Source organism: Homo sapiens, chromosome 16 (genome assembly GCF_000001405.40).
Source record: "Homo sapiens chromosome 16, GRCh38.p14 Primary Assembly".
Taxonomy (NCBI): domain Eukaryota; kingdom Metazoa; phylum Chordata; class Mammalia; order Primates; family Hominidae; genus Homo; species Homo sapiens.
The window spans coordinates 9,656,943-9,729,031 of record NC_000016.10 but is presented as its reverse complement, the minus strand read 5'-3'; the positions used below and the strand labels follow the sequence as shown (position 1 = coordinate 9,729,031).

Sequence of the window (72,089 nt, the reverse complement as noted above, 5' to 3'; positions counted from 1 at the left end):
CACACTCTGGGGACTGTTGTGGGGTGGGGGGAGGGGGGAGGGATAGCATTAGGAGATATAGCTAATGCTAAATGACAAGTTAATGGCTGCAGCACACCAGCATGGCACATGTATACATATGTAACTAACCTGCACATTGTGCACATGTACCCTAAAACTTAAAGTATAATAATAACAAAAGGACTTTAAAAAAACAAATATATAATAAATATAAATATATTTTATATAACAATCATATGTGTATATATATGTGTGTGTACATATATATATACATATATATATACATATATATATATATATGAGAGAGAGAGAGAGACAGAGAGAGCAAGAGAGAGACTAATACCTTCGTGCAGCAGGTTTTACTATCTGTATTTTGCATATACTGAGGCCCTGAGAGGTTCTGCAATATGCCCAAGGCCACAAGGCAAGCGAAAAACACAGCAGGGTTACAGGTTTTCTGTCTGCATTCTGACCAAGGCATATACTGTTTTGTCCTTTGCTACCTCTTGGGGTAGAGTTCAGAGAAGAAAATGATAACTAATGCTCTGGGGTGTTGGTCCTGATCTGGTTCAGCTTTGAAATATATGAACTGTTTACCAAAGAGAGTAACTCCTTATCTCCCAAGTTATTGTCTGTGCCTTGATCCCTGTGGCCCTAGCTGAATGCTTCCTGGGTATAAATTGTTTAGGACACTGGTTCTCCAATCTTGCTGCACAATAGAATCTTCTGAGGAACTTAAAAGAATACCTATGCTTGGTCCAATCACATGTGAATCCTTGGAAGCAGGACCCAGACATCACAGTTTTTTAAGACTGCCTGGGTGATTTCAATGTGCATTCAGGATTAACACTGGCTTAGAGTTTTCTACCTTGACCTTCTGACAAACCCCAGCTCATGTGTGACAGCACCACCTGCAGAAAGTTCCTTAGCCTTTGAAAAAAAAAATGCCAAATTAGAAATGAGTGCATGAGATGGCTGAGGAAGTCTTTGGGGTTATTGAAAACATCGTTGCTCATCCCATGGATAGGAGGGAAGCATCAGTTTCCGTTTGCTCAACAAATTTTCAGCAAGCCTTTTCTGGACATGGGGGCTGCACTGGGATCCCCAAGGCCAGGGGAGCAAAGTAGAACAGCACTCACTATTTGAGGTCAGACAGCCCCAGTTACTGACCCTGTGGCCCTGGGAAAATCATTTACCTCTCTGAGCCTCTTCTAGAAAATGAAGCTCATAATGAGTACTTTGCCAAATTATAGGGATTAGAAAAAATATTAAGAGAAAGAAAACTAGCAGGTGCTCAATAAACAGTAGTTATAAATAGTAACAGTTGGCATTGATTAAACAGAGATGTAGCTGAACTACATAACATGGCCATTTTGTACGTCAAAAATTGTATCAGCAATTTCTCATGCTTCAGCCTAGCCCAGTGTGCTGAGGCTTCCTATGGACTATGACATTCAACCCTAGCACCGGCCTTTCATTATCCCCACTTAATAGATGAGAACACTGAGTCCTAGACAGGTTCAGACATTTCCCAAGGCCACAACTAGTAAACGGCAGTGTCTGCCGGGAATTCACATCCTAGGAATTTCCATGACTGGTTCATTCTCTACATTCAGGTTTTAGCTTCACAGTCACCTTCAAAGAGGGGACTTCCCTGACCCCATCCCCCACCCCAACAAAAGCAGCCCCCAGCCCCTCTGTCACCCCCACAGCACTCACTGCCATCTATTAGGTCCTTGCTTCTTTTTGTATTTATTTGTGAACTCAACCAGAAACATTATAAAAGCAAGGACCCCACCTTAGTGACGGCTATGCTCCAAGCATCATCCATAACAGTGCCTGGTACATAGTAGGTATATACAAAGTGTCTGCTAAATGAATGATAAAATGAGCATAAATATAAATTCAGACATTCTGATTCAAGTTCTTAGCGACTACACAATACCATGTTTTCCCCATGGTTATTATTAGGGTCTTGTCACTTTGGGCTTTGATGCTTAGTTAATTGCCTTCCAAGATAAAATGGATCCAAAAACCTGCAGGGAAAGTTGAGGAGGGGGAATCTGCCTTCCCCAGTGTGGGGTCTGCTGTGCACATGACTGATTTCCCTCTTCTAGATCTAACAGGTAATTCACAAGGATGGAGACACATTGTTTATAGATTACCTCCTTTTTTTTTACTTCAGAATGAGGGAAAAAAACCCAAAACTTGATCATAAACTCCCAGGCAGAAAACCATGGCGACCATCTCCTGGGTCTAATAAAAGTTGGATGATTCAGTGTCTCAAATAACTGTATCCAAATTGAGCCTGATCACACTCCTTTTTAAAAGGCCACGTTTCAGTTACATCATTTTATAGAAATAATTGCTCTGAGGACACTCACAGCATCATTTCACACAGGTGAAATATTCCTGGAGGTGGTCGGGAATTCCAGGCGTATTTTCTCAGGCACGTTGATGCCTAGCTTGTGAATTGTGAAGCAACATATATCAATGCCTGAAAGGTTACCACTGAGGTTAGGGAGCATTGTGAAAAACCACAAGTGATACCCGGCTAAGTGTTTTTCAGCCTCCATAGGTTTCCTCTCCACAACCTGGGATCCCTGAATCTCCAGCAATGAAAAAAAAAAACTATCGTCTTTAGAGTCAGACATTGCTGACTCTGAATCTTGGCTTTACCTCTTTCCAGTTGGGTGACCTTGGAGAAGCTGCTAAGCCTCTCTGATCACTGAGTATTAGTTTAGTAGAAAAAAAGTGTCCTTTAAGTCCTTCCAGAAGGAGAGGCTAGAATCAGATGGCTTAGATGTCACTTCCGGGTTCCATATGTTATCAGAAAAAGCTCAGATTCTGCAAATCTAAGAATAACCAGTGAGTCCCATTGGGTGGGTTTACTAATAAAAGTGTTACTCTCCTTCATTTCCTTTTCTGGGGTTCTTATACAAAGATGTAATATATCTTCTACTGGAGGTTAGTTAGAAATATCCTTATTTGAAGAAAAAAGAAAAATTACCTGTAATCCCACCAGCCACTGCTATGTTGGGGGCATTTCCTACCTGATGTTTTTCTACACAGACATACTAAGGTAAAAATATTATTTTAAAATCTGGAGTTGATTTTCTTTTAGCATCTTAAATAATACATTGGAGAGGCATTTGTTGTAGAAGGCGAGGCTGGGGAAATTGGTGTGGTTCAGAGAGAGATGGAGGTGGGGGGAGAGATGAGGAAAGTCACTCCTTGGGTAGAACAATGAGAGAAATGAGTACAGAGCTCCTGGGAGGGAGGGATGAAGAGATGAAAAGGAGGGAAATGAGGAGTTGCCAAGTTCATGTGAGGCTATGGCCAGTGGAAATTTTCTTGGGAGTTTATTAATACATTGGGGAAAAAAAAAGATGCATGTTACTTAAAGTCGTTTTTAAGTCATTTTAAGTTGTCTTTGTATTCATTCAATTTTACTACATTCATAAGTGCTTTGTATCTCTCTCTCTCTACGTGTGTGTGTGTGTGTGTGTGTGTGTGTGTGACTTTGTATGTGAGAAGGGCCTGAATTTAACACTGCTGCAGTGTAGGCTGAAACAGGTGCAGCCTGAGAAAATCATGATCCTGAAGTCAGTGGTGACTTTGAAATCATAGCCACTTCCTTTCCTCTGTCCCCCAGCTAATAACCTGAAAACTTGGGAAGGGCTCTAGACTTCCATGGAACATGAAACTGCTCACCCAAACTCATCTTACCTTGACTTCAAGGATGTGTAGGTGCATGTGTGGGATGTGTGTGTGTGTGTGTGTGTGTGTGTGTGTGTGTGTGTGTGTGTGTGTGAAGTAGGATGCTGTCGGCTGCTCAGACTTACAGTGAGAGCAGGTAGCAATTTCCTTATGCCATGCCCCCATTCTCACCACTAGATTCTGCATTCACTGATATGCATGGAAATTTTATTTGGTAGTTGGGGAAGAAAGAAGGAGTTCTGATTCGCATTTCTCTGATGGCCAGTGATGATGAGCATTTTTTCATGTGTCTGTTGCCTGCATAAATGTCTTCTTTTGAGAAGTGTCTGTTCATATACTTCGCCCACTTTTTGATGGGGTTGTTTGATTTTTTCTTCTAAATTTGTTTCAGTTCTTTGTAGAGTCTGGATATTAGCCCTTAGTCAGATGGCTAGATTGTAAAAATTTTCTCCCATTCTGTAGGTTGCCTGTTAACTCTGATGGTAGTTTCTTTTGCTGTGCGGAAGCTCTTTAGTTTAATTAGATCCCATTTGTCAATTTTGTCTTTTGTTGCTATTGCTTTTGGTGTTTAATCATGAAGTCCTTGCCCATGCCTATGTCCAGAATGGCATTACCTAGGTTTTCTTCCAGGGTTTTTATGGTTTTAAAAAGTCAAAACCACAATGAGATACCATCTCACACCAGTTAGAATGCTGGTTATTAAAAAGTCAGGAAACAACAGGTGCTGGAGAGGATGTGGAGATACAGGAACACTTTTACACTGTTGGTGGGACTGTAAACTAGTTCAACCATTGTGTGAAGACAGTGTGGCGATTCCTCAATGATCTAGAACTAGAAATACCATTTGACTCAGCCATCCTATTACTGGGTATATACCCAAAGGATTATAAATCATGCTGCTATAAAGACACATGCATACGTATGTTTATTGTAGCACTATTCACAATAGCAAAAACTTGGAACCAACCCAAATGTCCAACAATGATAGACTGGATTAAGAAAATGTGGCACATATACACCATGGAATACTATGCAGCCATAAAAAGGATGAGTTAATGTCCTTTGTAGGGACATGGATGAAGCTGGAAACCATCATTCTGAGCAAACTATCGCAAGGACAGAAAACAAAACACCGCATGTTCTCACGCATAGGTGGGAATTGAACAATGAGAACACTTGGACACAGGGTGGGGAACATCACACACCAGGGCCTGTTGTGGGGTAGGGGGAGTGGGGAGGGACAGCATTAGGAGATATACCTAATGTAAATGATGAGTTAACGGGTGCAGCACACCAACATGGCACATGTATACATATGTAACAAACCTGCACATTGTGTACATGTACCCTAGTACCTAAAGTATAATAATAATAATAAAAGAAAGAAGGAGTTCTGACTGTGGATGATCAGGAAAGAATGATAGAGCTATGAATGAATTTTTGTACAAGGTAGGACTGCTGGATTCAACTGATGGAAATCCAACTTAAACTTGCACGAGGAGACAGAGAGACAGAGAGAGAGAGAGAGAGAGAGAGAGAGAGAGAGAGAGAGAGAGAGAGGCACTGTATTGGCTCATTTACCTAAGTTATCCAGTAATATTTGGCTTCAGACATAGACAGATAGATTCAAGTACTCAGTCAGTATGGACAAAAGATAGAATATGTGGTAGGAGTGATTCCCAAAGGAAAGTTGGGGTCCTGGAATTCAATAAAAGACTTCCATCTAGGTAAGCAGAAGCCACAGTATCTCTTTATGCCCTAGATCTTAAGATCAAGTTAGGTTCTTTTGTTAAGTAGTCATCCTCTTCCTTCTCTTTCTCTTCCTCCTCCTCTTCTCCTTCTTCCTATTCATTTTCCTCCTCCTCTTCTCCCTCCTTCTCTTTCTCCTCCTCCTCTTCCTTTTCTTCCTCCTCCTCCACTTTCTCCTCCTCCTCCTCTTCCTTCTCCTCCTCCTGTTCTCCCTTCTTCTCCTCTTCCTCTTTCTCCTCCTCCTCCTTCTCTTCCTATTTCTCCATCTTTTCCTCCTTTTCTTCCTTCTCCTCCTCCTCTTCCTCCTCCTCCTCTTCCTTTTTCCTCCTCCTTCTCTTCCCTGTCTCCTCCTCCTCTTCCTCCTGCTGCAAACCTAAGCCTCTTTCCTGATTCCCTTTGACACAGATGCAAAGAGAAATAACTCTCAATCAGCACCAACAAGGAGTGTATGTTCAGCTCCACACCCCATCAGCCATCACACTCTCCTCCCTGTGGACTGACTCTGAGTGTGACCAGGAAGTACATCTCTCACAAGAATGGGACTTCAACCTCTTAGAATTGGAGAAAGAGGATGGGAGGGGATATGAGGTTCACATTGCATAGGAAAGTACTCCTCTCCTTAGTCAGAAGAAAATACCTGGAAAGGAAGGAATGATAAATGGATGCTTTGCTGTTTGCTTGGAGGCTGCTGCTATCTCTACTCTGGAAGCTCTGGCTGTGCGTAATTGAACCCAGGGAGGAAGAAAAGGAGAAGGAGAAAGAGAGAAGATCCTAGGATATTTTGCAGACTGAGTGATTCAGAAGCAGAAAAAGTTAGTAGCTTTCTCTATGTGCTCTCTACCAGTGAGGCAAAGGTGATCCTATCCCCAGGGGTCTGGTAAAGGGGAAGTTGTTACCCTTGTTTGTGTGATGTGGCATTCCAGAGCTTGAACTCTGGGCTCAGCCCTCCTGGGCTAGAATTCCAGAGCCTTGGGCCTCTTTGAGCCTCAGTTTCCTTATCTGTAACATGTGTATGCTACATTGATTTTTTTAAATGTCCCCAAGTATTTATCACTTCCTATACCCACAACTTTGCAATGTGACTGTAAAGCTTCTCTAATCAAGGGTGGATTCTGGGTCTCACCCCTTGAATGTGGGCTGGCCTTGTGATTTGCTTTATGTAGTCAATAACATGGAGTAGGGTTAACAGCATGTGCTTGTTCTGAGCTAAGGTCTCAAGAAGTCTTGTGTGCTTCTACTGTTGTTCTTGGACAAATCCAGGATAGCTTGCTGAATGATGAGTGACTTGGGACTCATCATCACCACCACCCACCATCCAGCCAACAACCAGCCACCACTAGGCATGTGAGTGAGGCATCCTATGTCAGCCCGCCTCAGCCAACCAGCCAGTTGACCATAGATTCATGTCCATGTCCAGTAGGGATCAATCGAGTCTGTCCCACATGAGCAAAATTGCCTAGTCAAGCTGCAGATGTGAGAACCAAATGAACACTTATAATCTGAAGCAATGGATTGACTATGAGGTGTGGTGTGTGTGTGTGTGTGTGTGTGTGTGTGTGTAGATTCTTTTTTTTTTTTTTTTTTTTTTTTGAGATGGAGTATCACTCTGTCCTCCAGGCTAGAGTGCAGTGGCATGATTTTGGCTCACTGCAATCTCTGACTCCTTGGTTCAAGCAATTCTCCTGCCTCAGCCTCCCAAGTAGCTGAGACTACAGGCATCCGCCACCACACCGGGCTAATTTTTGTATCTTTAGTAGAGACGGGGTTTCACCATATTGACCAGGCTGGTCTCAAATTCCTGATCTTATGATCCACTCGCCTCAGCTTCCCAAAGTGCTGGGATTACAGGTGTGAGCCAACGCGCCTGGCTGTAGATTCTTACAATGGCATGTACTATATGCCAGGCATAGTCCTAAACATTTTTCACCTATCAGGTTATTTAATTTTTAAAACAACCATGGGAAATAAGAGCTACTATTATCAATTCTTTTGGAAAAGGAATTTGAGTCTAGAGAACTCAAGGCTATCCGGTTAATAAGTGGCAGAACTAGGATTTAAACCAGGCAGGCTGGCTTCAGAGATAATTTTTGTTATACTGGTGGTTTTTCCCAACTGTAAATTGCAAGTTTTGAAATTGCAGATATAATATAATCCGATTTTTATTTTAAAGCACATATGCAATCTCTATGTATATAAGTATGTACGGAAATGAACAAAAAATTTAGGTCTGGAAGGGTGGGCTGTGACATTTTCACAGTACAGATAGTCATGCCGAGCAGAGGGGCTATGTCAGCTTTTACGTCCTTTTTTCTACCTTTTAAAATTGCTGGCTTATTTTTATATAGAGTATGTGTTATTTTTGTAATCAGAAAAAAAAGCAAATAAGGCGATTTCCACTTTGGGAAGAGAAAAAGCAAAGCAGGAGGCAACCATGAGCCTTGTCTAGAAATGATCTCCAATGCTAAGGAGCCCACTTTACACCCACGGGTGTCCTGCTGGGATTTTTCTGGGTTTTCATTTTTTACTGCCTATAGAGTCACATATTTTGCATCCCCAGCTTGACCCAGGCCCAAAGTGGGCCCTTCAGAGAAATAATACCCCTTATGCTATTGCCCATTTACATAGAGCTTTAATCTGATCACATAGGACCTTCAATGTTAACTGCCATCTGTATTAGTCTGCTTGGGCTGCCATAACAAAATGTCATCAACTGAATAGCTTATAAACAATGGAAATTTATTTTGTCACTGTTCTGAGAGCTGGCAAGTCCAAGATCAAGGTCCAGCAGGATTTGGCTTCTGGGAAGCTCTGTTCCTGGTTTGCACACAGCTGCTTTGTCCTCACAGGGCCTTTCCTTCGGGGAGGGAGAGGAGAGAAAGAGAGGGAGAGAAAGCTCTGTGTTGTCTCTTCTTATAAAGACACTAACCCTATCAGATCTGGGTCCCACTCATATGGCCTCATTTAACCTTAATTACTTCCTACCGTCTTGTGTCCAAGTATAGTCACACTGGGGGCTAGGGCCTCAACCTACGCATTTTGGAGAAACACAATTCTGTCCATAGTCCCATCCCATTGACACTTGAGGAGACTGAGAGTTCATCACTTTTCTCTAGTCACTGCAGCTGGAAGCTCACTTTTCTGGAAACTGTAGCTGAAGCCTTTAAGCTCCTTGTAAATTTTTAAGTATGTTTTGAAGGAAAGTTTTTATAAAACATTTTTGACACTACCCTGTCTTATAAAGATGGGATAAAGCCAGATATGTTAAAACTTGTTGGATGATCAGTTATCTTTTATTGGAGAGCAGTATGATGAGACTGAACTACCTTAAGCTTTGGGGACAGACCAGGGTTCAATTCTGGTCAGTCATTTACTACGTGGCCTTGGGAAAGTTACTTCTGTGACTTTAGTTTCCTTATCTGTGAAATGGAACACACAGGTCAGTGCCTCCCTAAGATTATTGGGAGGATTAAATGGGGCTACAAATGTGACCATGGCAGAGATAATAATAGCACACGATACACAAAAATGCCCTAAACACTAATTCTCTCCCTGCTTATATTTAAGAGTTTAGATTTATGATTGATCACTTAGGACAAGAATTGGCTAACTCCCAAATTCTTCCATCTGTCCATCCATGCATGTAGCCATGCATCCATGCATCCATCCATCTACACATTTATGCATATGGAAGCTCAAGAGGGAGAACACTTGGAGGGAAAGTTGAGTTCATAATCTGGAGTCATTCTGACTTTGCTTTAAGGCCTGACACTGAAAAGCAGGTGTGTAGCTTGGGCCAGTTTCTTAGCCTCACTACAACTGGTTCATCTTATAAACAAGAACATTATTCTCCACCTGAAAGGAGTGTTATGAGGATTTAAAAAGCTAAAGTCATGTTTCTCAAATTCAGTCATTCACATAACAGCTCGTGATTTTTGCATGTGTTTCCTTTGTCATTATTACTTACTGTCTTTCTTATTTTTTCATTTCAAAATTAAACTTCATATACTGCTATAAAAGGAAACTTGTTACCACTTTTTATAGTAGCAGATGTCATAGGTAGAAGATATTCCCCATCAAAATACAATAAAAATAAGGCAATGCCATTAAAAATTTAGCTAAGAAATGTTACCTGCTGAAAGGCTATAAATTTGAGGTGTGTTGTTTTTATGTTTCAGAAAAACTCAAAGATTAAAGAAGATGAGTAAATGGTGAACTAGCTCATTATTATATATTTTTTTTTTCAGACGGAGTCTCACTCTGTCACCCAGGCTGGAGTGCAGTGGCGCGATCTCGGCTCACTGCCAGCTCCCCCTCCCAGGTTCACTCCATTCTCCTGCCTCAGCCTCCCGAGTAGCTGGGACTACAGGCGCCCGCCACCAGGGCCAGCTAATTTTTTGTATTTTTAGTAGAAATGGGATTTCACTGTGTTAGCCAGGATGATCTCGATCACCTGACCTCGTTATCCACCCGCCTATGGCCTCCCAAAGTGCTGGGATTACAGGCGTGAGCCACCGCACCCGGCAACTAGCTTATTATTAAAGAGGATGAGTGAGTGGGTGAGGCCCTTAGGTTGTGAGTTTCCGACCACTGCCTAAATGAATGGTCTTCCTCGGGTAAATGGTGAGCAGATGGATAAGTGGTGAACTTACAATAGCTGATGGCTGTCTTCCACTATTGCAGGTGCCAGGGGAGACATGAGGAAGACAAAAGATGTCAGAGCACCTCTAGATCCCAAACTCAAATATGTGAAAGACCAATAGAAAAACAAAATGTAGTTAAGTCTTGGTGTAGGGTAAAAGGTGGCCTGGAAGATAAGTGTGCTAGTGCTCGTGGACATGGATTGTGCTGGTGGAGAGAGTCCTAATTAAGCTCTTTCCTCCTCCTGACAAGCTATAAAGGCAATTACCCATCCTGGGTGCTATTGCGGGGCAAAGAAGCAGGAATACCTTCTGCAAGCTGTAGTGTATCTTCAGGGTAGAACTATCTATGAGGGGACGTGGCCAGTTGTAATGAGTGTGAGTGGACTGGCTAGCACCTGAGCATGTTAGCATCACCCAACACAGGTTCACCCCTGTGGGCTAGTCATCTGGACTGGTAACCTACAGAGAGCAGCTACCTTCACCTCATCCAAAAACAGTTCCTATGGTGTGGATCCTGAGAAACAAGTAAAGGTTACAAGGAAACTATAATCATAACTTCTAGTCAAACTCCAAAATAAAAACTCAGTGGATGGGTTGATCTTTTTGATTTAAAAATAAAAGTATAGATACCTAGAATATTGGCTCAAAGAGTTTCTCTGACATCATCACGGGATGATAAAGAAATAGAATGATAGTCACTAACTTAAGAGCTTTAGAAGCTAGATGTAGTAGAAGTCTTGGAAGGAAATAAAATAGAAATGTAAAGGAGGATTATTTGAAAAAGGAATAACAGAGAACAAAGAATTGATGGATACATGCATGTGTGTATAGATGGATTCATGGACTTATGGATGCATGGCTATATGGCTACATACATGGATTCATGGATTCAGTGATGCATTGCCACATGCATGGATGAACAGATAGATGCATGGCTACATGCATGGATGTGTAGATGGATGCATGGATTCTTGGAAGAATGCCTACATGCATGGATGCATATATGGATGAATGCATGGATTCATGGAAGCATGAATAGATGCATTAATAATGGGTAGAAATTATGCAAAATATGAATGATGACTTCTAGTATAGCCTAGTAATTTAGGGAGGAAAGGAGAAACTTACTCTGTAGAGGGAAGGGCTGTCTGCAACAGGAGAGGCTTCTGTTTCTTCTGAATGCAACAGAGGAGAAATGTTTTAAGGTATGCAGAATAGGAGTCTGAGAAATGAGGGAAAAGCAAACCTGAGGGACAAGTAAGTGGCTTAGAGAACGAAGTGAAACATTTTATTTTGGGCCTCACATCTGAAAACTGAAGCTTGATATTCCAACTAGGCTTAGCCAATCAATCAAGAAACACAGTCAATATTTCAAACTGGCACCCAAAAACCCACACACTTTTATTTTCCTGAACAATGTTCTGACTCACATCAGCCCCAAGAATGGAAGTCTGCGTTCTTTCCAGTCTCAATGAGCCAACGTCTTAAAAAATAGGTATGTATTTAGGGTTTTCAAAAGAGATAATAAGCAATTGCTAATAATTATTTGAAGACATTAGAGTTGGACCCAGCACAATTAGTGCTAATGTTGAGTCTTGATAATACCAGAAAGATAATTAAACTTGGTGCAATGATGGCTGCCAAGGCTTGCTCAACAATTGAACTGAATTTTCAAACATACAGATGTAAATTTTTCAAGTGGTACAAATTCAAATGAATTGACTTACAACAAAATGATGGTCCCTTGTACATTTCCTAGAACATTCAGAATGGAGAAGCAGATGTTCTCGGAGGAAACAAGTTTGTAAGAGCCTGCCCTGGTTCCTCAGGTGTGGGATGCGGTGCTGACATGTAACACCAGTTTGGAGCAGAACCATGGAGGACTCTTTGAGTCATGACATCCGTGTTAGTTTCCTGAGGCTGCTGTAATAAATTACAGCAAATATAATGACCTAAAACAATGGAAATTTATTTTCTAATAGTCCTGGAAACCAGAAATCCAAAATCAAGATGTCACCAAGGTTGATTCCTTCTGGAGGATTCAAAGAAGAATCTGTTTCATGCATCTCTCCTGGCTTCTGCTGCCTGCTGTCAATTCTTGGCATTCCTTGTCTTGTAGATGCATCATTTCAATCTCCACCTCCGTCTTCATATCATCTTCTCCTCTGTGTGTCTTGTCTGTTTTTCTTCTCCTATAAAGACACGTGTGATTGGATTTGGGGTCTAATCCAGAATGAGCTCATCTTGAGATCCTCTGCAAAGACCGTTTTCCAAATAAGGTCACATTCACAGGTTCTGAGTGAACATATATTATGGGGGGAACATCACTCAGCTCACTACAACTTCTGAGACAAAGTTCCCACCTCTGATGCCATTTCTTACCATGTTACCCATCACTTTTTAACTCCAGGCACCAGGCCTCCTGCCTGTTCCTCAAACACACCAAGTTCATCTTGAATCAGGAAGGCTGCTCCCATGTCCTGGAAAGTTTTGCTGCCATGTAGCCATTCAAGTCTCAGGTGCAGTGTCCCTTCCCCAAAGCAAACTTCCTAGACTACTCTCTATATATTGGCATCTCAGCTTCAGTTTATCTCCATCACATTATTCTGTTGTATTTTATCCATGGCATTTATCACTCTCTGAAATTATTTCAGATATCTGTTCATTTTTTGGTGTCTTTTTGATAAAATATAAAGCTCCATGAGCTCAAGGCTCTCCCTGTCTTAATGACCAAAATAATAAGATCCCCAATGACCTAAGCAATTTCTTCCCCATTGTAGATGTTCAATGTTCAATAAAGAGTTATTAAATGAGTGATTGACTATAAAGTGCCATCTAGGGCATCACAAAGTCAGGCTCATTACTTGAGAAATTGCTTGACCTTCCAAAATGAGAAGTTTTCAGAATCAAGGCCACAAGGTATGGGACAAGCAAAGTTCTCCTGACAACATGGAAAACCTGATAGAGAAGAGGTATAAAGACCATAGTCTCCAGAGTCAAACAGTCCAGGCTAGCATCCATTCCTGCTCAGAAATAATCAATGTGACCTTCTGCAAGTTCCTTTGAATACTTGAACCTTAATTTCCTTATCTATAAAATCGACTGTTATCAGTTGCCTACCTAGCAACTAACCACGTCTTCCTGCTTTCTAGAGGAATCCCAATTTTGATCAACCTCTTCTGAGAGGCCATGTAATTTAAGATCCTCAGTTCTGGTTATGAAGGCATATGAATCTTGACTAACTTATCCATTTGTGGAGCTCCAATAGAACTTTGGAAAACACACCAATGGCCAGGCCCCACCTCCAAATGTTTGGATTCAACTGGTTTGTGATGCAGGGGACCAGGCACTACCATGGTTTATAAGCATCAATTTGTAATTCTACTGGGCTGCCAGGATTGAGAACCACTGATCTAAGCCAGTTATGAAAACTCCATTTTTTTGGTCAAATGACTGATGCCATGATTTGGGCATGTGACATAAACCTGACTAATAAGCCAGGAGGCTAAGTAAGCTGGAAATAGTCTTGGAAAGTTTTTCTTCCAGTTAGAAAAGGGACACCGACAGAGACGCTGTTGCCACTCCTGGATGGCACTGTCCTTGTAGATTATGGACCAGACCTACCTTGTGTGACTGCAGAGAGATTACACTGCATATATCACTTCTTCTGCAACTTTCTATCCATGTCCTACTGGAAGTCCTACAGAAGAAGTCTGGCCAGTATTTTATCATCCAAGGATATGGCATCATCTGACAATATAATTTTTAAAATTTGCTGTAATTAGTTATTTGTCATGTTATTACTTGCCATATATACGATTGCTATGTTACTTGTATTTCTGTGTAGGTAATAGAAAAAAGTGAATTTTTAAAAAGCAAGAGCATTTGTTATCTCACATAATATGATGTTGACAGATAGGATGGTTCCAGGTCAGGATTGAAAACTTAAAAAGCACAATGGTAAGGGCGTTATCTTTCTCTATTTCTGATCTGCCATCCTCAGACAGGGTTCCTTCTTACCTCATGGCCTCAAGATGGCTGCTAAAGTTCCAGGCATCACACAGAGGCAATGACACTCAGGGTCAGAGAATAGAAGAGATTACAAATGTCTTATGTTCTTTTTCTCAGTGGAAGAAAAGCTTTCTCAGAGTCCACTCCCAGCTGACTTAGCTCCAGGGCCCATTGGCCAGATTTATGTCACATGCTTAAGTTATTACATCAATCACTTTAAATAAAGAAATGGAATTTCCATGACTGGCTTAGGCCAGTGGTTCTCAACCAACTAGGTCAGTTAACAATCATTTGTTACACAATGCTCCAGGGCACTGGAGGTACCATGGTGAACACAAACAGGGCTCCCACCGTCACTGGCATAAGTAAAGATAGATGTCCCATTGACTGGCAAAGGGGAAGTAAAGCAAACCACCATATTCATTCATTCCTGTATTTATTGAAATCCTACTTGTACTGGATATGGCCTGGGTTCTCAGTGTACATCAATGAACAAAAAGACTCCTACCCTGGTGCAGTTTACATTCTAGTGGGAGGAGGCAGATAATATATAATAAGCATAAGTAAGTTATGTAGTATTTACATGAAAGGCAGTAAGTGAAATGAAGAAGAAAAAGCAGAGTGGGGAGAGGGAGATTGGAAGGTCTGGGGTGGGTGTGTTTGGGACTGACAGTGGGTGTCAGTTTTAAGTTGCGTAGTCATGGAAGGCCTTGCCAAGAAGACAACAGAACAAAGACAGGAAGGACGTGAGGGAGTGAACCATGGAATATTTGCAGGTAGAGCATTCTGGGTAGAGGGAAGAGGCAGGGCAAAGACCCAGAGACTGAAGCACGCTGGGGTGACTGAGGAACCGTGAGAAGGCCAGACTGAGCAAGGGGGTGGAGGCAAGGGAATGAGGTTAGAGAGAAGATGGTCGGGGGTGTGGGCCATGTAAGGCCCTGGCTATTGGGAATAAGTACGTTTATGTGTATGACTTTTTGCATTACTCAGTCATTAATTATCTGGTTTCATGTCAATGACCTAACCCTCTATCTGTAGTTTCTACATCCTTCAGTGATTGGGGAAGAACCTTGGCTTTCTCATCTTAAGTCTTCCCTGCTTCTTTATTATTTCTGGGTAGGAAAAATGTGTCTAAGAAGGAACATGCAGTTGGCCTATGTGTGCCAAGGTAAGCCTGAGCTGTTGGACAATGGTTCTTCAATAAACAAAGACTCCCAGACCCCGAGAAAAGATCCCTGGACCCACAGGCCACAGTTTCCTGGGAGCAAATCTCAGCCCGGGCTGCTTTACCCACTATGTGGCCTGGTGGCAACCCCAGGCTGCAGCTTCCACTCTTTAACATGGATAAGGGGCTTTCCTGACCTTAGTTCTCTTTATCCCTGTACAATCTCTCATGCCTGAGAAGTCAGAACCCAGCAAACTGCAGTCAGTGGTCTTTGGCACCTTTGATTTTTCTCTTCAAGCTGCTCTGAGGTGCAAAAGGAAACCAGTCATTAAAGAGAATTATGTCCCAGGCAGTCAGAGCATGTGCTAATTTACTAGTTAGAATCCGGAAAACAATTCCAGCCAGATGGAGGTGCCCTGTCCCTGTTACCAGCCACCAAATTGTTCACATTTTATTTCCCAGAGGGAAGCTGTGCTGTAAGATACCAGAAGCAAAATAAGGGTTCTTTGCTACCCTGATGCCTCAAACTCTTAAATATTTTTCAAATGCTTAAAACAGACTCACAAACAAAAACCCTCCCAGATAGGCACTCTTAATATATATCTGTGAAATTATGTTCCAAAGAGGAGACGTGCTTACAATTTGCAAGATTAGAACATTTCACATCAAGTGAAAGGTATAAATCTGAATCCCAAGCCCCAATTCTAAGCATTGATATTCTCACTAGTTTTTACGTTTTAAAGGAAAAGCAACTTTGATATCTTCTTAAAGCAACAGCACCCTGCCACCACCTGCTGGGGTGCTGAATTGTCAGAGTTCCAAACACCAGCTGCCAGAGACCCCCCCCATCCCATCAGTTCTCATTGCTTATGAATCCCATTGAATAGACTCAAGCAAATTTGATCAATCATAGATAACATGAGTACATACTTACAATATACCAGGCATTGTTCTAAGCATATTAATAATCATCACTGAAACTTTCATAGCATTTGTCAAGTGTCAGATGCTGCTTCAAGGGCTTGGTATGTAAATACATGCATTGCATTCTATAGTAGCCTTATGAGGTCCATGAAGATCTACATTTTGCATTTGAGGAAACTGAGGCTCAGAGAAGCTGAGTACATTTCTTGACAACATTCAGATAGTGAGTGGCAGATTTGGGTTTCAAACCAAGACAGTCAGGCACCAAGCTTCGAGGTCAATGTTGCTCATATGGTTTGGCTCTTTGTCCCCACAGACATCTCATGTCAAATTGTAATCCTCAATGTTGGAGAAGGGTGGGAGGTGACTGAATCATGGGGGCGGACTTCCCCCTTGCTGTTCTTGTGACAGTGAGTTCTCACGAGATCTAGTTGTCTAAAAGTGTGCAGCACTTTCCCCTTTGCTCTCTCTCTCCTGCTCCACCATGCGAAGATGTACCTGCTTCCCCTTCACCTTTCACCATGATTGTAAGTTTCCTGAAGCCTCCCCAGCCATGTTTCCTGTACAGCCTGCAGAACTGTAAGTTAATTAAACCTCTCATCTTCATAAATTACCCAGTTTCAGATAGTTCCTTATAGCAATGCAAGAACAGACTAATACAGTTACACATGTTGAAGCCATCTCCCATGCAATTACAGCTTTTGCTTTGTTGCTGGGAAGAGGACTCATCTTTACAAGCGCTTAACAGTTATCAGGCACTATACTAGAAATGGATATATAATGTATTTTTATTTGAATCTCAGAAAAGCTGTACAAATAAAGTAAATATTTGCAATCAACTCATGAGAAACCCGAGGTTCCTAGCTTAGATAACATTACTGGGGCCACATAGCCATTCAGGAGTAGAGCTAGAATTTGAACAAAGACCTTGGGGAGCCCGAAAGTTCACTAAATGGGGCTTCTTTCTAACAGAGTTGTTCTGATACTCCAGAGCTCCTTTGATGACATTTCTTATACGTGGTCTCAAGTGTTCATACAAATATTTATTGGGCATGGACTCCATGCCAAGCACTGGGATAAATGCTAGCAATTCAGTGTGGACCAATTCAAACTGCCAAATGTGCTATTAAGAAAAACAAGAGGGAGGCTCTAATTTGGCTGGAGGAGTAGGGGCAGGAATACCTGTTTTAAACATACGATATATGCTGAATCTTGAAGGATGAGGCAGCATTTGCAGAGAAAGAGTGAACCAGAAGTGCATTCTAGGCAGAGGTAGCAGAATGTGCAAAGGCCCTGAGGCAGAAACAAACTTGGTGCTTTGAGGAACGGAACAGTTAGTAGAGCTGTATTAGCACTGATAGGGCCTAGGTCACAGGATAATATTAGAGAGGTGTTGGCAGGGCAAGGTGGCTCATGCTATAATCCCAGCACTTTGAGAGGCTGAAGGGGGTGCATTACTTGAGCCCAAGAGTTTGATACCAGCCCGGACAACATAGTGAGATCCTTTCTTTACAAAAAATATACAAATTAGCTGGCCATGGTGATGTGTTCCTATAGTCCCAGCTACTGGGGCGGCTGAGGTGGGAAGATTGCTTGAGCCCAAGAGGTTTCAGTGAGCCATGATCATGCCACTGCACCTCAGCTGGGTGACAGAGCAAGACCTCGTCTCAAACAAACAAACAAACAACAAAAAAAACAAGAACCAAAAAACATTAGCAAGGTTAATTTCTTGGGGTTCAGCCAGAGAGCACTAGTAAGGAATATTAGCTGCAGGCTCAGAACCAAGCCATGAAGGTGAGTGGGTTGGAGTGACTGACCTCAGATAGAGAGCCAGCACCCTCCCATACCCATACTAGTCCTTTCTTCACCCCTAATCCTCCCTGTCACCTTGATTCAGCCCCTGGGACTTTAAAGTCTCCCTGCCTTTTGGCTGACTTCATCTGACCCATGTCAGCTACCATGACCTTCTCTTTAAAGCTTTCAGGATAAAATTAAGATGTCTTTAGGTGAGCACATCACCCTTTTTGTGGTTTGGGATCTGCCCACCTCTCTGACTCTCTCCATCTTCTCCATCCCATAGAATTGAAGTGCTACCATGAAATTCTGTAACCCCTTGCCTTGTACTGGTTGATGACTTGACAGATTACATCAAAAATCCTTCCTCAGCTTAAGAAGCTTTTGGGCTGAGACTATGGGGGCATTTTCTCAATATATAATCATGTTGTCTGCAAACAGGGATAGTTTGACTTCCTCTCTTCTTATTCGGATACCCTTTATTTCTTTCTTTTGCCTGATTGCCCTGGCCAGAATTTCCAACACTATAATAGGAGTGGTAAGAGAGGGCATCCTTGTCTTGTGCCAGTTTTCAAGGGGACTGCTTCCAGCTTTTGCCCATTCAATACAATGTTGGCTGTGGGTTTGTCATATATGGCTCTTACTATTTTGAGGTGTGTTCCTTCAACACCTAGTTTATTGAGAGAGTTTTTAACACCATGGAATACTACACAGCTGTAAAAAAGTACAAGATCATGTCCTCTGCAGGGACATAGATGGGGCTGGAGGCCATTATCCTTAGCAAACTAATGCAGGCACAGAAAACAAAATACTGCATGTTCTCGCTTATAAGTGGGAGCTAAATGATGAGAACACATGGACATATAGAGTGGAACAACACACACTGGGGCCTGTGTGGAAGGCGGAAGATGGGAGGAGGGAGAGGATCAGGAAAAATAACTAATGGGTATAAGGCTTAATACCTGGGTAATGAAATAATCTGTACAACGAACCCCATGACACACATTTACCTATGTAACAAACCAGCCCCTGTACCCCTAAACTTAAAATAAATGCTTAAAAAAGGGCACAAGCGTACAGTGAGGTAAAAGGAATAAATTCAAGGTTTGGTAGCAGAATAGGATGACTATGCTTAGCCGAAGAGTATCGTACTAAGGTCATGAACACCCTGACTCAATCACTGCACATTATATACACGTAATGAATTTTCTCATGTACCCCATACACTTGCATAAATAAAAAATAAAGAAATAAAATGCAAAGCCTTTGAAGATAAAATTTAAAAATCCTTCCTTGCTCTAAAAACCCAAGAAAGAAATGCAAACTCTCTGTTTCGGTAACAGACAAGACAGGGTTACATTTTTCTCCAGCACCTCCCTTTTGAGCAAACCAGAGTTCTGTAATCCTGCTTGGCCATTGCTCAATGCAGAGCCCTATGTGAGCTCTATGTCCATTTCACATTCATTAGATCCATTTGCCTCTATTTAGGAAGACACATCCTTAAAATGGTGGCTTGGGAAAGAAAGATGCCCGGAGAGTTTATTTTGTGTGGCAATGTGTCTAGCAGATATACTGAGCTTCTGTTTCCTTCCAGGAGAAGGGGAAGGAAGGCATTTACCCAGGCGTACCGAACATTCTTAGCCTGCTCTCTTGGTCTCCTTCGTGTCTGGTGAGTAACTGACAGTTTCCCAATTGCTTTATGAAGGAGACTTTCCAAAGGAAGAAAGCAGCATTTATTAAACTGAGAACCCAGAAGGCAGGAGGGTGGCAAGAGACTTTCAAATGATCTCTGAGTTGTAAATGCAGGATCTTAAAGAGACTGTGGAATTACATCATCGGAAGAGCAGCATGCTGACTGAATTATTGGTGAGTGCATGTGTATTCTCCCTGCTCAGGTGACCCTTGGCAGTCTACACTACCCAGCTAAAGGACACAGAAATTCCACTATGAGAAAGGAAGAAAAAGAACTCTTGAGTTTTGCTGCAAAACTTCCAGCATGCCTTTTGTCCCAGCAGCCAGACCTTCTGGCCTCCTGACCTAGGTCTCATCAGCTGTGAAGAGTTTTCAATGGAAACTTTTGAATCATGACGGCATTTTCCCACTGCCCCCCACCCCATGGCAGCGTACTCTTTGCCTCTCATCTGCCTTCTCCTTACTGCTCACTTCTGAACTCTGCCTCTTGACTTTTATCTCCTTCTGCTTCCCCATGGCCATTGGCTTAGTTCAGTATTCCACATCTTTCAACTAGATTACTGCTATGGCCCTCTGTCTGATCTTTTCCCTTTGTTCTAATTTTTTCTCTACACCATTAAAAATGAACTCCCCAAAGCACAAATCTCACCACCTCCCTGGAGTGCTCCCTGTTGCTTGCAGATTGCAGTCCTAAGCTCTTAGCTGGAAGATTCCATGTCTATCTCTCAAGGCTGGAATAGACTGCCAGGCTCCAGGTTCATGTCTCCAAGTACTGACTGTACCTCTCCAGTGGGAAAATTCCATGATTGCCTCAAACTCAATGTGGCAAAAATCGATAGTTGTCTATTTCCTTCAAAACCTACTCTTCCTCATGCAGCTGTGATTCTGGCAGGGAGTTCTTAGTCAATCAAGCCAGAAACTTGGGAGTCATTCTCAGTATATACCTTGGCATCATCTCCTAGATTAAGTCCTAAAAAGGAAAAACTCTCAAACCCATCAGTCCAGGTTGGGTCTCCCTAGCTCAGCTGGATTACTGAGACAGCCATCATGACCCATCATTTTACCCATCACAGCCATCATGACCTCCCTGGATGACTGTATTAGTTTCCTGGGGCTGCCATAACAAAGTACCACAGACTTGGTGGGTTAAACAACAGAAATGCATTTTCTCACGGTTCTGGAAGCCCAAGATAAAATGTCGACCAGAGTTGTTTTTTTCTGAGGCCCCTCTCCTTAGTTTGTTGATGGCTGTCTTCTCCCTGTATCTCCACGTGGTCATTTCTCTCTGCATGTCTATGTCCTAATCTCTTCTTCTTCTAAGAACACCAGACATATTGTATTTAGGTCCACCGGTATAACTACTTCACCATACTTGCCTCTTTAGTGACCCTATCTTCAAATACACTGACATTCTAAGATAGGTTAAAGGTCAGGACTTCAACATATGAATTCCAGGGAGGCACAGTTCATCCCATAATAATGACAAATCTGAAAACATCACTCTTTTTAGTAGCTCCTCAAAGCTGTGGGATAAAATCAGAATACTGTAGGTGAGTTTGCAAGACCCTTTGTGATGTGATGTTCATGCACCTGTCATGGTGGGACTATTTCCTCTCACCTAATCATTCTGAATTAATAAACCCAGGTTGCTCACTGCAACCTCCACCTCCTGGGTTCACTCCGCCATCGTAATGTGGGGTTTCATAACTCCTTGCCTTGACAAGCAGGTTTCCTCTAACAAAATGTTCATTTGCTCTTTTTTAGACAGCTTATTGAGGTATAATGGACACACAATAAACTACATTGTTTAAAGTACACAATAGAAAAAGTTTTGACGTGCAAATATACTTGTGAAGCCATCACCATAATCCAGGTAATGAACATATGCATCAGTTCAAAAAGTTTCCTCTTGCCCCTTTATAATTCTCCCCACCTTCCCTGTCTCCCATCCCTGAGCAAATTATGGGTTGGCTTTCCATCATTATAGGTTAGTTTGCATTTTGTAGAATTTTATATCAATAGATTCCTAAAACATGTGCTCTCTTCTTTCTGGCTTCTTTCACTTTGCATGATTCTTTTGAGATTCATCCATGTTGTTATGGGTATCAACAGTTCATTCCTTTTATTGCTGTACAGCATTCCATTGGATGGATAATAGATACACAATGTGTTAATCCAGTCACTTGTTAATGGACATTTGGGTTATTTTCAGTCTGAGGTTATTACAAATAAAGCTGCTATAGAAATGCATGTAAAAGTCTTTATATAGATATAGATTTTGTCAACTGAAGAATCATAAGCTTTATTGGAGAGGAGAACTTTATTTCTTTTGTTTGTTTTTTTGATATGGAGTCTTGCTCTGTCACCAGGCCGGAGTGCAGCGGCACGATCTCGGCTCACTGTGAGCTCCACCTCCTGGGTTCAAGCAATTCTCCTGCTTCAGCCTCCCGAGTAGCTGGAACTGCAGGCATGTGCCACCATGCCCAGCTAATTTTTGTATTTTTAGTAGAGATGGGATTTCACCATGTTGGCCAGGATGATCTCGATCTCCTGACCTCGTGGCTATTTCATAGGCTGGGAAATGTAGCCTTGGATAGAAACCAAAAGCAGGCATGTTGAGGAAGGAAAGATGGGACAGGGATTTATGCTGAACAAGTTGGCTAGCCACACATATTCAACAGGTTATAGGAGGAGCTATGAATATTTACAAAGGGTGGGTGCACATGCGTAGTAAGCAAATATGCATGCTACATATGTCCCGTTTTCACACTGGGGTGGAGACTTAACATCTAAATGCATTAAAATTAGGCTTTAAACTTCAAAAGGTAAAACGGAGGACACAGAGTCATCCTATGTGCAGCCTCTGTAAACCAGCCAGAATGAGTCCATGGTCTGTGGTCTCTTATCAGGAAGGAATGCTGGTCGGTTGTTGTGTCAAAACCACAAAAAGTGAGTAGAGTCCAGCAAGTCTTTTAAAAGAGCTGGTGTCTGCTTAGCCCTTAGGAAAGAAAGCCTCATGGTGGTTAGCAAGGGAGAAAGTGTAACAATGCATGTTCAACCTCCTATCCCATCACAACCAGGTACTCAGTTTTTAAGGTTTCTCTGGAGTCCCCTTGGCCAAGATGGGGTCCATTCAGGTGGGTGGGGAGCTTAGAATTTCACTTTTATTCCTCAACCTTTATTTTTCTTAGGTAAATACCTAGGAGTAGAATGGTTGTGTCATATAGTACAGTATTACCTTTGAGTAGATCCTGAATAATCAGACATTGAGTTGTAGAAAAAGGTGATGCATGTGAACCTCTACATATAGTTGTTCGATGTTTACATGTGTTTATCATGAAACGAAAACATTTATTCTCTTTTTCTTCATCCTTCCATCAACTGTCCTCTGTGCCCAACCAGTTTCTGACCTCCTGAATTTCTGCCTTTAGAAACAGAGAAGAATCCAGCTTTTCTTCATGATACAGGATGTTGTATGTATGTGGAACCATCCTCACTCACAGCTGCCCCTTCATGGTTCCAAGGTAACTTTATAAGAGACTGCCTTTGCCTTCAAAGGTAGGGACAGGCTCATTGAATATTTATCCTGCCACGGAAGTCAGAAAGACAAATATGCACTAATATCATAACCGTCAGCCAGGCTCAGTGGCTCACGCCTATAATCCCAGCACTTTGGGTGGCCAAGGTGGGCAGATTACAAGGTCAGGAGTTCGAGACCAGCCTGATCAACACAGTGAAACCCTGTGTCTACTAAAAATACAAAAATTAGCTGGGAGTGGTGGTGCATGCCTGTAGCCCCAGCCACTCGGGAGGCTGAGGCAGGAGAATCGCTTGAACTCAGTAGGTGGAGGTCGCAGTGAGCCAAGATCACGCCACTGCACTCCAGCATGGGCAACAGAGGGAGACTCCATCTCAAAAAATATATATATTGTAAGCATCTCCATATTTCACCACTTTTTCCAAGCAGCTAATATTGATGCTTTGGAGACAGCTCTGGAGTCAGAATGCCTGGATTTGAATCCTGGTTTGTGCCATTCTCTAGATGGAAGACTTTGTGCAAGATACTTAACCCCCTGTGCCTCAGCTTCCTCATCTGTAAAAGGCGGATGGTGAAATCTCTCTGAGGATTCAGGGCAAAAGCACAGTGTCTAGCATACAGTAAATTCTTTGAAAATGGTAGCCTTATTATTATCCAGTTTCCTCTCAAGCCAAGCCCTGTCATCACTATGGTAACCCATGTAAAAAAGAGATCACAGGTAAGCTCTCCTTTGATGCTCCAAAAGTTTAAAGCACCACTGCTATCTTCAGCACTCAGCTTTGAAGACGTCTTGTTAACCTCTATTGTTTTGTATCAGTGGGCTACATGCTCATCTGAAGAATGAATGGAATTAGCACAGTATTTTTAAGCAATTAGTTGGAGTAATAGAAATGCCCAAAGGAATGAAAGTAAAATAAAGGTATGTCAATGCATGCCCATTCTCTGCCATTTTCCTTGAGATAATATCAAATATCTAACAGAATGTTGGTGAGTAGGGAGAAACATTGCAGGAAAAATAAAATTTTTCCCTATATGAATCCTGTTTTACTAATATTGAACCTTGATATGATTAATGTTATACCCAGGTAATCCTGACTTATTAATATTCCTCAGAACCTGGTACCTCTGGGAACCTCACCAAGTTCAATGGCACTAGGAGGCTTTGAAATGGCTAGGGCTGAGTGGGGCTGTCTTTCAGGGATAAGGATCTTTTTGAGCTCTGTCTGCTGTTTTGTTTTCTGACCTCTCCACAGTGGGGCTGTAGGCTGCCCCTTCACCCATCTGTTGCCTTGTGCTTCTCCTCGGTGTCTTCTTTTAGTTGTGCAAACAACACGAGAAAATTTGCCTCCAATACAGACTTCAGAGGCTTGCATTTGCTTTGAGCAATGTGGCAACATTGCTTCTGGAGCTTCTGTTGTATTTTGACATCAAGGTTGCCGTCTCAATCTCCACTTCTCACTGGGGATTCAAAGAGGCAAGGTAGCTGCAAAAGTAACCACTGGTATACCAGCGATACATTGCATATGTATAACAAAGGTCAGGTGCTTCATTTTGTTAACAGAAAAGCCAAACTCTAAAATATTTTAAAGAGGTTTATTTTGAGTCAATATGAGTGACTGTAACCCAGAGAAAACACAAACCTAAGAAGCCTTGAAAAACTGTGCCCAGGATGGTGAGGTTACGGTTTAGTTTTATACATTTTTAAGGAGGCAGGAGTTGCAGGCAAAGACATAAATCAATATAGAGAAAGTATAAGTTGGTTTGGACTGAAAGGCAGGATATCTTGAAGCAGAGGCTTACAGGTTATAGGTGGATTCAGAGATTCTTTAATTTGCAATTGGTTGAAAGAGTTCAGCTTTGTCTAAAGACTGAAAGTCAGTGCAAAGGAATGCTTAAATTAAGATAAGGAGGCCTGCTGTCTATCATGTGATGGTAAAACAGAGTCAGGTTAAAAAGTAAGCCACATTATACTAGATTTAAGAAAAAAACAAAACATTTAACAAGATTTTATGGTTTGTAGGGCAGGACTTAACCCTTGCTTCTCATGGTCTTAGGTCTTGTTTATAATCTGGTATCTTATTACCACGAAGAGTCTATTCTGTCAGTCTTATAATCTCTATTTCAACATTAATGCTGGTCAGTTGTGCTTAAACTCCAAAAAAAGGGGGTATAGTGAGGCATATCCAACCAACCTTCTGGTCATGACTGGGAATTCAGTTTTTAAGGTTTTTCTGAGGGCCCCCTCACCAAAAGCGGGGTCTGTTTAGTTGGTTGGGGGGTTTAGGATTTTATTTTTAGTTTACAATTTTCATTTGAGATTTGCCCAAAAAAGGGAGAAGGTTACAAATAACTCAAGAGAAACATTTTAATGCACTTAATGAACCAATGACTTGAGCCTCTTGACTTTCAAAAAGTCAAGAAGCAGAGAACTACTGTGGAATAAATTTGGTTTACAGTCAGAGAGAACTGAATTTTAGTTCTGGCCTTAGTTACCCACCAGCAGGGTAATCTGTCATCCTCAGAATTTCGAGGGAATAGGCTCATGGATGTCAATTACACAGCACACAAGAAAGCTCGGCATCATAATCTTCATCCACTGGGGCAAAGTGAATTTCCCTCTCCCTTCCTGAGATTCGCTTTCCACAGCTCAAGTGAGAGGCAGAGCCCAGACGCCCCAGAAAGGGAAGAGTCCATGATGGCAGGACTCACACTATATCCCAGAACCTAGTCCTGTATGCATAGCAGGCACTTCATAAATACATCATTAAAAAGTACCAGGATGTAGGATCAAGGCAAGATTGTGACTATACATCACTGTATGTGTCTGGTACTTACGGGAGTACTGTACATGAAGTTTTGAGTTTTGTGTTGGTTAATTTTTTTAGCTGTTTCAGTCCTAATTAAAAATGTGCTTGATAGAAATTCAGCCTCCCAAACACATCTCACTACCACCTCCCTGCCACCACCCGCTTTGTTAGTCCTTTTTCTCAACAGCTCATTGTCTGGCTGACATGGGTCCCGCTCAGCCTCCCTCTGTCTCTAACGTGGGTAATTACTTCAGTCCAAGCTGCAGCTCATTACCTCCCTGCAGGTGTTAACTAAAGCAGGGCTGACCTCTTAGGAGTTCACTAGTCAGATACCAGCGGTAGAACGTGGACTCCAATTGCTAAGGCCTCCGAGTGCTATAGACTAGAAGTCTCTGTTGGAATGGTTTTACACTGGCATGTTTAAAAGAAAAATAGGAACGTCCCATCAGGTCATGGTTATCCCCCTGTAGGATGCTTTCTTGCCAAACTTCACCTTGGCATGATGCTAGCCACCTGTATGTAGGAGCCAAGTGAAAAATCATCCTTTCAATTTTTTTTTTCCTTTGAGACGGAATCTCACTCTGTCACCCAGGCTGGAGTGCAGTGGTGCGATCTCAGGTCACTGTAATCTCTGCCTCCCAGGTTCAAGCAATTCTCTGCCTCAGCCTCCCAAGTAGCTGGGATTCCAGGCACCCACCACCACACCTGGCTAATTTTTTTTTTTTTTTTTGTATTTTTAGTAGAGACGGGCTTTCACCATCTTGGCCAGGCTGGTATTGAACTCCTGACCTTGTGATCCACCTGCCTCGGCCTCCCAAAGTGCTGGGATTACAGGCGTGAGCCACCGTGCCTGTGCTGCCTGACACGTTTGTGCCCTCCGTTATCTACTCGTTCAGCACACATTCACTGCCCTCTGGGCCTGTTCCAGCAACCAAAGCACGCCAAGGGGAGAAGCAGGCGGATATCTCCATTTCAATGGGCTGACAGCCCACCAAGATGCCCGTGGTCCCACCCCTCAGAGAACCGTAAGGGTGGCTGAGAAATCACCCTTTAATTTGCTTTTGTGTTTGCTCTAAGGCTCTTGCAAAGCTCATTATCTTACACAGGGCCCTCCTTCTGAGGAGCCCTTGGAGAAATTTTTGGATTTTAGTATGAGAAAAAGCAGTGCTTCTCCAGAGCAGCTGACAGAAGATGCCTGCCACAAAGTGCAACGGGAAAGGGGGCAGGTCTTGGAAGAATCGGACCTGGGAATGAATTCCATCCTTACCACGTGATAGCTCTGCAAACGTGGGCCTCTGTTTCATCTGCAAACTTGTAAGATATTGTCTAGCTTCCAGGGCTGTTGTGAAGATGAGATGAGATAATATACGTAGAGGACCGGTATTCAGTTTGTGCTCAATAAATGGTAGTTGTCAGTGTTGTTTGTTTTTGTTAATGGCTACGTAGCTAATGGGTATGTTGCAGATCAACATACACCATCTCCAAACAGGAAGGATTGTTGAGGTGAAAGCAACTAAGAAAAGGCAAACGCAGAAAAGCTCTCTGCTCTTCCTTCTATTTGACCAAAAGCATGGCATAGACTTACGAAGACAAATTGTCCCACTCCCCCTCTCAATCAGGGAGAACAAAGGTAAATCACTGAAGATACCTATGACCCTCATTGGCCTGGAGATGGTACCAGAGGAAACAACATTAACAAGCTTTGCGAACTAGCCTCTGTGTTTCATCTACTTACCTTCCTGTAGAGACTCAATGTTCTTTTTCTTTGTCTTGCTGCTTCTCTAAAAACTTACGGTTCTCTGAAGGGTGGGACCACGGGCATCTTGGTGGGCTGTCAGCCCACTGAAATGGAGATCTCTGCCTGCTTCTCCCCTTGGCGTGCTTTGGTCGCTGGAACAGGCCCAGTGGGCAGTGAATGTGCGCTGAACGAGTAGATAATGGAGGGCACAAACGTGTCAGGCAGCACAGGAAAGGTGCTTGCTCGGAGTACCCCTCCCTCTGCATCCTGACCAACCCTGCTGCTTCCCCTGTGGTCCTGCCTAACTACGCTGTGCCTGCCTTTTGGGAACTCTGACTATCTTCAGTTTTATTTATCTGATCTAGAGGACTTACTATACCTCAAACTGTTTATTAATACCCAAGAATTAGAGTGGCCTGGAATGACAAGACACTTGGGACACAAACAAACGAGAACTTATGAAATAGGCAACTTTTTCCAATATTCTGAGCAAGTTTAATATTTTAATACATGAGTTTTTTTTTTCAGGTGGAAAAAAAACTTACTGTTCTTTGTTGAAGATGCTATTTAAGCTAGAATTCAAAGACATCTCTCTAAAGAATCCTCCTTCCTTGGGTATCTCCCCTGTCTATGTGAAATACACATGTTAATACACTTCTGTTTTTCTCTTGTTAATTTGTCTTTTGTTATAGAAATGCATTCCACCTAGGAATTTATAAAGATTGAAAAAAATATATTTCTTTCCCTGCAATTTACTGTCTTTGTCTTTTCCTGTTGGACATCAGGAAGTACAGAGGAAAATCTGCAGCTGACCAAGACCAAGTGTCCAGGACCCCGTGGCATAGATTTTGTATAACAAATCTTGCTTCCCTCACTCTATTGTTTGTAGTTTGGATTTTTTATTTGCATCTTCTTAATTAATTAGTTATAATTTCTGAACTATTGCATATATCTTTGATAACTGCTTCAAGTCCTGTTTGGAACAAGCTAGAGTAAAAACATTCTAATACAAGATTAGAGAAAGAAAGAAAGACACCCTCTGGCATTTCAATTTTCAGTGGTCAATTCAAAAAATTTGGAAGAAAAAAATCAATATAGAGGCTCCCAGGAAAATGATGAATGTTCACTCTTTAAAAATGAAAGGTATGTGCTTCCACTAGGGGCTTCAGAAGTGGATATATCTCGCGTTGTCTCCTTTAAAGTTTGTTTTCTTGAAAACCTATCATCCGTCTGAGTTGAGACAAATGTCAAAGTTTCCACATCAAGGTTTTTTAGCTCTTATTCCTATTCATTCATTCTCATTTTCCTCTTTCATAAGCTAGATTCCTTTCAATACAAATATTACAGTCCCATTATAGTAGATTCCTAGGAGTCTCCCAGTTATCAAAGTCAGCAAGAGCTGTGGATTAGACCTGGGTGACCCTGAGTGTGTCACCTACCTTTGAGCTCATCCTCTTCACTTGCGAAATAAAGAGGATAATTTCTTCCCTGTAAACTATTCACATTAAAGACAATAATGCACTCGAGACCATCTGGCAGGTGCTCAATAAATGTTATTTTCTTTTCTCTTAGCTTTCAGAGCCTAGATGAACCCAATTATAGATTTTTTAAAAACAAGTTGTTAGAAACACCTGTTCTTCCTCACCCAATCTCCTTTCTTATTGTATAAGCTTAGTGCCTTTCCAATACTAATACTCTGGATCAGTTTCCATTATACTATAAACTAGTTTCCACTGAAACTAGATGATGATAAATTGTATTTCAAGTAAATGGCTCATCAGCTTGGTCATCATTTGGCTGTATAGATGTCTGCAAAGATGGTCTGTCCAGCCCAGAAAGCCATCCCTGAAGGTCACAGAGAGATTTATAGTATTGTGTTGTCTTATGTCTGCAATGCCAAACTCTGTCATTATAATAAGAAGAATAGCTAATATTGAATACTTAGCCAGGCATCTTGCTAAGTTATTCATTTTGCATGCATTATCTAATTAACACTTTGTATTAATTTTCTACTACTGCATAACAAATCACCGCAAACTTAGCATCTTAAAATAGCAAACATGTACTACCTCTCATTTTCCATGGGTTAGAGTCCCAGGCAGAGCTTAGCTGGTTTTCCTCTTCAAGGTTTCATAAGGCCACACTCAAGGTATTAGCCAGGCTGCATTCCGATTTGGAGGACTGACAGGGTGCTATGGTTTAAATGTGTGTCCCCTCCAAAGCTCGTGTTGAAACTTGATCCCCAATGTGGCAGGATTGAAAGGTGGTGCCCTTAAGAGGTGATTGGGTCATGAGAGCCTCTGCCTCAAAGAATTAATTGACCCATTCATGAATTAATGGATTAGTGGGTTGATGGATTGATGGGTTATCGTGGGAGTGAGACTGGTGGCTTTATAAGAAGAGGAAGACAGACCTGAGCTAGCATACTCAGCTACTCACCATGGGACATCCTGTGCCACCTCGTGACATCCTGTGCTACCTTGCCATGCCCTGTTCCACCTCGTGATGCCCTGTGCCACTTCATGATGCCCTGTGACACCTTGTGATGGCCTGTGCCACCATGACTCTGCTCAGAGTTCCCATCAGCAAGAAGGCTCTCATCAGATGCCCCCCTTTGACCTTGGACTTCTCAGCCTCCAGAACCATAAGAAATAAAGTTTATTTCTCATAAATTTCCCAGTGTCAGGTATTCTGTTATAAGCAATAGAAAACAGGCTAAGACAATGGGGAAACATCCACCTTCAAATTCCTTTCAGTGACTTGGTAGAATTCATTTCCTTATAGTTGAAGAACCAGGACTTTATTTGCAGGCTCAAGTCCCTGTGATTGGTCCCTGCCTCTCATAACATGACAGCTTAATTCTTCAAGATGATAGGGAGGATCTTTTGCTCCAGTGGGCTAAGATGGAGCCTTAGATAATGTAATACAAACACAGGAGTGATTATCCCATCATATTTTCCATTTTCTATTGGCTAGAAGCAAGTCACAGGCTAAGATGAGGCATTATATAATGTAATACAAACACAGGAGTGACTATCCCATCATCTTTGCCATTTTCCATTGGCTAGAAGCAAATCACAGGTTTCTCCTCACTCAAGGAATTCCACCAAGTAACGAAAAGAAATGTGGAAGGCTCGTACAGGGCAAGGATGCCTGGCAGTCGGAATCATGGGACCGTCTTGGAATGCTGTCTGCCATACTCTCCATCACAACTCTCGAAGGGAGGTATTGTTATGAAACCTGTTGTTCATACCAAGCACCACAATTTGTATGAGACAGTGCAGGACCTGTTGGAAATCTGGCACTAAAGCCTGAGCTGTCAGCTTCAGAGTCCATGTTCTTCAAACAATAAATTCTAGGAAGAAGCCTTTCCTTGCATTTTTTCTAAAACTACCTTCTTTAAGCTCTAGGTGTAAAGATGGTGTTTGTGATATGGGATTTGAGGAGCATTTGTGTGTACATGATCCATAATCAAAGAATATTTAGAGCTGGAAAGGATCTTAAACCTACTGTTCACGTCCTTCTCTTTGGTATATGAAGAAACAAAAGATCAGAGAAAGAAAGGATTTGTTTAAGGTCACAGAACTAGTAAGTAGCAGAGCTGGTATTGGACAGCAGATGCAGCAGACATTTTTATTTTTTCTTTCTTTTTTTTTCATTGTTTTCTTTTCCTAACTAGTTACTAACTAGAATCCCTTCCCCTCTGCATTTAGTTGGCAATAAGACCTTAATTTTCCTTTGGATGACACCTCCTCTTTCCTCTCAGCCCTTGTAATTTAGGTTAAGCTGGTCTCTCCCAGGGAGGTACAGAAATAGCCAAATGATCCAGGCATGTCCAGGTAGAGAAATGAATCTTCACGACTGCAGAGATGGTTAAAATACACATATCATTAAAGTAGGGTCAATAATAGGCAATGAGAATCAGACTTAAAGCTTATTCTGGGATTATTGAGAAAGAGGTGTCATCTTTTTGGTAGGATCACTACTTAGCTAGGATGAAAACCAGGAGCTACTGGTAACCATCATTGCCATCATGCATAGGGAGCCATGTTGAGGAAAAAGCCAACACAGAGGAAACTACATAGAGGACGAGATTCCTAATGTTACTGTGTGCTTGATCAAGACACACCTGAAGCTAGTTACTTCCTAGAATCTGAGGAAACATAGCCAATATATTTTGTTAGGTCAGTACATTTTTGTTCTTCTCTTTAACTCAATTTGAGATGGTTTCTCACACTACTCACTGAAAGAATTCTAATTAATATGGTCTCCTAACTTCTGTTTTAGTGCTCCATACCTTGCACTTTGATTTTTTAAATTACTGACAGAGATTTCAGAGCCCTAGTATCTTCTGCAAGAATGTTAACACTTTCCATCTTGTACTCTTAATCGTCTTATTCACCCCTTTCTCTATTGTCTGAATACATTAGGACTTTCTTGACATCAGATGCAAAGGAGGCTGGGTGCAGTGGCTCACGGCTATAATCCCAGCACTTTGGGAGGCCAAGGCAGGTGGATCACTTGAGGTCAGGAGTTTGAGACCAGTCTGGCCAACACGGTGAAACCCCGTCTCTAGTAAAAATACAAAAATTAGTTGGGGGTGATGGCGCACACCTGTAATACCAGCTACTTGGGAAACTGAGGTGGGAGACTCTCTTAAACCTAGGAGGCGGAGGTTGTAGTGAGCTGAGATTGCACCACTGCACTCCAGCCAAGGCGACAGAGTGAGTGAGACTCCATCTCAACAAACAAACAAACAGATGCAAAGGCATCACCAAATGGGACACAAAGATGCTTGGGTGAGTTAACATTTTTTATTCTAAAAATGACCAATATATATCAGACCCTTTGGCTCCAACCAGCTATTGGGCACATTTTTTTCAGGAGTGGTGTGACAGTCATCACTGGATTCCTCTGTGGATCTCAGCTGCTAGCTGTGTGTCCTTCATTCTCATGACTACAGAATGGATTGCTTTTCCTTAACTATGTTACTGCATTTAACACGAGTAGCCTCAACTCTGTCTCTTTTCCATCATAGTCACCTGCAAAATTGGAGTGAGGGGTCAGGCTTCTAAGGCAGATGTGTTGCCAAAGGACAGGGCTGCAAGCCATAGAAGGTGGCCATCCCCTTCACAAATCACTGGGAAAGAACAAAGGCTTAGAAAGCAATGAATTGTCTTAGGTTGTTATTATTGGGACTTGATGATCCAATTCCACCATTTAAGGGCTGCCATCAATCACCATTATCCAAGAAAGGAAATCATAAGCTTTATGCTTGCAGATAATAAGATTATTATCTGAAATCAGCACGTGCTACTGGAAGAATAATGGGCCTTAGAGCTAGCAAAACTGAGTTCAAATCCTGCTTATGCTACCAGTTGTGTGCTGTTGGAGGAATTTAATACATAAGCCCTCATGAAAGGGGATAATACTTATTTTGCAAGTTGGGGGGAAATCTATAAGGTAAGACCCTTAAGCTACTCTGTCTTTAATAAATAAATTTTTAACTATTCCTACTCTAGAATCCATTGTATTCATTATAAGGATAATGCCATGCCTTAAAACTACCCAGATTATTTCAATTCAGGGGTGGTATGAAATGAGTTCACAACATCTTTCCTCTCCCACTGAATAGAGATGTAAAACCTAAGCATAATGTATGGATCAGCTATTAGAAAACTCTGGAAAGTAAAAAGTAAGAGGCAGATTGGGGGAAAGATACTAAAGTGCCACAGACTCATCAGTAAGTTTAGCATTTTTCCCTCTGGTATCCACAGCCTGGACTCAACGTAGCAGCAAACCCAAGAAGTGGGCATCGATGGAGTCAGACATCCAGAAGTCCTTTTATTTCAGGCTCAAGGAGCAGGAAAGGAATATTCTGGTAGTGACAGCAGCAGCCACAAGGGGCCTAAAGATCTAAGGGAAGGAAACTTTCTAACTGAAGAAGCTGCGTTTCCAAGAGGATAGGGCAAAAATTGGCTCTTATTTTCTCTGTCCTCATAGGACTTGGCCCCATATATGGGCACATTCATGGCAGTGCAAAGCCAAGTGAGGGAAATAAGCCCAGCTCTCCAGCTAGAGGACTAAAAAGAGGTGAACCAGGAAATTTGAAAAACTATAAGGAAGATCATGGACAGGTAGGAGCTCCAGAAAATGCCTCCATAATGTTGTTCATAATCTACGGCGCTCACCCCTGAGCTGAACTTGTGTGGGTGGGTATGGTTCTTTTCAAAGTATCTGATGTGGTTTGGCTCTGTGTCCCCACCCAAATATCATCTCGAATTGGGAGGTGAATGGATTATGGGGGTTTCCCCCATGCGGTTCTTGTGAGAGTGGTGAGTTCTCATGAGACCTGATGGTTTAAAAGTGTGACGCTTCCCCTCTGTGCTCTCTCTCTCTTTCCTGCTGCCTTGTGAAGTAGACGCTTGCTTCCCCTTCACTTTCTGCCATGACTGTAAGTTTCCTGAGGTCTCCACAGCCATGCAGAACTGACAGTCAATTAAACATTTTTTCTTCATAAATTACCCACTCTCAGGTAATTCTTTACAGCAGTGTGAAAATGGACTAATACAGTACCAAAGACTTTCAGAACTGAACTAAGAAATAGACACCAGCGAGCTCCCAACTGACTAATGAGTGGCTCATGAAAGAGTCAAATCCAAATAGCACTGAAAAGCCTTTGAGAGTAGAAGTAACACTGAAACTACGACCTAGAAAAAGATGGCAGAAACTGTGATCCAAACTCACTAGATCAGTTCCCCACTAAAACAAGAATACCTATTTTCAACAGGATTTAAACAACATCCAAAGTCTCATAATATTAGGATAAAATCCAATATTATGCAGCATATGAAGAATCAGAAAAATTCAACTTGCACAGAAAAAGGCAATCCAACAAATGTCAACACCAACATGACACAGATGTGGAAATTATATGAAAAAAAGATTAAAACACTGATGACAAAAATGTTCCAAGAGACAAATATTTTTGGGATGATAAAGATATTAAACGTTTTGCAAAGAAATAGAAAATATAACAAAGAACCAAATATAAAATTTAGAACAGAAAAATGCAACAAAATAAAAACTGACTAGAATGATGAAATAACATAATGAAATAATGGAGGAAAACAGTAAACTTTTAGATCAGTAGAAAGTATCCAACTTGAACAACAGAGAGAGAAAAAAATTCCAAAAACTGAACACAGTCTCAGAGATAACACTATAAGACCTGTTTATGTTACGAAAAACAGAAGAATGTGAGGCAGAAAAAGTGTTTTTATTAATCACTGCTAACTTCCCAAGTTTGGCCAAAAAATTCATAAACCTGGAAGCTTAGTGAACCCCAAACGGGATAAACCTCAAAACTTCATGCCAAGATATATCATCTCAAACTCCAGAAAATTAAAGACAAAGGAAGATATGGAATGCACCCAAAGGGGCAGAGGAGGAAAGTGTGTTATTTATAAGGGAACAACAACTGTATTGACTCTGCATTTCTCAGCAGAAACTCTGGAAGCCAAAATGAAGTAGAACAATATTTTTAATGTGAAAAAAATAACTGTTAGCTCACAGTTTGATACACAGAGAAAATATCCTTCAGGAGTTAAGGTAAGGTATAAACATTCTCACATGAAGAAAACGCAAGAGAATTTGTTGCTAGCATGTGCTCTAAAAGAATTGCTAAGCCGGATGCGGTGGCTCATGCCTGTAATCCCAGCACTTTGGGAGGCCGAGGCACGTGGATCACCTGAGGTCGGGAGTTTGAGACCAGCCTGGCCAACATGGAGAAGCCCCGTCTGTACTAAAACTACAAAAAATTAGCTGGGTATGGTGGCGCATGCCTGTAATCCCAGCTACTCGGGAGGCTAAGGCAGGAGAATTGCTTGAACCTGGAAGGCGGAGGTTGCGGTGAGCCAAGATTGCACTGTTGCACTCCAGCCTGGGCAACAGGAGTGAAACTCTGTCTCAAAAAAAAAAAAAAAAAAAAAATTGCTAAATGAAATTCTTTAGACAAAAGCAAAACAGTGCCAGAAAGAAATTTGGAACATTGATGATGAAGGAACAGCAACAGAAATTATAAATATCTGGGTAAATATCATAGACTATTCTTCTCCTCTTGAGATTTTACAACAGCTTCAACAGTTGATAGCAAATATTTTTTTGAAATATTTGTCAAATATTGTCCAATGAAATTTTAAATATATTTATATAGAATTTATAAGACAACACTAACACAAAGAGGGAGGGAAAAAAGACCTATATGGTGGCAATATTTTCATGTTCTACTTGAAGTGGTATATTATGGACTCAAAATAGACTGAAAAATTAAGTATTTTTAGAGCAACCACTACAAAATAACTACACAAAGAGATATAGTGAAAACCATATATACGAGTTAAAATGGGATACTAGAAAAAGGTTCACGTAACACAAAAGAAGGCAGACAAAAGGAAACAAAGGGTCAAAAACCAGCAGGAACAAACAGGAATCAAATAATAAAGTGGTACATCATCTGTTTCCAAATATGTCAATAATTGCAACTAGTGTAAATGCTCTAACATGCCAATTAAAAGCAGTGATCGTAAAAATGAATTAAATGTCACGATCTTATATGCTGTCTGTAAGAAACTAACTTCAAGTATAATAATATAGGTAGCTTAAAAGAAACATAAAAGATTATAAGGAACAAAAAAGTTATAACTTGTACACAAAAAAAGAAAAAAGAAAAGCTGGGTATATTAATATCAAGCAAAGTAGACTCCAGAGCAAAGAAAATTATCACTAATAAAGACAAATATTATTTAATGATATAAGGTAAATTCACCAAGGTGATATAACAATACTAAATGCATATGCATCTCACAGAGCTTCAAAATATATAAAGCACATGCTGACAGAACTGAAAGGGAAAATAGACAAATCCACAATTATAGTTAAATATTTCAACACTTCTCTCAACAGTAGATAGAACTTGCTGATAGATTGACAAGGATTTGGAAGAAATGAGCAATATCATCTAAAAAACCTAAATCAAATGGACCTTTATAGAATAGTTCACCCAAGAACAGCATACTTCTCAAGTGCACATGAAATATTTACCAAGATAAACTATATCTTGCGTTATAAAACAAACCTTCACCAATTTTAAAAAGTCGAACCTAGACAAAGTATGCATCTAATCACAATATAATTTGACTGTAAATGAATAACAGAAAGACAACAGAAAAATCTTTTACAAATTGGCAATTAAACAACACATTCTTTAATAATCCACTAATCAAAAAGGAAATTTTGAAGAATATTAGAAAATATCTGAAACTGAATGAAAATAAAACACAACATATCAAAATTAGTGAAATAGAAATAAAGTAGTACTTAGTGGTAAGTTTATAATTAATTTACTTACGTTAGAATTAATTACTTTTATTCGGAAAGAATAAAGGTCTCAAGTCAACACTTTAAGCTTTTGCTTTAAGAAATCTAAAAATAATGAGCAAAAATCTCCCCAAAATAGAACAATGTTATTGTATTTGTTTTCAACAAGGAAATGATTAAGAGAAGAGTACTAGTAAACTGACTTGAGATCAGAAAAGCAATATGAAAAAAATCAATGAAACCAAAATACACTGGTTCTTTGAAAAGATCAGTGCATTTGATCAGCCTCTGGCAAAACTGGTAAAGAAAACTGAGAGGAAATAAATTACCAATGTTAGGAATGAATAAAAGAGAATACTACAGACCCTGCAGATATTAATGGACTAATAAAGAAACCCTACAAACAATTCTATAAACATATATTTGAGTACTTAGACGAAACAAACCAACTCATTGAAACTACCAAATTCATCAAGATGAAATAGCCCCAGTAGACTTAGATCTATAAAATACATTGAATTAATACTTTAAAGCCACCCAAAAATAATCTCTCAACCAGATTCTAAACTTTTTGTGGAAAGTCAAGGGACCTAGAATGGCCAAAATAATTTAAAAACAAACAATAAAATTAGATGAGTCATACCAGTTTTAAAATTTAACTATAAAAATCACAATAATCAGTACAGTATGGGATTGCCAAACGAATCAACATAAGTAGATAAATGAAGGAGAACAGAGACTCCAGACATAGACCCAGATAAATGTGTTCAATTGATTTTTGGAAAGGTGCAAAGGCAATTCATAGGAGAAAGATATTCTTTTCAACAAATGATGTTGAATTGGACATCCACATTCCAAAAAAAATAGAACTTTGATCAACACCTCACACTTAATGCAAAAATGAACTCAACATAGACTATAGATCTAGACGTAAAAGGAAAAACTACAAAACTTTTAGAGGAAAATAGAAGAGAAGATATCTGTGACTTGGGTAAGGCAAAGAGTTATGAGGCGTGACACTAAAAGCATACTCTACAAGAAACAAAAGGATAAATTGAACTTTACCAAAACATAGAACTTTTTTTCTATGAAAGATGCTGTTAAAAAAAGTGAAAAGACAAACAGTAGACTGGGTGAAAATGTTTGCATATCACATATCCAACCAAGGACTTGTATCCAGAATACATATAGAAAACTCTCAAACTCAGCTGTCAGAAGACAAGTTACAAAATGGGCCAAAAACAAACAAACAAACAAACTTCAATAGACACTTTGCCACGGAGGGTAGATGGAAGGCAAATAAGCACATTAAAAGATGTTTAATGCCATCAGCCATTAGGGAAATTCAACTTAAAACCATGATGAGGTACTGCTATACATCTATTCAGATGGCTAAAGTAGAAAATACTGCCAATACCTAAGTAAAGGATGCAGACAGACTAATTAGAACTGTCATACTTTGCTACTGCAAATGGGAATGATACAGCCATTCTGGAAAACAATTTGGCAGTTTTTAATGAATTAAACATACCCTTAGTACATAACCGAGTGTTCCCACTCCTCGGTAGTCACCCTGGGAAAATGAAAACTTATACTCACATGAAAACCTACACATGCACATTCATAGTAGTTTAATAATCTCTAAAAGCTGAACTACCACAAATGTCCTTCAATGAGAGATTAGATAAAATGTGTGGTACATCCACACACTGGGATACTACTTAGCAGTGAAAAGAAGCAAACCACCAGTACATGCAATAAGCCAGTTTCAGAATGTTATTAATACATACTCTATGATTCCATTTATATGACATTCTCTAAACTACAAAGCTATGGGGATGAGAACACTTCTGTGGCTGCCAGGAGTTAGAGGTAGAGAGAGGGTGGGTTGTGACTGCAAATGGGTAGCATGAGAGAATTTTGGGCAAGTGATGGAATTATTCTGTATACTGATTATAGTGTTAGTTATACAAATTTATACATGTGTTAAAATTCATAGAACTGTGTATCAAAAAAGTCCATTTTAGCATATGTTAACTTAAAATTCTTTTTTAATCCTGATGATGTCATCTTCTGTGGAGGAGGATGGAAATGATGCTTTTGATTCTGAAAACATCTTAACAAGAGAAAAATGTTATATGATTAATAGCAAACATTTATTGGGCACTGACTTAGCAAGCACTGCAATATTACTCCCTTTTATCTAATTTAATCCTCCTAACAACACTAGGATAGTCATTTTGTTATTGTCCCCTGTAAGCCAAAAAGTATCTGAGACAAATACTTCCTGTTTCTAATTTTTCTAAAATTTTTAATCAATTTAGATTTTTTTTTTTTTTTTTTGCCAAACTTTTGGATCTTGACCTGTGACGCAGCCTCAGGAAGTCCTGAGAACATGTGCTCAAGGTAATTGGGCTATAGCTTGGTTTTCTATGTTTTAGGTAGAGACAAAACATCAATCAATACGTGTCAGGCATACATTGGTTTGGTCCAGAAAGGTGAGACAGCTTGAAGGGGTGGTGAGGCTTGGAGGTCATGGGTGGTTTCAAAGATGTTATGATTGCCAAATGGTTGAGTTATTATCTAAAGACCAGGAAGGAGGCCATATGTGGTGGCTCTCGCCTGTTATCTCAGCACTTTGGGAGGCCAAGGCAGGTGGATCACCTGAGGCCAGGAGCTTGAAACCAGCCTGGCTAACATGGTGAAACCCTGTCTCTACTAAAAATACAAAAATTAGCTGGGCATGGTCGTGGGCACCTGTAATCCCAGCTACTCCTGTGGCTGAGGGAAGAGAATGGCCTGAATCCAGGAGGGTTGCAGTGAGCTGAGATTGTGCCATTGCACTGCAGCCTGGGTGACAAGAGTAAAACTCCATCTCAAAAAAAAAAAAAAAAAAAGAGAAACAACAAAAGACCTGGAATTAATAGAAAGAAGTATCTGGATTAAGATAAAGAGTTGTGGAGACCAAGGTTTTTATTATGTAGATGAAGTCTCATAGGTGATCATCCCTAGAGGCAATAGATGGCAAATGTCTCTGATTCAGACCCTTAAAAGGCACTAGACTCTCAGCCAATATCTTCAGGATCAGAAAAAGACCTAGAAAGCAAAGGGGATTTGCTATAGAATGCAAATTTCTCCCACAAGAGACAGCTTTGCAGTGCCATTTCAAAATATGTCAAAGAAATATATTTTGGGGTAAAATACTTTGATTTCTTTCAAAGCCCTGCTGTCATGTGATGCTGTAGTAGAGTCAGGTTGGAATTGGATATTTTATTGCTACAAAGAATCTGTTCTGTCAGTCTTAGGATTTCTATTTTAATGTTAATCCTGATCAGTTGTGTACCTGAACACCAAAGGAAAGAGGAGACAATGAGGCATGTCTGACTTCTCCTTCCTGACATGGCCAGAATTAGTTTTTCAGGCTCCATTGGCTGAGAGGAGGTCCGTTTAGTCATTTGGAGGCCTTAGAGTTTTAGTGTTGGTTTACACCCCATTTTGCAGATGAGTTAAACTGAGCCCCAGGTTAGGTGGTTTGCTGAGACCCATGGCTAGAGAGTGAAGTACCTGGTGTTTGAACACAAGTCTCACCAACTCCAAAGTTTTGAGTTTTGTGCCAACGACTTCCTAACTGTTTCCAGGGTTCCAGTATTCTGCTTTTCCTGTTTTAAAATCCTACATATTAACTAAGTATAGCCTTGCCAGAGAGAAACATCATCTCTGCTCTGCGAATAAACTCTCTTCTCACCACTGACCTCTAGTTAATGAGAAATGCTGACTCTTTGGCTAAGGAAATTCTCTAGTATCGATCTCCATTGTTTTCTTTATTTAATACAGCTGTTAAGTTCTTTTAAACAAGGTAATTCATCATGAGATAGTCAAACCCTGGCTTTATTGATGCAACAATTAATTAGTTGGCTGCCCAGTTCTGCAAGGTTTGTTCCAGATGAATGCCTGGCCAGGCTCTGGAGCCATGATGCAAATCTAGTGAACACATTGGACATACTGCTGACTTAATCACATTTGAGATGTTGTTGGATGTGAGTCCCCCCGCCCATGCCTCTGGGATGGATGGTGGCTGGAGCTGCTCTGAGAGCAATTGTAGGAGCTGCCTCTACTAGCACCAAAGCTGGGGACTGGTCATTCCTGGCTTTTCCCAAGGAGGGTTCCTGGGGCCTTTGAGAAAAAAGTAAAGTAGGAAGTTTGAGGTTTATGTTCGTGCTAAAGTGTGGCTGTGCTCTGTAGTGGATAAGAAAGTGGGGACTGGGGTCCGACTGCTTGGGGTCCAGTGGTTGTCATTCACTAGAAGGGACAAGGGACCACTAATCTTTCAATAGCTTTATTAAGATACAACTTACATGCCATACAATTCACTATTTATTCAATGACATTCAGTATATTTACAGAATTTTGTAAACATCACCAAACCTAATTTTAGAATACTTTTCTCATCCTGATTCCAGGGGTCTGGGAGAGCCCCCAAATACTGTTGGGACCTCAACCCCAGCCAGTGTCTAGGCTCTTGACAGCATCATGAGAAAGAATTCAAAGATAAGCCAGAAAACAGTGAAAGTACAGAGATTTATTGTAAATCAAAAAGTACACATTCAAGAAAGAGAAGCACAGGCGTACTCAAAAAAGAGTCACACAGTGGGTTGGAGGTTTCCATCTTTATGTGTCTCTTTAACCAAGGGGTGGAATATTCATGAAGAGTCCTGGGAAAAGGTAGAGATTTCCCAGAACTGTGGTATTGCTCATTTTTAAAAGAAATATGGCTGAATAGACCAATAACAGGATCTGAAATTGTGGCAATAATCAATAGCTTACCAACCAAAAAGACTCCAGGACCAGATGGATTTACAGCCGAATTCTACCAGAGGTACTAGGAGGAACTGGTACCATTCCTTCTGAAACTATTCCAATCAATAGAAAAAGAGGGAATCCTCCCTAACTCATTTTATGAGGCCAGCATCATCCTGATACCAAAGCCGGGCAGAGACACAACCAAAAAAGAGAATTTTAGACCAATATCCTTGATGAACATTGATGCAAAAATCCTCAATAAAATACTGGCAAACCGAATCCAGCAGCACATCAAAAAGCTTATCCACCATGATCAAGTGGACTTCATCCCTGGGATGCAAGGCTGGTTCAATATATGCAAATCAATAAATGTAATCCAGCATATAAACAGAACCAAAGACAAAAACCACATGATTATCTCAATAGATGCAGAAAAGGCCTTTGACAAAATTCAACAACCCTTCATGCTAAAAACTCTCAATAAATTAGGTACTGATGGGACGTATCTCAAAATAATAAGAGCTATCTATGACAAACCCACAGCCAATATCATACTGAATGGGCAAAAACTGGAAGCATTCCCTTTGAAAACTGGCACAAGACAGGGATGCCCTCTCTCACCACTCCTATTCAACATAGTGTTGGAAGTTCTGGCCAGGGCAATTAGGCAGGAGAAGGAAATAAAGGGTATCCAATTAGGAAAAGAGGAAGTCAAATTGTCCCTGTTTGCAGATGACATGATTGTATATCTAGAAAACCCCATTGTCTCAGCCCAAAATTTCCTTAAGCTGATAAGCAACTTCAGCAAAGTCTCAGGATACAAAATCAATGTACAAAAATCACAAGCATTCTTATACAACAGTAACAGACAAACAGAGAGCCAAATCATGAGTGAACTCCCATTCACAACTGCTTCAAAGAGAATAAAATACTTAGGAATCCAACTTACAAGGGATGTGAAGGACCTCTTCAAGGAGAACTACAAACCACTGCTCAAGGAAATAAAAGAGGATACAAACAAATGGAAGAACCTTCCATGCTCATGGGTAGGAAGAATCAATATCATGAAAATGGCCATACTGCCCAAGGTAATTTATAGATTCAATGCCATCCCCATCAAGCTACCAATGACTTTCTTCACAGAATTGGAAAAAACTACTTTAGAGTTCATATGGAACCAAAAAAGAGGCCGCATCGCCAAGCCAATCCTAAGCCAAAAGGACAAAGCTGGAGGCATCACGCTACCTGACTTCAAACTATACTACAAGGCTACACTAACCAAAAGAGCATGGTACTGGTACCAAAACAGAGATATAGATCAATAGAACAGAACAGAGCCCTCAGAAATAATGCCACATATCTACAACTATCTGATCTTTGACAAACCTGAGAAAAACAAGCAATGGGGAAAGGATTCCCTATTTAATAAATGGTGCTGGGAAAACTGCCTAGCCATATGTAGAAAGCTGAAACTGGATCCCTTCCTTATACCTTATACAAAAATTAATTCAAGATGGATTAAAGACTTAAATGTTAGATCTAAAACCATAAAAACCCTAGAAGAAAACCTAGGTATTACCATTCAGGACATAGGCATGGGCAAGGACTTCATGACTAAACACCAAAAGCAATGGCAACAAAAGACAAAATTGACAAATGGGATCTAATTAAACTGAAGAGCTTCTGCACAGCATAAGAAACTACCATCAGAGTGAACAGGCAACCTACAAAATGGGAGAAAATTTTTGCAACCTACTCTTCTGACAAAGGGCTAATATCCAGAATCTACAATGAACTCAAACAAATTTACAAGAAAAAAACAAACAACCCCATCAAAAAGTGGGCGAAGGATATGAACAGACACTTCTCAAAAGAAGACATTTATGCAGCCAAAAAACACATGAAAAAATGCTCATCATCACTGGCCATCAGAGAAATGCAAATCAAAACCACAATGAGATACCATCTCACACCAGTTAGAATGGCAATCATTAAAAAGTCAGGAAACAACAGGTGCTGGAGAGGATGTGGAGAAATAGGAACACTTATACTGTTGGTGGGACTGTAAACTAGTTCAACCATTGTGGAAGTCAGTGTGGCGATTCCTCAGGGATCTAGAACTAGAAATACCATTTGACCCAGCCAACTCATTACTGGGTATATACCCAAAGGACTATAAATCATGCTGCTATAAAGACACATGCACACGTATGTTTATTGCAGCACTATTCACAATAGCAAAGACTTGGAACCAACCCAAATGTCCAACAAGGATAGACTGGATTAAGAAAATGTGGCACATATATGCCATGGAATACTATGCAGCCATAAAAAACGATGACTTCATGTCCTTTGTAGGGACATGGATGAAATTGGAAATCATCATTCTCAGTAAACTATCGCAAGGACAAAAAACCAAACGCCGCATGTTCTCACTCATAGATGGGAATTGAACAATGAGAACACATGGACACAGGAAGAAGAACATCACACTCTGGGGACTGTTGTGGGGTGGGGGGAGGGGGGAGGGATAGCATTAGAAGATATACCTCCTAATACTAAATGACGAGTTAATGGTTGCAGCACACCAGCATGGCACATGTATACATATGTAACTAACCAGCACATTGTGCACATGTACCCTAAAACTTATAGTATAATAATAATAATAATAATAAAAATAAATAAATAAAAAGAAATATGGGTGTTCCTGGAACTGTCATGGCACTGGTGTGTTTTATTTAGTATGTTAATGAGCATATAATGAGGTCCTATGTAAAACCTAGGTCAAATCCGGTGCCATGTTGCGTCCAGTCAGTCTTAGCCAGCTTGATTCGCACCCTGGTTTTTCAGGGTCTTGTCAGTCTCTAGCTTCTGCAACTATTTCAACAATTTTCTTTTACTAGTCATGTGAAACTGCTGCCTGAAATTTTCTATTCTCCTGTGACCACCCTGTATTATTCCTGTCTCAAACCCCAAAGGAAACCTTATCCCCATTTGCAGTCACTTCCCATCTCCCCACCCTAGCCCATCCCTTAAGCAATCACTAATCTACTTTTTGTTTCAATACATTTGTGTTTTCTGGAAAATTAATATAAGTAGAATGATACAATTGTGGTCTTTCTGTACCCAACTTTTTTCTCTTTGCATAATATTTTGAGGTTCATCCATGTTGTAGTGTATATCAATACTTCATTATTTTTCATGGCTGAATAATATTCCAGTGCATTGATATACCACATTTTGTTTATCTAATCACCAGTTGTTAAACATTTAGGTTGTTTCCACTTTTTGGTTGTTATGAATAATGCTGCTATGAACATTCCTGTACAAGTTTTTGTTTGGACATATGTTTTCAGTTCTCCTGGGTATATATCTAGGAGTGATATTGCTGGGTCCTGTGGTGGTGCCACATTTAATATCTTGAAAAACTTTCAAACTATTTCTCAAAGTGGCTATGTCATTTTACACCCCCACCAGCAATGTGTGTGGGTTCTAATTTCTCCACATCCTCCCCAACACTTGTTATTGTCTGTTTTTTTCATTCTGGCCACCCTCATGTGTATGAAGTGGTATCTCGCTGTGGTTTTGATTTGCATTTCCGTGATGGCTAATTACATTAAGCATCTTTTCATGTGCTTATTGGTCATCTGTATGTCGTCTTTGGGAAAATGCCTCTTAAAATCCTTTGCCAATTTCTAAATCAGGTCATGTATCTTCTTATTATTGATCTGTTAAGAATTCTTCATATACTGGGTACGCACTCCTATAGGCTGGCCATTTAAACCCTCAGCCTCAAGTTTGCCTCTAGGCTGCTTTACCAGTGTTTCATTCCTGTAGATCCACACCCTCCTTTTCACCTTGTCTGTCCTTTCTTTTGTTTCCTAATCCTTTCCCATCAGAGAAGGAAATCAATGTGACACACTCACTGCCTCAAGAGAGTAAAACCCTAGACCCATCAGTGCTCACTTTCAAAAGAAAGGTTTCTCCTCTTTACTTCCCAAACATTTGAAACATTTTCCTCTTCCTCCTTCTCCCCTGCACCCCAACCAAAAAAAAACCCCTAAATTTGGAAGCAACATTCCAGATTTTCATGCCCTGCTCAAAGGCAATGAGGTATATCAGAAAGAGACAAACTTGGAGTTTTACTGTTCTGCAGTCCAATCCCAGCTGTGCCTTCTCTATCTGTGTGACTCCAAGCAAGTTGCTTAACCTCTCTAAGCCTAACTTATCTAACTTAAGTTAGTGCTCAAATGAGGAAGAGTATTTTAAAAACATCATTAGTGAATGCAATGATCACCTCTTAAGTGTACTAAGCATTCAATACAAGAATTTCCTCTGCTCTTTACTCGTGCAATCTCACAGTAACTTTGTGAAGTGGGTGTTACTATCTCAGTATTACTAGGGACAGAACAGAGACTCAGGTTACTCAGCCAGTGAGGGGCAGAGCTGGGATTCAAACCCAAATCTCACTCTCTCTAGAGCTTCTGTTCTTCTAAATGAGTTGCAAATGGAGGGCCCCCACTGTAAGCTATCACCCTATTAGAGTAATTTAGAGAAAATAACAAAATCCTAGCAAGAGCTTCCCTGTGGGGGGATTGTTTGTCTGAAATATGTGTGCTTTGTGTGGCTGACTTAATCTTTATTGAGCAAGGGCACCGTGGGAAGTATGGGGCACAACAATGAACAAAACCAGAAGGAGCTTCTTCCCTAAAGCCACTAAAGAAATAAATATAACGGGCCAGGCACAGTGGCTCATGCCAGTAATCCCAGCACTTTGGGAGGCCAAGGTGGGAGGATCACTTGAGGTCAGGAGTTTGAGAACAGCCTGGCCAACATGGTGAAACCCCGTCTCTACTAAAAATACAAAAATTAGCTGGGCATCCTGCCGGGATCCAGTAATCCCAGCTACTTGGGAGGCTGAGGCACGAGAATCACTTGAACCCGGGAGGCAGTGGTTGCAATGAGCCAAGATCATACCACTACACTCCAGCCTGGGCAACAGAGCGAAACTCCATCTCAAAAAAAACAAACAAGTTATTATCTCATTACACATTGTGCTAAGCATCTGGGTTTGAAGTCCTGCTCTGCAGTTTACGACTCGGGTTCTTTGAGCTTTGGCTTCCTCCTCTCCTCTGTACAATGGGTTGGTTATTTCCTGCCTCACTGGCTGTGGGGAAACCTAGGGATGTGTCAGCATGTGCTGGTCCTGTTCTGTAGTCTGTAGTCAGCACCCAGTTAAGGGCTGCAGCCAGAGGTGATCACTTTCTTAAGCTCCGGTTTTCTGAGGTCTGCTTGCAAACACATAGCTCCACTCTGCTGCTGTGAGGCCGAGGCCAGCTTCCGCTTCTCTGCCCTGCAGCAGCCCATGAAGCTCAGGGAAGCCGGCCTCTGTGCCTTCTTTCAGAGGAAAACTAGAACTGACAAGCATGCGTTGAGAATACTGCACCTCCACATGGAACTGCAGAGGAATCGTGCACATGATTAGAGTTTCAAGGAAGTCACTTAAGAACAGGCCACGCGAGGGTTCGGCATTCCTACTGCAGAGGAGGGAAAATCAGAAGCCATATGAGGAGACTTCATTATATTATACGCCTGTTTCGGAATAAACCAGGTCAGTTGTTCTTGCAATTGTATTTAATAGTAGGCCAGAGCTTCTCTGACATGGAAAGACAGGGAGATAATATGATGAGTGCATTGGAAAATCCTTTGCTTTGTCTTTCTGCTTACAGACAGGAATTTAATTTGACTCCAATATTTGGTTCTTTGGGTGAAAGTGCCCAGTGAATGAGGAAATGAAAAATCTGCAGATGAAAGATATTCAGGTGTTGCTGTTGCACAACACGTATAAGCCCAAACTTTGTAACTTAGCATCTAAAAACCTTCACCACATGGACAATGGATTTCTCTCCTGCAGTCATTAATGTCAGGGAGCTGGAGATTGGCTGGCTGAGTTCAAATCCACACTGTCTCTTGCTAGCTCTTTGATTTTAAGTGGCTTAGCCTGTCAGAGCCTCATTTTCCTTGTCTGAGACAAGGGCTGAAACCACTATCTCACAGAGTTATGAGGATAAAGTGGTTTCAAGTTTATAAGGTGATCGGCCCAAGGTGTACACATAGCACAGCTTCTCCAGCTCAGCACCATTGGCCCTGGGAGAGGAAGAGTCCTGTGCACTGTGGGATGTTTAGAAGCATCCCTGACCTTTACCCCTAGATGACAGTAGCATTCCCTCCTACCACAGCTGTGACAACCAGAAATGTCTCCAGATATTGGCAAATATCCCCTGGAGGAGACACAAAATCACCCCTGATAGAAAACCCTTGGCACACAGTAAGTGCTCTCAATAGGGTTGTCATTATCATCTCCCATCACTTGCCTCTGAAATTCTCCACTTAAATCCAATGACTTGAACGTCTCTGGACTAAAATGTGCTTTCTGGCAGTTCTCTGCTCACACCTTCCCTTCAAAGCCCTTTTGAGGCTCCAAAGCCTCAAAGCCCTGTTGTGCCTTCTTTTCCTGAGTTCTCCTGCTCATTCTTCAAGACTCAGTACAGGCATCACCTCCTCCAAGAAGTCTTCTCTTGCCTTTTCCTCTCAAAGGTGGGGACGTTTCCCATGCCAGGGAAATCAGGAACACAGACATAGAAGGAGTGAGGTTAAGAGTGGAGGTTTAATAGGCGAAAGAAAGAGAAAAGCTCTCTCCTGCAGAGAGAGGGGGTCCCGAGCCGGTCCTCCAGCCCCGTGGTGAAGTGCAGGAGGTTTTATAGATAAGCCTGAGAAGGTGGTCTCTGATTTACATAGGGCATAAAAGATTGGTCAGACCAGGTGTGCAATTTGCATAGCATGCGAAGAACTGATTAAGACTGGGTGTGTCATTTGCATAGTGTGTGAAGAAGCTGGCCACTCACCCTTATATTTTATTATGCAGGTGGGTTCTCTGCCTCGCCAGTGCCATGCTGCCTGCTTTTTTACTGTACACATGGTGACAAAGAAAAGGGGAGATAGAGACTCCATATTGAACACACCTGGCTCCCAGGTAGCCCTTTCCTATTGGTCCAGCTGCCGGCATTCACCTATGCCAGGTTCCAGCTTGCATATTTGCAGCTTGATTTTTCAGGCTGCTCTTTGGTAGAAAAGAAATGATTTGGGGGCTGCATTTTGTTAAAAGGGAAGCCTTCCTGAGGACTCCTTTACCCTCACTATCTGCCTGAATAATTTCTTTCTAGCCCCTGTATCAGAATTATCACAGAGTTATCACTGTCTGTGTTTCTCTCCCACATAAGACTGTGATACTCAAAGGTCAGAGTTGTGGGCATGTAGTACGGACTCATTGAATGCTCGATGCAGGGAGTGGCAAAGCGAAGAGTTAATGGCCGGGGTCCTTCCCAAAAGGACAAGGAGACCAGCAACCCCAGCTTCAAGACTTCTCCCTCCTGCTTTCATCTGGTTCCCCAGGACACAGCACAAGAAGCAACAGGAGCTGTGTCAGCCTCACTAAATAAAAACAGCTCTATAAAAACATCATTAGAAACTCATTTACTGCAAGCCACCAAAACCGCATGAGGCAGAGAAAATCGACCCATCCCCAAACGTCTTTCTCTTGTTCTGTTTGCTCTCTTCTTTTGTCTGTTTTTTTTCCCTCATGTTTTGCTGATTCTCTTCGTTTCCAAAGAATTATTTCCACTGCTCTTTGCTGCCAAGTCCCCAAACAATCATGCACACATACTTGTGTGTTGCTAGAGGCGAGAAGAATGGCTTTGCTGCGGTGTAAACTTTCTGCAGTTTGCAAAGTTTTCAATTCCAATACCCCAAGTTGCTGGAGCCCAGCTTTGATCATGTATTAACGTCCAACTGTTGGACTTAATTTCTCTGCATAAAAAAAAAAGGAACATAGGGGTTTTTAATAGAGTTAAATAGTTTGTGTTTTATAAAACTTTCTGCCTTCCATTCCCAATTCTAATCAGTGCTATTGGTTGGCCCAGAAAATGACTTAAACATTACTTGAACATTGGCTTAAAGGTGAATTTTAAAAGTCATTTTCCATTCATTCATGATTTTCTTAATTTTTAGCAGGGATACTGTTCAGTGTCTGTGCTTCTGCTGCTGCTCTTCTCACTTTGAGAAAAGGAAGGAAAAGGGGAAACAATGATGCTGGGGACCCACCTTGTGCCTCTCCCCTTGGGAGAAGTACTCATAAGACCACTCTTACAGCCAAGGGCTCTTGGGCACAGGGACGTCAAGCAAGTTTCTGACAGTCACACAGCTAGTGGTGACAGAGTCAGGATTAATAACAGAACCATCTCCTGGAAAACTTGAATGGTGTCATTTTCTCTGTCCTCTTGCTTCTCCATTATTTAAGTCCTGATAATACCTCCTACCAGGACCCATCTAGTGCTGGAGCAACGGAAATCCTTTCCAATCTATTATAAAACGGGATTCTCATTTCCAGCCCTTGCAAGGGCTATTTTAAGGATTAAACCTCACAGATTGATGTTTGTGCAGCTGGGTACCCAGAAAACAGTTTATCATTATTGTCTGTTATTATTATTTCTTCCTTCCAAACTTATCAGTCTTCTATCCCATTCTCCAGGTCCTGCCCGCTATTTAGAAATTTTTCTAAAATTTCTTTATAAGTTCTTTAAGGATTGGGTCAACCTCCGATCCTACACCTCACTTCAAATATAATGTCCACCATGAATCTAGCAAAGCCTGGTTGAATTGAGCAGTGATAGTGGTAGCAGGCTAAATGAGTAAAGGGTACATTGGCAAATCTCTTTCCAGCTGAGGCAGTCCAATGCCACGGGCTGTTACAGATCCAAGTCTAAGGACCCCAATGGATCATGCTAATGGCAGAAATATGAGACGTAATAGCAGGCTATGGGGGACACACTTAAGAGTAGATGAAAATTTTTTTCTCCTCCAGTATATTATAAGGATTGTATCTTCTTTTTTACTTTATCTTATTTTATTTCATTTTTTGAGATGGAGTCTTCCCCTGTCTCCCAGGCTGGAGTGCAGTGGTGTGATTTCAGCTCACTGCAACCTCCGCCTCCCGGGTTCAAGCAGCTCTCCTGCCTCAGCCTCCTGAGTAGCTGGGACTACAGGTGCACACCACCATGCCTGGCTAATTTTGGTATTTTTAGTAGAGACTGGGTTTCACCATGTTGGCCAGGCTGTTCTGAAACTCCTGACCCCCACTTCGGCCTCCCAAAGTGCTGAGACTACAGGCGTGAGCCACCGGCCCGGACTGTGTCTTCTTTTTGAACATTGGAACTATTATATTTTTTTCAACTTGGGCTTTCTAACATTTTGTTTTTAAGTGCTAACTATCTGCTAGATGATCAGTGCTAACTATCTGCTAGATGATCAGTGCTATTATGGATATAAGGATGATGATATGGTTTGGATCTGTGTCCCCCCACCCCCACCCGGCCCCCAAATCTCATGTTGAATTGTAATCCCCAATATTGGGGCCTTGTGGGAAGCAATTGGATCATGAGGGCAGATTTCCCCCTGGGTGCTGCTCTCGTGATAGTGAGTAACTGCTCACTCAAGATCTGCTTGTTTAAAAGTGTGTAGCCCCTCCCCACTCTCTCTCTCTCCCTCTGTCCTCCTCCTGCTCTGGCCATTAAGCCCAATAGCAGTGATGGGAATGCATAAAACAGAAAGGAATCTACACTCCAATCTTTCGTGTTTGACCTCCTATTATTCCCCCTTCCCTATAACACAAATTCAGAGGAAAACTTATTTATTAAACACTTATCATGTCCCAAGTGTCAGGCCTCTGAGCCCAAGCCAAGCCATCGTATCCCCTGTGACTTGCACGTATATGCCCAGATGGCCTGAAGTAACTGAAGAATCACAAAAGAAGTGAAAATGCCCTGCCCCGCCTTAACTGATGACATTCCACCACAAAAGAAATGTAAATGGCCAGTCCTTGCCTTAAGTGATGACATTACCTTGTGAAAGTCCTTTTCCTGGCTCATCCTGGCTCAAAAAGCACCCCCACTGAGCACCTTGCGACCCCCACTCCTGCCCACTGAGCACCTTGCGACCCCCACTCCTACCCGCCAGAAAACAAACCCCCTTTGACTGTAATTTTGCTTTACCTACCCAAATCTTATAAAATGGCCCCACCCCTATCTCCCTTTGCTGACTCTCTTTTCGGACTCAGCCCACCTGCACCCAGGTGATTAAAAGCTTTATTGCTCACACAAAGCCTGTTTGGTGGTCTCTTCACATGGACACACATGAAATTTGGTGCGGTGACTCGTATCGGGGGACCTCCCTTGGGAGATCAATCCCCTGTCCTCCTGTTTTTTGCTCCATGAGGAAGATCCACCTACGACCTCAGGTCCTCAGACCAACCAGCCCAAGAAACATCTCACCAATTTCAAATCCTGTAAGCGGCCTCTTTTTACTGTCTTCTCCAACCTCCCTCACTATCCCTCAACCTCTTTCTCCTTTCAATCTTGGTGCCACACTTCAATCTCTCCCTTCTCTTGATTTCAATTCCTTTCATTTTCTGGTAGAGACAAAGGAGACACGTTTTATCCGTGGACCCAAAACTCCGGTGCCCGTCACGGACTGGGAAGGCAGCCTTCCCTTGGTGTTTCATCATTGCAGGGACGCCTCTCTGATCATTCACCCACGTTTCAGAGGTGTCAGACCACGCAGGGACGCCTGCCTTGGTCCTTCACCCTTAGTGGCAAGTCTTGCTTTTCTGAGGAAGGGGCAAGTACCCAAACTCCTTCTCTCCTTGTCTCTACCCCTTCTCTGCTTTTCTGGGGGAGGGGCAAGTACCCCTCAACCCCTTCTCCTTCACCCTTAGCAGCAAGTCCCGCTTTTCTACGGGGCAAGAACCCCCAATCCCTTATTTCTGCACCCCAACCTTATCTCTGCACCCCAATCCCTTATTTCCACACCCAGACCTCTTATCTCTGTGCCCCAATCCCTTATTTCCACACCCCAACCTCTTATCTCTGTGCCCCAATCCCTTATTTCCATGCCCCGACCCCCCTTCCTGCTTTTCTGGAGGGTAAGAACCCCCGAACCCCTTCCCTCCGTGTCTCTACGCTCTCTTTTCTCTGGGTTTGCCTCCTTCACTATGGGCAACCTTCCACCCTCCATTTCTCCTTCTCCTTTAGCCTGTGTCCTCAAGAACTTAAAACCTCGTCAACTCACACCTGACCTAAAACCTAAATGCCTTATTTTCTTCTGCAACACTGCTTGGCCCCAATACAAACTTGACAATAGCTCTAAATGGCCAGAAAACGGCATTTTTGATTTCTCCATCCTACAAGACCTAAATAATTTTTGTCGAAAAATGGGCAAATGGTCTGAGGTATCTTACGTCCAGGCATTTTTCACACTTCGTTCCATCCCTAGCCTCTGTTCCCAATGCGATTCCTCCCAGATCCTCCTTCTTTCCCTCCCGCCTGTCCCCGCAGTCCCAACCCCAAGTGTCGCTGAGTCTTTCCAGTCTTCCTTTTCTACAGACCCATCTGACCTTTCCCCTCCTCCCCAGCCTGCTCATCGCCAGGCCGAGCTAAGTCCCAATTCTTCCTCAGCCTCCACTCCTCCACCCTATAATCCTCCTACCACCTCCCCTCCTCACACCCGGTCCGGCTTACAGTTTAGTTCCGCAACTAGCTCTTCCCCACCTGCCCAACAATTTCCTCTTAGAGAGGTGGCTGGAGCTGAAGGCATAGTCAACGCACATGTACCTTTTTCTCTATCAGACCTCTCTCAGATCAGTCAGCATTTAGGCTCTTTCTCATCAGACCCCACTAAATATATACAGGAATTCCGATATCTAACTCTGTCCTACAACTTAACCTGGAGTGACCTAAATGTCATCCTGACTTCTACCCTCTCCCCAGATGAACGGGAAAGAGTTTTTCCTGTATCCCAATCTCACGCTGATAACCGTCGGCTTCATGAGCCAGACCTCCAGGAAGGCATTAGAGCAGTTCCCCGAGAGGATCCCCCAGTGGAACTACCAGGCAAATTCCCCAGGTATAGCTAGGTGAGATTACATGGTTTCCTGCCTAGTTGAAGGGCTTAAAAAAGCAGCTTACAAAGCTGTTAATTATGACAAACTTAAAAAAACTACCCAAGGTAAAGATGAAAACCCAGCCCAGTTCATGGCCCGCTTAGCAGCAACCATTAGATGCTATACCACCCTAGACCCAGAGGGGCCAGAAGGCCGCCTTATTCTTAGTATGCATTTTATCACCCAATCCACTCCTGACATTAGGAAAAAACTTCAAAAATTAGAATCTGGCCCTCAAACCCCACAACAGGAATTAATCAACCTTGCCTTCAACGTGTACAATAATAGAGAGGAAGCAGCCAGACGGCAATGCATTTCTGAGTTACAATTACTTGCCTCCACTGTGAGACAAACCCCAGCCACATCTCCAGCACACGAGAACTTCCAAACGCCTGAACCGCAGCAGCCAGGCGTTCCTCCAGAACCTCCTCCCCCAGGAGATTGCTACAAGTGCCAGAAATCTAGCCACCAGGCCAAGGAATGCCCGCAGCCCGGGATTCCTTCTAAGCCACGTCCCATCTGTGTGGGACCCCACTGAAAATCGGACTGTTCAACTCACCTGGCAGCCACTGCCAGAGTCGCTGGGACTCTGGCCCAAGGCTCTCTGACTGACTCCTTCCCAGATCTTCTCGGCTTAGCAGCAGAAGACTGACACCGCCCAATCGCCTCAGAAGCCAACAGAACCATCACAGATGCTCTGGATAACTCTCACAGTGGAGGGTAAGTCCGTCCCCTTCTTAATCAATACGGAGGCTACCCACTCCACATTACCTTCTTTTCAAGGGCCTGTTTCCCTTGCCTCCATAACTGCTGTGGGTATTGACGGCCAGGCTTCTAAACCTCTTAAAACTCCCCAACTCTGGTGCCAATTTAGACATTACTCTTTTAAGCACTCCCTTTTAGTTATCCCCACCTGCCCAGTTCCCTTATTAGGCTGAGACACTTTAACTAAATTATCTGCTTCCCTGACTATTCTAGGCTACAGCTGCACCTCACTGCCACCTTTTCCCCCAGTTCAAAGCCTCCTTCACATCCTCCCCTTATATCTCCCCACCTTAACTCACAAGTATAAGACAAGTATAAGACTCACAAGTATAAGACTACTACTACTCCCTCCTTAGTGACCGATCATGCACCCCTTACCATCCCATTAAAACCTAATCACCCTTACCCCGCGCAATGCCAAGATCCCATCCCACAGCATGCTTTAAAAGGATTAAAGCCTGTTATCACTCGCCTGCTACAGCATAGGCTTCTAAAACCTATAAACTCTCCTTACAATTCCCCCATTTCACCCGTCCTAAAACCAGACAAGCCTTACAGGTTAGTTCAGGATCTGTGCCTTATCAGTCAAATTGTTTTGCCTATCCACCCTGTGGTGCCAAACCCGTATACTCTCCTATCCTCACTACCTGCCTCTACAACCCATTATTCTGTTCTGGATCTCAAACATGCTTTCTTTACTATTCCTTTGCACCCTTAATCCCAGCCTCTCTTCACTTTCACTTGGACTGACCCTGACACCCATCAAGCTCAGCAAATTACCTGGGCTGTACTGCCGCAAAGCTTCACAGACAGCCCCCATTACCTCAGTCAAGCCCAAATTTCTTCCTCATCTGTTACCTATCTCGGCATAATTCTCATAAAAACACACGTGCTCTCCCTGCCAATCGTGTCCGACTGATCTCTCAAACCCCAGCACCTTCTACAAAACAACAACTCCTTTCCTTCCTAGGCATGGTTAGCGTGGTCAGAATTCTTACACAAGAGCCAGGACCACACCCTGTAGCCTTTCTGTCCAAACAACTTGACCTTACTGTTTTAGCCTAGTCCTCATGTCTGCGTGCAGTGGCTGCCGCTGCTTTAATACTTTTAGAGGCCCTCAAAATCACAAACTATACTCAACTCACTCTCTACAGTTCTCATAACTTCCAAAATCTATTTTCTTACTCATACCTGACGCATATGCTTTCTGCTTCCCGGCTCCTTCAGCTGTATTCACTCTTTGTTGAGTCTCCCACAATTACCATTGTTCCTGGCCCGGACTTCAATCCGGCCTCCCACATTATTCCGGATACCACACCTGACCCTCATGACTGCATCTCTCTGATCCACCTGATGTTCACCCCATTTCCCCACATTTCCTTCTTCCCTGTTTCTCACCCTGATCACACTTGGTTTATTGATGGCAGTTCCACCAGGCCTAATCGCCACTCACCAGCAAAGGCAGGCTATGCTATAGTATCTTCCACATCTATCATTGAGGCTACCACTCTGCCCCCCTCCACTACCTCTCAGCAAGCCGAACTAGTTGCCTTAACTCAAGCTCTCACTCTTGCAAAGGACTACGCGTCAATATCTATACTGATTCTAAATATGCCTTTCATATTCTGCACCACCATGCGGTCATATGGGCTGAAAGAGGTTTTCTCACTACACAAGGGTCCTCCATCATTAATGCCTCTTTAATAAAAACTCTACTCAAGGCCGCTTTACTTCCAAAGGAAGCTGGGGTCATTCACTGCAAGGGGCATCAAAAGGCATCAGATCCCATTGCTCTAGGCAACGCTTATGCTGATAAGGTGGCTAGACAAGCAGCTAGCTCTCCAACTTCTGTCCCTCACGGCCAGTTTTTCTCCTTCACATTGGTCACTCCCACCTACTCCCCTGCTGAAACTTCCACCTATCAATCTCTTCCCACACAAGGCAAATAGTTCTTAGACCAAGGAATATATCTCCTGCCAGCCTCACAGGTCCATTCTATTCTGTTGTCATTTCATAACTTCTTCCATGTAGGTTACAAGCTGCTAGCCCGTCTCTTAGAACGTCTCATTTCCTTTCCATCATGGAAATCTATCCTCAAGGAGATCACTTCTCAGTGTTCCATCTGCTATTCTACTACCCCTCATGGATTGTTTAGGCCTCCTCCCTTTCCTACACATCAAGCTCGGGGATTTGTCCCTACCCAGGACTGGCAAATTGACTTTACTCACATGTCTCCAGTCAGAAAACTAAAATATCTCTTAGTCTGGGTAGACACTTTCACTGGATGGATAGAGGCCTTTCCTACAGGGTCTGAGAAGGCCACCGCAGTCATTTCTTCCCTTCTGTCAGACATAATTCCTCAGTTTAGCCTTCCCACCTCTATACAGTCTGATAACGGACCAGCCTTTATTAGTCAAATCAGCCAAGCAGCTTTTCAGGCTCTTAGTATTCAGTGAAACCTTTATATCCCTTACAGTCCTCAGTCTTCAGGAAAGGTAGAACACACTAATGGTCTTTTAAAAACACAACTCACCAAGCTCAGCCACCAACTTAAAAAGGACTGGACAATACTTTTACCACTTTCGCTTCTCAGAATTCAGGCCTGTCCTCAGAATGCTACAAGGTACAGCCCATTTAAGCTCCTGTATAGACGCTCCCTTTTATTAGGCCCCAGTCTCATTCCAGACGCCAGACCAACTTAGACTGTGCCCCAAAAAACTTGTCATCCCTACCATCTTCTGTCTAGTCATAGTACTATTCACCGTTCTCAACTACTCATACATGCCCTGCTCTTGTTTACACTGTTTCTCCAAGCCATCACAGCTGATATCTCCTGGTGCTATCCCCAAACTGCCACTCTAAATTCTTGAAGTAAATAAATAATCTTTGCTGGCAGGACTATGCTGAATCTCCTTAGGCACTCTCTAATCAGATGTCCTGGGTCCTCCCAATTCTTAGACCTTTTATACCTGTTTTTCTCCTTCTCTTATTCCATTTAGTTTTTCAATTTATACAAAACCGTATCCAGGCCATCACCAATAATTCTACACGACAAATGTTTCTTCCAAAAACCCCACAATATCACCCCTTACCACGAAATGTTCCTTCAGCTTAATCTCTCTCACTCTAGGTTCCCACGCCGCCCCAATCCCGCTCAAAGCAGCCCTGAGAAACATCGCCCATTCTCTCTCTCCATACCACCCCCCAAACATTTTCGCCGCCCCCACACTTCAACACTATTTTGTTTTATTTTTCTTATTAATATAAGAAGGTAGGAATGTCAGGCCTCTGAGCCCAAGCCAAGCCATCGCATCCCCTGTGACTTGCACGTATATGCCCAGATGGCCTGAAGTAACTGAAGAATCACAAAAGAAGTGAAATGCCCTGCCCCGCCTTAACTGATGACATTCCACCACAAAAGAAATGTAAATGGCCGGTCCTTGCCTTAAATGATGACATTACTTTGTGAAAGTCCTTTTCCTGGCTCATCCTGGCTCAAAAAGCTCCCCCACTGAGCACTTTATGACCCCCACTCCTGCCCACCAGAGAACAAACCCCCTTTGACTGTAATTTTGCTTTACCCACCCAAATCTTATAAAATGGCCCCACCCCTATCTCCCTTCACTGACTCTCTTTTCGGACTCAGCCCACCTGCACCCAGGTGATTAAAAGCTTTATTGCTCACACAAAGCCTGTTTGGTGGTCTCTTCACACGGACACACATGAAACCAAGTACTGTACACATTGCATTCATCGTTTGACTCACATAATGAAAACATATTAAGGTAGAGGTTATTCTTGTTCTCATTTTATGGATGAAAAAACTGAGGTTCAGACAGGTTAAGTAACTTCCCTATAGTCACAGCACTCCTAAGTGGCAGCGCTGGGGTTGAGCTCCAAGTCTGTGAAAGTGAAAGGGCCATGCCTTTAACCAAATGCTACACTATCTCTGTGTTCTCTCTTTCATAAAGAAGCTTCATAAAGGGTTCTTAGATGTGGGAATTCAAGGAATCCTGGAAACACAAACATTGGGCTTAGGTCTATGCCTGCGGCATCCTCTGGGTACAGCCAGAGTGCTAATTAGCATTTGTTCATCGCCTCTAATTATCTGAGTCTCTGACAGTTTGAGTTCATGAATGCTAATGTGAGGGGAGAGTTGTGAGAAGTTAGAAGCAGAGGCCTCGGGCTTATAGAGACAAACGTTGTGTTTTAGCTGACCCAATGGCTTCTGGTGGGGCAGAGAGACCAGGACATGGAGTTAGAAACAGATTGAAATGAAGAGAGTCACTTACCATGTACCTTTTATCCCAAGAGCTCTCACTTTGCTGGAATTATGCCCTAAATAACCCAGCTCAAGGACTAATGAGTTTCAAAAGATTGATGTAGTAATTTTAACATTTGTATTGCAAAAGGTTGTAGAGCACATGTATTATTTTCTGCCTGCCCAGCAACAATTTTTCTTTCTTCTGGTAATAGGACATTGATTTTGCCTGGGAAGACACCCACTCCAACTTAAAGTCCATGTAATTCTGATGTTGTCCCCCAACCTACACCCCAGCCCTAGGCTCCAAGAGGGACCCTGTAATTCATACCTGCCCAATTACCATATTCTATCCTCATGGCCTCAGTGATTGACTCAGGAATAAGCCAATGAGATTCAATTCCAACTTTTCCTAAATGTTGGAGAAGTATCTAAGTTGTGAATAGATCTGATTGGCTTTAGGTTCAGCTATATCCAGAGGATCAAGTGTATAAACAAGAAGCTGTCATTCTCCATCTCTGGTCCTATTTTCCTTTATGTTGCTTCAGTTTTTTGTACACATTCTCTACATTTTAAGAATTCTGGCTACAAGCAGTGCCCTTCTCAGCCTTAGGCTCCATATATCAAATTTCACAAGAGAATTCTTCACTGCTCCCACTCACTTGCACAGTCTACCCCCTTGGCCAATTACAGCTGGGAAAATGCAGTTCTATGAGTGGCTGTATCCAGGTCACCCTTGCAGCTGCAGGGAGGTGGGGCAGCAGGTGCCATCAAGTTCACTGTTTGTGGAGGATGAGCAGTTTCTCCAAGGTAGGCAAATGCCCCGCACGGTTCCTTTTAACTATGAATGGGTCCCTATGTTTTTCACGTGTCCAGAAAATGGACTATGTCATTAGACTTTTCAGACTTGGAAGGGCACACTGGCTCTGTCAATGATGTCATTGGCCAAATCATATTCCTTGGAAGACTTTCAATCCAAGTTATAAGCAGATGTTGGTGACATAGCAGCATGCTACTGCCAAGACACAGGGACAGGCCAATGGACTCACTTGAGAGGATGCTTAATGGCCCATTTCCCTCCAAGAGCAGGAGACAGAGGAGATGGTGAGTCCCCCTGCCACCCAGCACAGCCTCAGCCTCCCTCATTCTTCCTTTCTCCTCTAGTCTCCCTCTTTTTTTTTTTTTTCTGAGGGAGTCTCACTCTGTTGCCCAGGCTGGAGTGCAGTGGCATGATCTTGGCTCACTGCAACCTCCACCTCCCGGCTTCAAGTGATTCTCCTGCCTCAGCCTCCCAAGTAGCTGAGACTACGGGTGCCTGCCACCATGCCCAGCTAATCTTTGTATTTTTAGTAGAGACAGGGTTTTGCCATGTTGGCCAGGCTAATTTAGAACTCCTGGCCTCAGGTGATCTACCATGCCCAGCCTCCAGTGTCCCTGTTATACCCCTTCTCATCTCCTGCCAGGGTATTATTCTCAATTTAAGCTACTGATGTCACTCTTTCTAAATGTCAGCGGGTCCTCATTTTATACTTCAAAATCCAAGGTTTTCAACTTGGCATCTGGGCTATTTGCAGCCCATCCAGAACCCACCTGTTGTTTTAAAATTTTTTTAAGGCTGGGCACAGTGGCTCACGCCTGTAATCCCAGCATTTTGGGAGGCCGAGGTTGGCGGATCATGAGGTCAGGAGGTCCAGATCATCCTGGCCAACATGGTGAAAACCCGTCTCTACTAAAAATACAAAAATTAGCTGGGCATGGTGGCACACGCCTGTAATCCCAGCTATTCGGGAGGCTGAGGCAGGAGAATGGCTTGAACCTGGGAGGCGGAGATTGCACTCCAGCCTGGTGACAGAGTGAGACTCTGTCTCAAAAAAAAAAAAAAATTAATTTTAATTTGTTTTGAGATAGGGTCTCACTATGTTGTCCAGGTTGGTCTCAAATTTCTCCCCACAAGCATTCCCACTTCAGCCTCTTGAGTTGTTGGAATTACAGGCGTGAGCCACCACACCCGTCTCTTCCCCACCTTTCTAATGAGGACGCTTCCTTGTTTCTCTACCTCCTCGTTTCCTCCATTCTTTGTCGTGCTCCAACTGCAGTGAGTTATTTTTTTTGTTCCATGTGGGTACTGGTTCTTTGGCACCTCTGCACCTATAATTGTGTTGCCTAGGACACCTTTGTCCACGAACAATCTTTTAAAAACTCTCCCTCTATTAAGCCTACACTACACACTATCATCATCTGAGACAAGCTTTGAGAGCACAAATTCTGGAACTCCAACACCCTGATTCCACCATTTATTACCCCTGTGATCTTGGACAAGTTAGCCTCAGTTTTCTCATCTGTAAAGTTTGAGATATTAATAATAATAGGGTATCTTCCTCTTGGAATTGTTGTGAGGTTTAAATGTATTAAATTATCTAACACACTTGGAGCAGTGCCTGACACATGAACACTCCAAAAGTGTTTGTTTATTGTTATTTTATTCATTCCCATACCTGTCTCCTTGTAAACTCTAGGCTCTTTGAGGGCAGTGAATGTGGCTTTTTTTTTTTTTTTTCTGCATCCTCAATGTTTATTAATTGCTCTTTTTCCTTCCCTAACTGGGTTTGTGAACACTGAGCATCAACATCTCCAGTCTCATCATGGGAGACACTCATCCAGAAGCAAATCTCAGCCAACAGGAGCGGAGCCAACGTGGGTGGCTGCAACTGCAGTAAGATTGCCACCATTCGGGGGCCAGCCAGGATCTCATGCCTAGTGCTGCTTTGGTGGCTATGATGGACCATTTCAACAGGTGACCACATGGAGAATTGAGCAACATATTCTTATGGAAACAGCACCTGTACAGGGAAAGGCACAGTATGTGGGGAAACACAGGAAACAACACAGAGGAAGAAGAAGCACTTGAGGAGACAGTGTTCCTCTGAGCTCGGCGTGCTGTGTTGTCTGCTGGGCGGCTGGCGGAGGACCAGGGCACAGAGCAGTATTTAACTGCTCAGCTCTTGCTCTGAACAGCTGAGCTATAAATGCTCATACCTCAGCCGAAGAATAAGCAACCTAATCTTAACTTGTATTCCAGTAAAAATAAAAATACGTTGGGTTGGAAGAAAGAGAGATGCATTGCCTTTTGATTTCACTTACCACCTCTTTTATTGCAAGAATTGTATTGCTGCTCCTCCAGCTGTGATAACTCTTTCAGGAATAATAAGAGCTCTCACCTGTCTTAAACAGACCAATGAAAGAATCTAGTCCTTCTGCGCTGTTTGTGGATATTGAGTTAAGTAGTAACTGGCACTTATAGGCCACCTTAACGTGCATTATCATCGTACCCTCAGGGCAGTCATTGGAGGTAAGTGTGGCAATCATCTTGGTTATAGATGAGCAAATGAAGAACAGAGAAGCTAAGCAGTTTGTTCAAGGTCACACAGCCAGCCTGTAAGATAAGACGGTATAAAGGAAAGAGCTCCATTTTGAGGTCAGATAGTTCTGGGTTCTTATCTCTCATCTGTTACTTAGTAGCTGGGTGACCTTGTTGTTTCTCCTCTCTGAGTCTACATTTCCTAGTTATTAAAATGATATAGTAATGCTCACTCCATGGATTTATTATAAATTCAGTGGAACATTTATATAAAAAGACAATGTCAAATATACTGCTTAATAATTCCTTCTCCATTTGCTCCTTTTTCTTCCTAAGAAAAACAGTTGTTGGAGCTTGAACTCAGACCAGCTGATCTCCCAGCCCACACTCTTTGCACCCCTCCACGCTGCCTGCCGTCTCTACCCTCTGCCACTATGACAGTACAATGGCAGGCGGGAGGTGATGCCTTCTTGTAAATCATCTGTGATACAGTGAGGAAGATCCCTGGGTACTACAGGAACATGCATTTATTCACTTATTCAGTGAGTGAGCTCCATGTGGATTTAGGGGGAGGGCGGGTCCAGCTTTGAATATGTGCTTGTTAAATTGTCTGTGTGAGGAGCCGAGGGGCACTGTTCAATAGGTAGCTGGATATGCAGAGCTGAAGCTTGGGAAACCAGTCTGAGCTTTGGCTGCAGATTTATGACTCATCATTGTACAAGGGATCAGAATATAATACCTGCTTTCATGACTCTCAGAGGTGGTGGAAACAAGGTGTGGCAGAGACAGAAATAATTACAATACAATATAAAATATGACAAAGGCTAGATTACGATAAATCCAAGAGGACAAGAACTTTGTCCTCATGGAGCTTAGGTTGCAGTGAAATTTAAGAGACATGAATCGAAGTTTCCATTCAAATGTATGCTAAAAATTGTAGTAACGATCTTTCCAGCTGGGTCTGTGGTGACTTCAAAATTCATTAATTTAGTTGTTCATCCTTACGAAAGTTATATTTGTTTTTGTTTTTGTTTTGGGATAGAGTCTCACTCTTTGCCCAGGCTGGAGTGCAGTGGGCCGATCTCAGTATACTGCAACCTCTGCCTCCCAGGTTCAAGCGATTCTCCTGTCTCAGCCTCCCAAGTAGCTGGGATTACAGGTGCCCGCCACCACACCTGGCTAATTTTTGTATTTTTAGTAGAGATGGGGTTTCACCATGTTGACCAGGCTGGTCTCAAACTCCTGACCTCAGGTAATCCAGCTGCCTTGGCCCGTGTTGGGATTACAGGCGTGAGCCACTGTGCCCGGCCCATCCTTACAAAGGATATTTATTCTGCTCCTATTATAAACCAGACTCCATGCCGGGTTCTGGAGATAATGTGATGAGTAAAAGAAGATGCATCCTTTTTCTCCCATGGAGCTTAGAGTTTATCGGAAGAGACAGATCAAATGTTTGCATAATACACATAAAATTGCAACCATGACAAGGGGTATAATGAATAGCAAATGATACTAGAAAGTATCAACCTAAACAGAAAGGTTGGGAAGACTTCCATGAGGAAAGTTCTGATGATATTAGAACTGGGTACTAAAGGATGATGAAGCATGAACTAGGTGAAGAAAGAAGGATGAAGAACTTAAAAGAACAGCATGTGCAAAAGCCTCGTGGCAGGAAGAGTGTTGTGCCTAGAAAGGACTGGCAAAAACCAGTGTAGCTTCATTCAGTGGGTTTCCGGCTACAGTTCAAAATCCATCACTGTATCTTCAGTTACAGCACAGATTTAGGTCCCGTCATATCTAGTTACCTTGATTCTAAGATGTCAATGATCGTAAGTTATCCCATTGGTTTGTTAACATTGTTTTTTTAAATTGAAAATTGAAACAAAAAAAATGGTGAGAGCTTTACTACCACATTCAATGACTACATTAATTTTTTTTTTTTTTTTTTTGACATGTTGTCTCGCTCTGTCACTCAGGCTGGAGTGCAGTGGTGCGATCTTGGCTCATTGCAGCCTTTGTCTCCTGGTTTCAAGCAATTCTCCCACGTTAGCCTCCCAAGTAGCTGGGATTACAGGGGCGCACCACCACACCTGAGTAACTTTTGCATTTTTAGTACACAGGATTTCACGATGTTGGCCAGGCTGGTGTCAAACTCCTGACCTCAGGTGATCCACCCACCTCAGCCTCCCAAAGTGCTGGGATTACAGGGGTGAACCACCGCACCTGGCCTACATTGATTTTTTAAGTGGACATTTTATTTGGGTAATTTTAGATTTACAGAAAACATATCAATTTAAAGATGCATTCTGAACCTCAAAATGTGAAGAAGATGCTTCTTGGAATTGAAGCAATTTTTACGATTATGACCACCTGAGCTAACATAATTAACTTTTTACCATGTATCAGACACTCTGCTAAGCACCTTTAATTTAAAACTCAGACAAAACAGGTGCAAAATGATTAACACACTTTCCTGGAGTCACCCTGTTACCAAGTCAGGGCTTTCACCCCAGCTGTTTGGGTCCAGACCTCTGTGACAACTCTATGCCCCCGGCCCAGTTCCCCTTCCCAGGATGTACTTTTCTTTCACCAGTTGCTTTTGGGAAAACGTGGTGAGCTGAGTGACAAAGGATGAGGCTGAAGGGGTCTCTGTTCTTATCTGATGACACAACCTGTGGCTTTGGGCATGTCTCTTTCCCCTCTGTAATCTCTTTTCCCAAGTCAGACCAAGCACAACATGAAAATGTCGCAGATTCCCTAGGGAGATGATTGTCGCCTCCAGGTTTAAGGCCAGCCTGTTCACACCAGCTGCACTAGTTCCAGGAGCTGGACTTTCCAATAAAGAGGGAGCCCAGAGGCTGGTGAAGTCCAGATGATTATTCATGTTCCTTTCCAGATAATCATAGTCATCCCTAGATCTCATTTATCTTGTCCCCTCCTGGGTACCACTACAGGAAGTTAGCCATTACTCATCACTCAACTGTTGATCTCTTTTGCTAGCTTGTTGATTGGCTTCATGACAACTTTGGTGGCAGATATTTAAGTGAATGAGAGAGGTCCACCAAAAGGAAGGTTAGAAAAAAATAAAATTTACTCTTACTCATTCTCAACCATATGAAAGACCCTGTACTTAAGGATAGCAATAGCTGTCACTCATAAGGCCTCAGGGTTCCAGTATTCCTTGCTTGGCATAATGCACACATTTCCCATTCTTAATTGTTTCTTTGGGCTAAGATATTTATACATTTTATATTTATATATTTATACATTTTATGATCGGTACAGAGACACATAACCTATAAGTGTTAGAGCTTAAAAGCATGGGTCTATATTCAGACTATCTGGGATTGAACCCTAGCTCCACTGTTTTCTTTGGGAACATAGACAAGTTACTAAATTCTCCAGGCCTCAGTTTCTTTATCTGTAAAATGAACTTAATAATAACACATATCTTACAAATTTGGGATATGTCCCTTCTCTCCTGTGCTCTCACACAGCCTCCTGTGGTCTCCATAAGTTCACTGATGATTCTGTTAGCCTGACTAAATTCTCTGTCCCTTCAAGGGCAGGAAGTGCACCAGACCCATTTCCAAGGATGTTTTCACTAAATTTTTGATGAACAAATAAATATTGGGGGAAAACCCAGGCAGAGATCCACGTCTTGATTCTAGTCTTACTTCAACCATCAAATTACTATGTGACCTTAGGTAAATCTCTAGCCTCCTCTAGAAGAGAGTTCTGTCTTATATATGTGTAGACTTGAAAATCTTCAGAGCCCTCTTCTTAGTTCTGAGGTTCTATACTTCTCCTTCTCTCTCATAAGAGAATTATGACTGTCTTTGTGGAAACAGTACATGATTGTCACTTAAATACATGACATAAAACATTTAAATAAGTTAAGTCGTGGTGGCTCATGCCTGTAATCCCAGCGCTTTGGGAAGCCAAAGTGGGAGGATTGCTTCAGCCCAGGAGTTCGAGACCAGCCTGGGCAACAAAGGGAGACCCCATCTCTATAAAAAATTAGCTGGTCATGTGGTGCATGCCTATGGTCCCAGCTATGCAGGAGGCTGAGGCAGGATTGCTTGAGCCCGGAAGGTTGAGGCTGCAGTGAACCAGGATGGCACCACTGCACTCTAGCCTGGACAACAGAGCGAGACTCTGTCTCAAAAATCAAAAACAAAAGCAAAACAGAAGAAATAATTAACACTTAAATAATTCAGAAAAGTGCAAAGAAAGAGTAAAAAACTTAACCCAGACTCCACCATCTAGAAATTCCACCATCTAGAAATAACGATGGCTAGCATTGGATGAAGATGGTTCCAGACGTCTTATGCTTATATCCTAATAGAAGCAAGATCAACAGATAGAAATAAGATTACAAAAACAGGACCATAGCATCCTGATTCTTTTTGAAATACAGTACTGAATTAATTTTTTTATTGGATAGAAGAAGAAAGTAAAAGAAGAGTAGAACTGGAAGAAAAAGAAACTGAAATGAAACTAAAGGAATTGCTGAACTTCAAAGTCCTATTATCCTGACATCAAATACTCATGAGGCTACAGCCTGACAAATACCAACAATTCTGATGCAAAGACATTTCAAATTAGAGGATAGAACAGATGCCTTTTAATTCTGAGTGTGAGATCTCAGCTCTAAACTGGAAGAATAGGCTGCAGGGTCCAGACAATTTGATTTGAGCGGGCTTGTGAAGACATGATGGATGGCTGGCTCCCCAGCCTTGCACTGTAATTGATGGCAGTGCCGTATTGACCCAGACTATTCTGCAAAAGAAACCGAGTTTCTGAGGCTATCAACTGGGGCTGTCAAGGAGCAAGCAGAGGGCGCAGGCAAACCTATCCTGTGAGCCCCAATCCTGGGGAGTTGACATCTCTCACTGCCTGACAAATCCTCCCCAGAATCCAAAATGATTGAGGGCAGGCGGGGGTGGTTTTCTGGCAGATCTAAAGACAATGTTCTGATTTGATCCCAGGGGCTTCTGGCAATAAATTACCCATTTGGCTGAGATTGGCCCATCCCCGCCCCACATCCCAATCCCTCTTTGCTTCTGCAGACAAACTACTAGTCTGATTTTATCTACTCGGAAGGTGGGGGCGGCTGTGACTTGAAACAGAGATAGATGTCTTGATTCATTAAGCAAGAGCATAGGCGACACAGGGTAGAGCACCAACTGTGGGATTTTAGGGTAGGACAGAAAAAGAGGGGTCATCACTGTGGCACAGTGCAAGTGTCAAGCTTCTGGGTCTGAATCCAGGGTGTGCCTTATATAAGCTGTGCAAACGCTGACAAGTGTCTTACCTTTCTCTACATCAGTTTTCTCACCTGCCGATGGAGTTGATAATAACAGTGACGGCTGAAGTTTATTGTGTGTAAAACAGCTGCTGTACACAGGGTTCTCGCTAAGCGAAAGACATTTGTACGACCTTAAGCAAGTCAATATGGTCCCTTTGTATTTCAGTTTCATTAAAGTTAATAATAGCTCACCAGAAATAACATGCATTGAATTCATGGTATGTGGTGGGCACACCCAAAGATGTAATGGAAGGGAGTTGAATAAGGGTTCTATTTACAAAGGTGTGGGTCAGATGTGATAAAATACTACCAGGGCTAGCAAGAGTAGGAAACCACTCATCCTGGAGTGAAGGGAACTCGAGAGGAACCAAGGCTTTAGGAGAGGGCTGCCTGACAGCAGCTCAGGGTGGTGCAGAAAGCCAGCAGGTGAGCAATACCCACTTCCCACTCTCTACCGTGCAGCCCATGGACCAAACCCAACTGGAAACCGGAGGGACAGGGAATCCAGGGATGATGCAGTGGAAGAGGTTTCAGCTTATGGAGCACAGAGAGGATTAAGAAGCTGTTATGGTTTGGCTGTGTCCCCACCCAAATCTCATCTTGAATCGTAGCTCCTGTAATTCCCACATGTCGTGGGAGGGACACGATGGGAAGTAATTGAATCATGGGGGTGGGTCTTTTCTGTGCTGTTCTCCCGATGGGTGAATAAGTCTCATGAGATCTGACGGTTTTATAAAGGGGAGTTCCCCTGCACACTCTCTCTTGCTTCCTGTCATGTAAGATGTCCCCTTACTCTTCCGCCACGATTGTGAGGCCTCCTCAGCCACGTGGAACTGCGAGTCCATTAAATCTCTTTCCTTTATAAATTACCCCGTCTCGGGTATGTCTTTATTAGCAGCATGAGAACAGACGAATACAGAAGCATAAAGGGGATACGCAGCACAACTCCGTAGGTGCCCTTTTTTTTTTTTTTTTTTTTTTTGAGACAGAGATTTGCTCTTCTTGCCCAGGCTGGAGTGCAATGGCGCCATCTCCATCCACTACGACGTTGGCCTCCAGGTTTAAGTGATTCTCCTGCCTCAGCCTCCTGAGTAGCTGGGATTACAGGCATGAGCCACCACGCCTGGCTAATTTTTTATTTTTATTTTTTATTTTTAGTAGAGATGGGGTTTCTCCATGTTGGTCAGGCTAGTCTTGAACTCCTGACCTCAGGTGATCTGCCTGCCTCAGCCTCCCAAAGTGCTGGGATTACAGCACTTTTATTTCATCCTTGCCACAACCCTATAGGTGAGGACTGTTGTCCCCTTATCTTCCACATGAAGGGACTGAGAAAAGGCTCTGAGAACTTAGGAACCTCGACCAAGTCGCACATCAGGGAAGCAGCAGAGCTGGTATCCAAACCTGGACTGTCTGATTTTGGAACTCATGCTCATAATTATTTCTGTTAGAGACCATGACCCCTGCTTGTGTGTAGAGACACCATGACCCCTGCTTGTGTGTAGAGAGACCATGACCCCTGCTTGTGTGTAGCATCCCTGGGATGATCCCATGAGAAGGGGAATGAGACAGGGAAAACACAAGACACACAGAGAAGGTAACAGGGCCATTGTCCTTAGCCATGAAGATGACTTTTCTGAAACATACACCGGAATCAAACCCACATTCCATTTTCATGGCTCCCCAACATCCTCACGAAAAAGTTGTCATCTCCCTGCTCCTTCACAAGCTGCATCTTCCTCCACTCCCAACCATATTCCCTATCCTCCGGCCACCCAGAAACATTACCCATTTCCTGCACACAGTCAGGGGTCTCCAAAGACACACAACCAAGAAGACAGCTATACCTATAAATATATGCACACTAAGAGATTTACTTCAAGGAATTGGCTTGCATGATTGTGCAGGCCAGCAAGCGGCTGAGACCAGGTTATGAAACTGGCTAATTTTTGTACTTTTGGTAGAGATGAGGTTTCACCATGTTGCCAAGGCTGGTCTCGAACCTCCCGGCTCAAGGGATCCACTTGCCCTTGGCCTCCCAAAGTGCTGAAATTACAGGTGTGAGCCACTGAACCTGGCTGAGAAGGGCTTGTGGGAACCCTAATTTATAGCTGGTTGGTCAGAAGAAGGGGTCGCAAGGTGGGACTTGCCATTGGCTTGTGAAGTAGAGATAGTCTTGTGCGATGGAGCACTTAACCTGTGGAGTCTGACACTACTCCAGGTAGATGGCATCAGGATTGAATTTAGTTGAATTAAAGGACATCAAGTTGGTGTCCACCAGAAAATTGCTTGTTATGTGGAGGAAAAAATGTCCCACACATGTCGGTGACTGACGTGGAGTGTGTTGAGTATGAGTAGAGAGACAGTTTTGTTTTCTCCTTTACGGTTACCTTATTGCCCCCACACTGGTAGGTTACTTGATCAGCTAATTATCACCACCAGGCTGAAAACTCAGGCAGGCTTTTGTGCTGCAGACTTGAAGCGGAATTTCTCCTTCTCCAGGAAATCTCAGTTTTGCTCTGAAGTCCTTCACCTGATTGAGGGAGGCCCACCCATATTCTAAAGAGTAATCTTTTTTACTTAAAATCAACTGATTATAAATGTTAACTACATCGATAAGATTCCTTCACAGCAATGCCTAGATTCGTGTTTGATTAAATAGCTGTGGACTACAACCTAGACGAGTAAACACATGAGAGCAACCATCACAACCTCTTCTCATGCCACCAGGCCTTTGTGCAAGCTGTTCCCTCTGCCAGGGCTTCCCTCCCAGCCTTCTCATTCATGCCATTCCTGGAGGCACAGTCCAAATGCCCATCACACCCTCCCCTTTGTAAAGCATTCCCTGATTTCCTCACGCAGAGTGAGATCCTCCTCCCTCGTGCTTCTGAAGCATCCCCCAGGCTCAGTCTGTCATAGTATTTATCACACTGCATAGCAAATATTTACCGTTACCCACCACCCCACTAGCCTAAGAAGCTTCCTGGGGCAGTAGCTGGATATTCTTCCAGCCCAGTGTCCCCAGCATCTTGCACGTGTCTCAGCACATGAAAGGGCTCAATAAATATTTGTTAAATGAGCCAATTTGCTATAGATAAGAAGGAGAATGTGAAGGAAAAGAAAACCCTGAAGCTCAGTGGAGACATGGACAGATTTCACTACTCATAAAACTCACCAATGTGTATCTTTCATCTCACTCAGCCCTAATGTCAATGTCTTTCCCCACCCCACCCCCCGCTACCCCTACCCCCCGCCCCCGGCTGCTGAGAGCCAAGTTAAGGCAGGACTGCCATAAGACCAGCCGAACCCTTCATTAAAAAGTCAGGGGATGGGGGACTGGGGATGAAGGCAAGCAGGTCTGCAAAAAGTCACCAGCTACTGCTTTCTGTGAGAGGCTCTGCAATTGGTATTTCACAGTATATGGTCCTTTTTAGCTTCCTGCTGGAAAACACCAAGTGGCTGTAAATCATTCCACCGCAGCTGTCCGAGTGAGAAGTGACTGGGAATTGGGAAGGGATGGGGGATGTGCTCCCATCCTCAGGAGCCATATGGGCTCTTTCCAAGGCTTGGCAACTTATGCTGAAAATCAAGGGGCTTGGTTCTTTAGCTCCCAAATCAACAGGACTCAGAGCAACATTTGTTCTTATAGTGGGGCCAATGGCAAATGTTGGGAGCCAGGTATCTTGGGAGAGATCCTTCAGCAGTCTTGTAGTGCAGGCTCTTGGAAAGGTGGCCACTTTGATGAAGAGGTAGAAATCTACTTCTAAGATCATCTAACCTTGAAAACATTATTTAAACTCACTGAGCCTTATTCTACTTGTCAGTGAAAACGGGACAAAAATAACAGCTACTTTGTAGACTTGTTATGAGAATTAAATAAATATAATGTGATATATATATATATATATAAAGCATTTATAACAGTGTCTGGTGTCAATGTTTGCTCTCATTATCATTATCATCATCAAAATCACCATCAACATCAACACCATCATCATCCCTATTGTCCCCATCATTCACCATCATTATTTCCATCAACATTATTATCACCATCATCACCATCATCCTCATTGCCGCCATCACCACCATCATCACCACCACATTATCATCTTTGTTGTTATTATTATTGTCTTGTTAAACATTTATAGATCCTGTTACATACCAGGTTGTGTACTAGGCTCTGAGAATTTCTAGAGATTGAAAGATATAACCCTTTTATAGGAAGTTGGGCATGCAGACCTCCCAATGGTGCTGCAACAAAGGTTTGTTCAAGGGGCACAGAGAAGAGGTAACTGAAGACTCCAAGAGGAACAATGTCTGAATGATGCCATAGGAATGTCCAAGAGGAGAGCAAATTAGTAAGGCAGACAAAAGGGTGCTGTTTTG

At 42.4% G+C, this 72,089-nt stretch overlaps 7 annotated features.

The window, feature by feature from the left end:
* Positions 47,111-48,038: an enhancer, noted in NCBI's record as "NANOG-H3K27ac-H3K4me1 hESC enhancer chr16:9774851-9775778 (GRCh37/hg19 assembly coordinates)". NCBI's record gives its function as "activates a minimal SCP1, AML or CMV promoter by ChIP-STARR-seq in naive H9 embryonic stem cells {active_cell/tissue: H9 hESC(naive)}" and the evidence as "EXISTENCE:reporter gene assay evidence [ECO:0000049][PMID:30033119]".
* Positions 48,039-48,966: an enhancer, noted in NCBI's record as "NANOG-H3K27ac-H3K4me1 hESC enhancer chr16:9773923-9774850 (GRCh37/hg19 assembly coordinates)". NCBI's record gives its function as "activates a minimal SCP1, AML or CMV promoter by ChIP-STARR-seq in naive H9 embryonic stem cells {active_cell/tissue: H9 hESC(naive)}" and the evidence as "EXISTENCE:reporter gene assay evidence [ECO:0000049][PMID:30033119]".
* Positions 51,125-51,690: an enhancer, noted in NCBI's record as "OCT4-NANOG-H3K27ac hESC enhancer chr16:9771199-9771764 (GRCh37/hg19 assembly coordinates)". NCBI's record gives its function as "activates a minimal SCP1, AML or CMV promoter by ChIP-STARR-seq in primed H9 embryonic stem cells {active_cell/tissue: H9 hESC(primed)}" and the evidence as "EXISTENCE:reporter gene assay evidence [ECO:0000049][PMID:30033119]".
* Positions 51,691-52,255: an enhancer, noted in NCBI's record as "OCT4-NANOG-H3K27ac-H3K4me1 hESC enhancer chr16:9770634-9771198 (GRCh37/hg19 assembly coordinates)". NCBI's record gives its function as "activates a minimal SCP1, AML or CMV promoter by ChIP-STARR-seq in naive and primed H9 embryonic stem cells {active_cell/tissue: H9 hESC(naive and primed)}" and the evidence as "EXISTENCE:reporter gene assay evidence [ECO:0000049][PMID:30033119]".
* Positions 53,953-54,518: an enhancer, noted in NCBI's record as "H3K27ac-H3K4me1 hESC enhancer chr16:9768371-9768936 (GRCh37/hg19 assembly coordinates)". NCBI's record gives its function as "activates a minimal SCP1, AML or CMV promoter by ChIP-STARR-seq in primed H9 embryonic stem cells {active_cell/tissue: H9 hESC(primed)}" and the evidence as "EXISTENCE:reporter gene assay evidence [ECO:0000049][PMID:30033119]".
* Positions 54,519-55,084: an enhancer, noted in NCBI's record as "H3K27ac-H3K4me1 hESC enhancer chr16:9767805-9768370 (GRCh37/hg19 assembly coordinates)". NCBI's record gives its function as "activates a minimal SCP1, AML or CMV promoter by ChIP-STARR-seq in naive and primed H9 embryonic stem cells {active_cell/tissue: H9 hESC(naive and primed)}" and the evidence as "EXISTENCE:reporter gene assay evidence [ECO:0000049][PMID:30033119]".
* Positions 58,011-58,790: an enhancer, noted in NCBI's record as "OCT4-NANOG-H3K27ac hESC enhancer chr16:9764099-9764878 (GRCh37/hg19 assembly coordinates)". NCBI's record gives its function as "activates a minimal SCP1, AML or CMV promoter by ChIP-STARR-seq in naive and primed H9 embryonic stem cells {active_cell/tissue: H9 hESC(naive and primed)}" and the evidence as "EXISTENCE:reporter gene assay evidence [ECO:0000049][PMID:30033119]".